This window comes from Uloborus diversus, chromosome 8 (assembly GCF_026930045.1).
Source record: "Uloborus diversus isolate 005 chromosome 8, Udiv.v.3.1, whole genome shotgun sequence".
Lineage (NCBI taxonomy): Eukaryota > Metazoa > Arthropoda > Arachnida > Araneae > Uloboridae > Uloborus > Uloborus diversus.
The window spans coordinates 121,574,347-121,646,435 of NC_072738.1; the positions used below are offsets into that span (position 1 = coordinate 121,574,347).

Sequence of the window (72,089 nt, forward strand, 5' to 3'; positions counted from 1 at the left end):
ACGTCTTGTCATCTGGTATAGTTTTGTATCAAACAGCGTTGGTTTAGCTTTGCTCACATTATGGAATTCGCATTTCGCATTATGTGGATTATTATGCTACAGAATTCGCATTAATAGTTCTGCTTGAGTGACTAGTTGATACGTGAAACGGGTAAAATTAAGGGAGTGTGATGAAGAATGTTCTTGGATAAATATATACAAAAATCATAGTTTAAATGTACATATAGAAGCAGAGTAGTAAATGCAAGTAGAAAAAAATTATTTGGTTATTTCTTATTTCTCGGTCAGGCGCTTATATTTATGACTAGTGGCACCCGCACGGCTTTGCCCGTAGTAGAAAATTAAAAGGTATTTTGGTTCCCCTGTATATTTACAAATAATGCATGATGAATTTCTCGCCAATTGGCTTGCCCACGTTACGGTTCCACATTATGACACCTTGGTAATTTAGTCATCCATCTTATGATAATTCTGCTGGGGAAAATGTTCTTAAAATTGGAATAGAAAAAGAACAAAATCGAATTTTCGAAAAATCGCTTAAAGGTGCACACACCCATGTTACAAACTAATTCTTTGCCAAATTCCATGAAAATCGGTTGAAGGGTCTAGGTTCTATGTGCGTCATAGAGATCCTGACAGAGAGAGAGAGAGATCCGGACAGAGAGACTTTCAACTTTATTATTAGTAAAGATAAAGAAGACAAAAAAAAAAAGAAAGAAAGCGAAAATGGGAAGAAAAAAAAAGTTGGGGAATTTTATAAGAAAATTTGGCTATTTGGGGGGAAAAAAAATTTCAAGAGACAAAAATATCAGAGGAAGTCGATTCATTTTATGAAAATATTAGTGGAAAAATAATTTTTGAATTTGAGGAATTTTGATAGAAAACATCGTTTTTTGGGGAAAAGTTGGAAAGGAATTGGGAAAATCTAGATTTGACCATCTGGCAACACTGATCAGGTATAGCCTTTAAAAAAATTATATTATTGAGCATCCGTAAAATATACATTTCAAATGATTTGCAATTCAATCTCTGTTGAAATCATACATCTGCTGATAAGATATGTATTAAAGTCCATTTCGAATATTACTTTTCGAATCAATACGTTTTAAATTAGAAATTACTATAACTTTCATGAAAAAGAGGAGTTGAACTAAAAAAAGAGACGCACGATAACGAAATAAATATCGATCTTTAGTTGTTTAGGCTTAGAAGAGTGGACGTTATAAAAAGCATTTGACACTGTCAGTTACTAATTTTACTGCCAATTAGTTTCATGAAATATTAAGCAACTCAATTGTTTTATTTTTCGATATTTATTTAACTATTTTATTTATTTTTGACCCTTTTTTTTCAGCAATATTTTAAAGATAAAATAAGCTTTCTTATAAGTTGTTTTCTCCTTCTTTTTTTTTTTTTAATTAATTTTAACAGAAAGTAGGCTAAAAAGCAGGCAAGATTCCAGAAAATATTAAAAAGAAAACAAGTAAATCATAATAACATATACCAAACTTGTAAGAAGTACAAAGCGAAAACTGAATCATTAAATAAATTTTGCCTATTCCGTATACATTGTTAAAACTCTTTTAAAACCAAGATCTACGGGAGAGAACAGTGTTGTAAATTTTTTAGACTTCTATTGAAATTAAAAGATTGCGTAAAATTTGAATAATGCAAAACTATGCGAAGCTTGACATAAATGATTAATAATTTCTTTCTTAAAACCAGGATTTAAAAAAACCCAAAATTACACAGAAATATGCTTAGACAAGTAAGTTAAAAACTTATTTAAAAAAACATAATAATTAAATGGAAACATTTAGACAATTAAATTAAAAATTTCGGTTTAAATATTGAAACAGTTACAATCAAAAAAGCTCTCATTTAAAAAAAATTTAAAAAATCCTGTTTTGGAGGGAGAGGGAGAGCAATTCCATTGAGCGGTTACGGGGTCCTGCGTTTTCTTTTTTTTTTTCGAAGTGGTCGAAAAATGTTGTTGCTAGTTATAAAATAAATAAAAAACAAGGCCTATTTACTTCAAAATCCTTATCTTTACATGTAACTAATTAGGCAATACTGCTAATTCAAAAATGAAAACAAAACTTAAGTCGCACACCAAACGTTTTTCGTAGAAAAAAAAATCTTTGGGAAAAATGGAGTGGGACAGAGCGTGAACCGTTTTTTTTTTTACCAAACAATTCAACTTCGAAATAAATAGTTATAAATAAAGCCCATTATGGGGCTGCGATAACTTTCAGTTTAACGAGCATGACGATGTTGCAGATTGTTGACTTCGAAACCCGAAATTCTTCTAAGAACGTTGCCCCGGTATTTCCCGAACAAATAAACACAATTATTCATTCCCCCCTCAAGACATGAAGAAGTAAAACCGCAAAATGTTTTCTTATTTATTTTCTGGAATCATTTTCCTAAGCTGGGGCATGAGGTCTAAAGAATAATTACCCTTTTAACGAGAAGTTCCGTCTAGAATTAAATGAGCGTACTTTCCCGTATACCCATATCTACTTTCTAGCAAGGGTGCCCATGTGCAAAATTTTAAGGGGGGCTAAAAAAATTTCCCATGGTTTAGTAGAATATTTTTCCCATAGAAACCGATTTCAGTACAGATTAGAGATATTAAAGTTTGACCTTTTTAATATCTTATTCATTAATGGCTGGAAAACAAATTTTTATACATTTTGCAAAGGAAAAAAGCACTAAAAGCAAGGAAGTTCTTATTTCTGAGGGGAGGGGCTTGAGCCCCCCCCCCCCCTCTTGCTCCTCTATACGGGCGCCCCTGGGTGTAGATGTCTTCAGTACAGATCCGTTTTGCAAATGAGTATCATTATTGTTATTTTATTACGTTGCCTTATTATCTCATGAATTTGAAGACAAAAATCAGTTTCTTTCCGAAAAAAATATCCTTCGGAGAACTTCACTCATTGAAGAAAAACATCGGTTCCTTTTCGGAGAAAATCCTTCGGGGAACTTCATCATTAGATCATTTCTTTATATATATTTGTGTTTGGACACCTGACCCCAAACACGCAGTGTAAGCAAGCACATAACTAACTTTTTTATTTTAAAATTCCCCCCCCCCCTTTTTCTTTGTAATACAGTAAAACATGTGAAGTTGACCACCCTTGTAAGTTGACCACCTGTCTAAGTTGACAGTTTTTTTCAGGCACGGGATTAGCCCTTATTTTTTAAATCAACCTCTGTAAGTTGACCACCTGTTTAAGTTGACCACTAAAGTAGTGCACCGCAGGTGGTCAACTTACACAAGTTTCACTGTATAAATTATTTTTTTGAAGGGAGAGGTGTCAAAACAGTGCCCTGATATTCTCATTTATTTAGAAGTGGGACAAGTACTTCATACTGTCGCCCTGTGGCGCAGCAAAAAAAATAGTTTTAGCAAGACACTCTTAAAACTCTTCCCCGGAAATTTTTTGGAATTGTAGTCTTAAGAACGCAGTTTTAGACGGTCTCTGGTGGTGCTACTTAGAGGAAAAATTCGGGGAACTTTCTGCGGAAATTTTTAGAAATTGAAATCGTAGAAACGTCATTATGAGCTATATTTGTTGACTTTAGCGTGATGAAAGGAATAGGACTTTTTGAAGTTGCCCACGATTGATTGTTTTTTAAAAATAGGGTGAAATCCATCATCCCACCGCCCAATTTTTATAAATTGAAGTTCTCAAAATGCAGTTTCAGATTAACTTAGATGATGTTACCGGTAGGGCGATTGTGGGGCTCTCCCCAAAAAACTACTTTGAAAGTTTGAAGTTCTAAAAAAAAGAGGTGTAGGGATTTAAACGCTCTCCTCCTTAAATTTTACGAAATTGTAGTTTTTTCATTTTCAGATTTCATACGGGAGCAGTCGGACCCTCGTCCAAAATTTTTTTGTTATTGAAGTTTTAAAAGCGCGACTGTGGACCACATTTGGTAACGTTAGGGGTTTGGCCATCTTTCAAATTTGAAGCTTCATAAAAGCAATCTTAAACGATTTTCGATGCTTTCAGAAAGCAAAAATTTGGTAACTGTCCCCAGGAAATTTTTTGACATTGAAGCCAGAAAGCGAGGTTTGAGAAGCTCTTTAACGGTTTAGTGTGTGGTGGGGACTAGCTAAGTTTAAGCATTTGGAATATATTCTTATTTTTAGGTCGACTGGGAAAAAGGAAAAAAAATGGGACGGAGGGAGGGTAAAAGAAATAGGAGGTGTTGGACGTAATTACCTTATCAATAGTCAGTCACTTTAGAAAATTTTTATTTTTAGGATCTTTTCAAAGGCAATTCAGAATTTTTCCCAGCATTAGGCAGTCTTTAGAAAGGAAGAGTTCGAGAATATTCCCCTGAAAGGTAAAACGCAACTTTGTGACGTATGTCAGATGCTCTGCTTGTTTAAGGGGAAGGATGAGTCTGAGAAGGATTTCATTTGCACCAAGCGTGTTGAACTCTCAGAAATCAGAATTAGGATGATTACTTTGGAGGCTGAGTTAGCATTAGGTTGTAGGATTGTAGATTGAGTAAGCACTCCAGAGGGAAAGGGGGAAATTAGTAAAAAGAGGTGGGCATTAGCTGTGCGTTAGATAGTGCGAATATTCTAGAGGTAAAGGGGGAAGTTATTGCTGAGGAAACAGACTGGGAAACAAATGATATTACACTGGTGTGCAAAAATTTAGGACGAAGTCGAAAAATTAGCATATCAGCTGAACGATGAGGCAGAGCGGACAGAAAGACCAATCAGGAGATTAAGTAAGGTGATGTACGATAGCACATGTGCAGATATGCAGGCAGACGTAATGGGGGAGTGTCTGAGTAGTATAAAGCATGTTGTTGGTGTAAGATCAGTCTTTCTGGCAAAGAGATTGCACACCGTATAGCAGTTAAAATCACACCGAGCTGCTGTAATCAATCTGGATGCTTTTACCTGAGGTCGAATCATTGGGAAGTTGGATTCAGGTCGCAGTGTGACAAGTGTGGCTGCAGAGTTCGGAATTGCTCACAGCATCGTTTCACGACTTTGGAGATACTTTCAAACTACAGGAACAGCTATCCGGGGGTTCAGTAGTGGTCGTCCACGAGGAACCACACCCGCAGATAACCGGTAAATTGTCTTACAGGCCAGAAGAAACAGGCGGCAGACAGCGGGAGAAATCGCTAGACACACGACACAGGCGACTGGACGACCGATATCGCGTTTTACCGTGGCTAGAAGACTGTGGTGGTCTGTTTGCACGACGCCCTATACGGTGTGTACCTCTAACGCCTGCCCATCGGAGAAGCCGTTCTCTGTGGTGCCGGGAACACCGGAATTGGAGAGACAATGAATGTGGACGAGTACTCTTTACAGATGAGAGCAGATTCAGTCTGAGTAGCGATTCTCCTTGCATACTCATCTGGAGAGAGCGGGGAAGCCGCAATCTTCCCTCGAACATCATTGAAAGGGACAGGTATAGAAGTCGCGGTGTTCTCGTTTGGGGAGGCATCATGCTTGGTAGTCGTACAGACCTTCACATCTTCGACGCAGGTTCAGTCAACGGGACCCGTTATTGTAACGAGATTCTTCTTCCATATGTGCGTCTTTTTAGAGGCGCTATGGGTCCGCAGTTCCTTTTCATGGACGACAATGCACCATGTCATCGCACAGTAGCTGCCGAACAGCTCTTAGAGAGTGAGGATATTGAACGTATGGATTGGCCGGCACGATCTCCGGATCTCAATCCCATCGAGCATGTATGGGATTTTCTAGGCAGACGCTTGGCAGCTCGTACCTTACCACCAGTAACGATTCGGGAGCTTCGATTGGCGCTGCAAGACGAATGGGCAACAATGCCTCAACAACTCATTGACACCCTCATTCTCAGCATGGGCAGACGCTGTGAAACCTGCCTAGCAATCGGGGGAGATCATATCCCCTACTAAAGACCGGATGTTTCTTGCTGGACACCCATCACAGGAATGTTTCGGCTTTCAGTCGCATTGCTCTCCATGCTACTTTTTCAATAAAGCTTCTTTTTATCCCTTTGATTTCTCTTTTAGTAAGTGTTGCTTACATTACACATGTCCTTATTGGGGATCTTACGGTAATAAATGTGTTGATTTGTAAAGCTTTTGTACAAAGTTATATTGAAAAAACCGTCTCATCCTTAATTTTTGCACACCAGTGTATTTTAGGAGATTCAATGGTGCGTGAGGTGGGAAACTCAATTGCCAGAGTTAGACGTAAGGTGGCTAGATATTGTTTGTCAGGGGCTCGGGTGAGAGATGGAAATATGGTTGCTGAAAAGAAGGGGTATTTGATAAACAGGATGTAGTTACTTTGCGTTGTAAATTTTAATTGAATGTGCAGAGGAATTAGCAGATGTAATTGTAAATATTTTCAATGCTTCTTTTAACTCGGGAACAGTGCCAGAGGATTGGAAGCTGGCTAACATTACACCGCTCTTCAAGAAAGTGTCTAAAGGGAGGGTGGGAAATTATAGGCCTGTGAGTCTAACTTCGGTGGTTTGCAAAATTTTTGAAACATTGATAAAAATTAGAATAGTAAACTTTTTAGAGACTAATAATCTATTGACTAGTTTTCAGTACGGTTTCAGGAAAAGTAAATCTTGTGCAACTAATTTACTACATGTCTATGACAAAGTTACCATGGCTTTAGACAATAAGAAGCCTGTAGATGTTGCTTACATTGATTTTCAAAAAGCTTTCGATAAGGTACCGCATATGTTGCTCTACTTAACAAATTAGCTGATATAGGAATAGGAGGGAAAATTTTCATTTGGGTAAAAAATTGGCTGACCGGAAACTGGAAGGAAAAAAAGGGTAATTTTAAAGGGAAATTATTCTAAATGGAGTGCGGTTTTAAGCGGCGTTCCTCAGGGAACAGTGTTAGGGCTCGTTTTTTTCATAAAATACATAAAATACATGTTCATAAAAACAATGGGGATTGTAGAAAATGAAGAACAAGCAAATCAGCTGCAAGAGGATCTAGATCAATTTACGGAGTGTGCTGATAAATGGGATATGACTGTTAATGTTGGGAAATGTCAAGTGCTACATTTAGGGCATGGAAAAAGTGTACAAGTTATTATTTGCAAGGTTCTGTCATTAGTCAGGCAGAAAAAGTTACTGATCTGGGAGTCTTAATAAGTCAGGATTAAGTTAACAGTGCAGCATAGCTAGTAACAAAGCCAAAGATGCTTGGGTTTATCAATAGATCTATTTCAAACAAATCTAAAGAAGTTCTTCTGCCCTTATATAGAAGTTTGGTAAGACCTCATTTGGAGTATGCTGTTCAGTTTTGATCTCCTTATCTTAAGAAAGATATTAATGTATTGGAAAGGGTTCAAAGACGGGCTACAAGGGTAATGAATGGACTATGGTTCCAATCCATGTTTCCAACTAATTTTCGACATTTCTCCGATTTTTGCAACTCTATTTGAAGTAATAATCACAAGTCGTAACCAGGGAGGTAGAAGGGCAAAATGCAATAGTGATAAAAACTGATAACAATTTGGTCAAAGCAGTGAGTCTATGAATAAAACTATTATAATCAGTCAGCTTGAAGTTAAGTACTAAATAAAATATTTACATTTATTTTTATCTGTTAAAAGTCGTGAAAGCAAAAAATTATTTCGTTTTAATTCGCAATTCCAGAGCTAGAATACGCTACCTTGCGGTGATTAATAACACTAAAGAAAAAGATAAAACATTCCATTCCACGTGTTTTCTTTGGGGTGAATTACATCAGGCTTCAGATAGTTTATGGTGTAATGTAATTTCAGAAGAATAGAAAAGAAAGTTTCCCACATACACGATGAAAAATTACTGTCATTTACTAAGTTTCAAAGCATTTGTTTGTTTTACCTTTTTCATCCGCCATTTGACAGCGGCTGCAGCGCCCCCTATAGTTTATTGGAGTTGCGAATAATTGTTTTTATGTAAAATACTATGAATTAGCTCAGTGTATTTTTTATTGCTTGCATTCGACGAGCTCAACAGGTAGCTACCGGTTAGCCGATCACGTGACAGCTAATGATAACATGACCTGCGGTTAGTACCGGTTACTCACCGGTCGAACGGTGAGGTTCGTCGAACGCAACCATAGTATTATTATCGGTTCCTTTTAATGTTTTCAAATGAAAGAGTAGAATTTTTAATGCTACTTAAATAATGGAAGACAACAATAAATAAACCAAATAGTTTAATTAAACCAAAATACAAAGCGAAGCGCTCACTTCCCAATATCATTGTGGATCGACGAACGATGACGTCATTTGTTAGTTGGATGCCGGCCTCGACCAAGGACATTTCTCGCCTTCTTTCTACTCCGTGGTCGTAACTGTGATTCCGTATTCAAACCTTGTTTGTTTTTGAAATTGAATTTTGCTTCTGTTCAAAGTATAGTGGTTGAAAGTTATATTTTTTTTTGATATTTTCTTTATATTTTTATGTTATCAAATTGTATGTTTTAATATTTTGTTATGGCATGTAGTAACTGCCTTTTGTTTTATTTCAGCATTTTCTGCTCGAACCTTTTCTTTCACTCTCCTAACTTCCTATAACTTCATTCGAATATGTCAGACGAACCACCACTTGCTGTTATCGATACCACGTAAGTTTTGAGTGTTCGAAATTCATTGTAATTTTAGCTCTTCAAACTTTTAAATTCAAAATTTGTTTGTTTATTGTCACTAAATGACCTGCCATTAGCGATATTTTTTCTATTTTGTTTTGCAATGCTTTTATTGTTTAAATGCATAATTGCTGTGTTTTTAAGTGATCTTTCGATCGTTGGGATAAGAGATCTGAAACATCTATATTGTCAGTGGCATACTGGGTCAAAAATGTGTACCGGGAAAAACATTTGACCGGCGCCTTGTTCTATTTTCGCACCCCCCCCCCCCCCCTCCGATTCACCAAGTTCAACTAAAAAATTAAACTTGATGAACTTCCTATCCGAGGAGTAGATAATGTTCAACGTCCCAAGACAACTGAAACTTTTGCGCCCCCCCCCCTTTTTTGTCGAAATGAGAGAAAGTTTTTTACTTCCTTCGGTGATGGAAGAAAGAGGCATGTTTTAGGGGGATGGGTGGTTTCGAAGTTAGAACTTCTAAAAATTTAACTTTGGACGAGTTTTTTTATAAATAAGAAATGAGTAAAAAGAGGAGTTTGAAGGGGAAGAGGATAGAGAGCGCTCCCTCGTCCATTTTTCGGGATTGAAAACTTAAAGTTCAATTGTTATCTACAATCATCCTAATAAAGAGGGGGGGGGGCTCTGGGGCTCTCCCCGGGAAATTTTTTGAGATTGTAGCCCCTAAAACGCAGTTTTAGACGATCTCTAAATATTATTCTAAAACTGCGATATCTAAAGATTATCTCTAGATTATCTTTGGTAATGTTACGGGCTGAAAAGGTTCGATGATGCTCCCAGACCTATTTCGAAATTGAAACTTTAAAAACGAATTGTGGATTATATCCAATTATTTTAGAAAGGGTGGTTGGATCTTCCCCGAAGTTGAAGCGATAAAAAGGCAATTAGACTATTTGCGGCGATATTAGGGGAGGATAGTTTCGGGCACCCACTCTCGGGAATTTTTCGAACGTAACGGGTTTTTCAACGTAAAAAATGGCAATTTTTCGCAAGTGAAATCTTAAAACCACGATTGTCGGCCATCTTTGGTAATGCTAAGTGGACAGGCCTTTTTTCCAAATTTGAGGCTCTAAAAACTTTATTTTGGTTGACTTTCAATGATGTAAGGGAGAGGAGTTCCCGAGAGCCCTCCCCCGAACCCTTTCTAAATTCAAACCCTTAAACAAATTTTAAGACGATCTTTAATGATTTTAGAGCGAGTGATAGGATCGTTCCCCAAGAAAGGTTTTAAGGTTAGCTCCTAAAACACAATTTTTAGACGAGCATTGGTAATACTAGTGGGCAGAGAGGTTCGGAGGCTTTCCTTCAGAAATTTTCTAAAATTGAAATTCCAGGAAAAAATTGCAGACTATCTTCGACCATGTATTAGGCAGTTCGGGAGCTCCTCTCGGAAATCTTTTCAGAATTGAAGCCCTAAAAACGACCATATTTTTGGACCGTCTTTGATGATATTAAGGAAAGGAAGTTCGGGAACCTCTGGAATTTTTAGAAATTTAAGCCCTAAAAACGACTATCTTTGGTGATATTAGGGGGAAGGGAGGTTCAGGGACTTCTAGAATTTTTAGAAATTTAAGTCCTAAAACCGAAATTTTAAACGATTTTGGAAGATGGTTGCGTTTTTTGAATATTTGAGTGGAGCGCTCTTCTGGAAGCTTTTTGAAATTGAAGACCTAAATAAGTAATTTTAGGCCGTCTTTGGTGACTGTATGCGTGTTGGTTAGGGAACTCTTCCTCGGAATTCTTTCAAAATCAAAATTTAAAAAACACGCTTCTCGGCTACCTTTGGCGACCAAAAACGAAGGGAGATAAGGTTCGGAGACCTTCTCACTTTTTCGCTTTCTCCTCTCCTTTTACGTATTTGTTTTTATTGTTGGTAAAAATGTAGTGGAAAACGCTCCCCCAGTTTTCTTTTTTAAACCCATTTGAGTGCTTTAGTTTTTCGAAAATGAAATTTTAAATTTCCAGCCTGATATTTTCATTTATTTGAAATACAAGAGTTTGCGACTCCAAAGAGAAAACTTTTCACATTTTGGAGTGATGTCTCGTAGAGTTTTTTCTCCCCTCCACTTTATTTTAATTCAAACATCATGCCTCCTAAAATTCGGGATAAAGTTTAGATTTACCTTCACGTTAAAACATTTAAACACTGAGAACTCATTATTAATTTCTCTCTTAATTTATTAAATCTCGTTCACTACTTTTTTTATGCTTGTTTTGTTATTTTATTTTAACTTGTTTTCTTTTTAAAACATATTACAGCGACCTACATAATGCTATTATGTTATTTATCTATTCATTTTTTTATTTAACTAAATCTCGTAGTAGGTTTGTAACGATACGCATTTTTTTTTTCAATCAAAAGTGTTTGAAACGTGTAATTTCAGCGGACTTCAGTTAGGTAAATTATTATGCAGGAACTTGGATGTTTCTCAATAATATGCGAATATTTCATTTTCTTTTTAAATTTGGCAGAAAAAATACTTTTTGTCACTTTTATTCCTTTAGTTCATTGATTATTACAATTTCAATTCTTAAAGATTGCAAAGATTTTCTTCTTTTTTCTTTTGCTGTTTTTAATCACTTTCAGAGATTGACGGCTCCATTCCTGAAAAACTGGTGGATGTTGGCGACGACCCTAAGCGCTTCTGCAAAAAAGTTTCGAAATTGAGGTCTTTACAAAACATTAGATCATCTTTAATAAAGTGAATACGGTGGTTCATCCCCGGAAAGCTTTCGAAATTTAAAGTTCAAACATCGTATTTGTAGGCCATTTTTACTGACTCTAGAGAAAGGCATGCGTTTCAAAACTTTTCTGTGGAAATTTTTCGCATTTGAAATCTTAAATGACATAACTGTATGCTGTCTTTGATAACTTTAGAGGACGGGATGGTGTTCGGGGACTCTCTTCTGGAAAGTTTTCGAAATTGAACAGCTAAAACGAAATTGTAGACAATTAATTATAATTTCGTTAATTATAATTTCGCTGAAGGTAGGGTGGCTCCTCTAGTAAGTTTCTGAAATTGAAGTCCAATATGCTTAATTTCAAACAATCTTTTATGATGTGGGTCATCTAGGTGCTATCCCCTGAAAATTTTCAAAATTGAAGTACTTTAAATGGAAATTTTGGCAATCTTTAATAATGCTGGGGTAAGGCGTTGAGTTATATCTCTGGTATCCAAATGAGCTATGTGCGTGTGTATGTGTATGAGGCTGCAGCCTCAATCCCCGTCCGCACTTAGTGAAACCGAAGTTTTTGCCCTTCTTTTGCTTCGTTGGAAGCGTCATCAAGACAACATAAAAATTTTTGACCTTAGCCCCTTCCCTTGCCCCATCAGGACTAAAAACCCTGGCTATGTCACCGAGTTATAGAGAGATGGACGCCGTACGAAAGTTAGATGTCCGAGATAGACGCCTTAGTTCAAAAAAATCTGGAAGCCACGGCATTATTCAAAAATTTTAGGGGAAAAGTTTATAGTTTCAACTGAGTTCAAGTCGGCGCTGAATGGCTACTTATTGTTAGATTCGCGAATTGATACTTCAAATTTAAAAAAAAAATCCTCTGAGGTCATTTTTATTTTAAAAAAGGAGGGGAAAGCTCCGCAGCCATTTTATTCCTTGGGTGAAAGAGGTGGATTTGGATGGGAATGAAAAAAGCATTTTACATTAACGATTTTGATTAAACCGATGGATGGAAGTAACTTTGATTTTAAAAAAGGATGGTACGTAGTTTTATGATGTTAAGTCGCCTCATTTGTTCAGCTCATACGATAAATATTATGGTACCAAGCGCCGCAATATCCGGTACAAAATTCATAAATAATAATAATTAAAAAAAAATGACTGAGGCGCCGGCGCACTAAGGCACCGGCGCACCGGGAATTTTCCCGGTATCCCGGCGGCCCAACACGCCACTGTATATTGTGTTTGTGTGTGGGGGTATATGTGTGTTTGTCTGTGTGCAGGCATGAATGCGTGGGTAGTTGCATGTATGTGTGTAGGTGTCTATATGTATACGTGTGTGTATGTGTTTGTGTTTTTTTTTTTTTATTAAATAATTTATTTACAGCATGCTCCATGACGCAAGTCATACCACATGCATCCACAATCTATTACATTCAGCTAAAGATGCATAGAAAACAAAACGTAAATCAGATGTCCTCACATCGACAGACAAAGATGAAAAACAGATTGCAAATTCTGTTGGATATAATTTGAGGTTAATGGCCTACAGCTAAGCTGAAAATTAGGTAACTCATTTCCAACTAAAAATTTGAGGTAGTGGTCTGCCCGAAGAAAATAAAACATGAATCATTCTTTACACTGAAAAACATTTATTTAACATATATTGAGAAAATGATTACAACACAATGATTTGTTCTCCGAAGAAAAATTAAAAAAAGAGATCTTACAATAAGTCCATGCATGGATCAAAAGTCCTGTCGATGTTCCATGGTGACACCTCACCGGTCGATGGACGGCATAGCAATTTCCACCAGAATTGCAGGCTGGTCAGTTCGTACCACGTGAGCAACAGTTCACCACATCAGAAAAAAAACATATCGAAGATGGACACGATCCTCTTTCCCCGGAAAACAAACGACCCACATCAGGGAAAATTATAACTTTTCACTTTGATAGACGTCATCACAACACGCGCTTTCCAGACTGGAGACATCAACAGTGCATTATTCAGGAAAGACCAGACCTCACCTGAGAGGCCAGTAGCGAAAAATTTATGATGACATTGACAAACACATTCACAGCACACCAACAACACAAGACGAGGAGACGAGTAAAAGAAAAGTAGTAGTGCCGAGCGATCGAGCTACGGCCGGTCTGCGTATTTATAGCCAGATTCGGCCTTTCTCGAAACAATGTGACGTTACATTATTTGCATATTGCCAGAACAACACAACCCGGTAAACACACAGCTTGCAGGCTGCACAACTCTTATTTAATTTGGCATTCAGCACCAAACACCTCAACATGGTTTCCTCATGTGATCGACATGTGCTTTGTCGGAAGTTTACCGACGTCTGCCGAATGACGGCAACCAATCATAGCGTGCCACATGTTTTTCCGAACACTTCCGATTCAAACTCGGACATTTGAGTGTCGGTGGCAGGTGGATGGGATTTCCCGCGCAAGGTTTTCTCCCGGAATGGCAAAAGGTAAGTCACAAAATATTTTTTTAAACAATATTGGTGAAATCCTTCAAGAACCAAAAATAAAGGCATTTAGCCCAACAAATTCAAAGACAAAGAAAAGGAATACTGTGAATAAATTCAAGGAATTGCACAATGTACTCAGGTGCAAGCAAATTTTTCAGTTTTGGAGGCCACGTTAGTCCACTTGTTATAATTTGTTTATAAAGTTCATATCGAAGAAAGTCATACTGAGGACAAAAGAATAAAACATGATCCACAGTCTGAAGTTCATTCAGGTCGCAAGAGCACAGAGGGGAGGTCGCGTGATTGAATCTAAATAAATATTCTCTTGTTCTGCAGTGTCCAGATAAAATTTGGGTGAGTATAAATGAGGGATTAAGATTTTGGTCCAATCTCTCATGAACAGATGGAAAAAATCTTTTAGTTATTTTCCCATGTTGAGTAATAAGCCAGTCTTTTTGCCACAAGTCGACAATTTTTTCGTGTATCTGTCTTGAAAGGAAACTCTTTGGAGCCTTTTTATAACTAATTGGAAGTTCTGATTGAGCCGCTAACTTGGCAAGCTCGTCTGCTTTTTCATTTCCACGATTTCCTGCATGACCCCTGATCCACTGAATGTCTATAGTAAAATTTTTCTCGTATGAACTTAAAAGAACATGACGAATTTTTTCAATTATTTCCGAATGGCATTTTTTATTATGGAAGTTAAAAATTAGAATTTGACTGTCAGTATAAATATTAAAATTCCTATATAAAGAGTTATCAGAAAAAGAAATCCAATTTAAAGCCTGTAGGATAGCAAAAACCTCAGCTTGATTATTAGAACAATTAGAATGTAATTTGAATTGCTTGTTTTTAATTTCGGTGTTACAATGGTAGATCACAAAAGCACAGCCTGTGCTGTTATTTATTTTGCTACCATCAGTAAAAATATTAATGCAATGCTCCCCATTAACAACTTGGTTGAGAGTACTAAATTTAGCAGGGTGAGTCCAGTGATCAGGGGTGAGTTCTGGTTCAATTGCATTCTGAGGACTCAGTTTAATGCTATAGTAAATTTCAGTGTTCTCCTGAATCCTCAAACAAATTGGTATAATGCCCGCGATTACGCAAGAAGCTTCATAAGAAATTGTACGAAAGCCCTTGATTATTCTCAAGGCAATTAATCTTTGTGCCGTCTTTAACCTTCGTTTGTTGTAATCGAAGGACAAGGCATCGACCCAAACCGGCGATGCGTAGGTCATCAAAGGTATTATTGCTCCTTCGTAAATGATTTTCAGAGCCTTTGAACCAATACCCCAGGTTACCCTAGCCATTCTTGATAGCAAATTCATAACAACACTAACTTTTTTAAACAAGTCAGTGATATGTGCTTTCCAACGAAGTTTTCTATCGATAATCACACCAAGGTAACGCATTTCACTAACACTTTTTAAGAAGTTGCCGTCCATGTAAATATTTATGTTATTTATTCTTCTTTTCTTAGAGAAAATAATAATACTTGATTTTTCAGAATTAAATGTAACCTTATTTTTGTTTGACCAGTCCACAACTTTTGACACACATATATTACCATACGCCTCCAGTTCTGTTTCAGTTTTGGCGCTAATCAACAAGAAAAGGTCATCTGCAAATGCCACAACTTCAGCACACCTCGGAAAGTCCAATCTAAACAACGAATCATAGAAAATTGTCCAGTAACCCGGACCACCGCAAGAGCCTTGCGGGCAGCCCATAGTGACAATTTTTCTTATACAACTTATAAAGGTGCGAAGGCAAGCTGAACGATCTGAAAAATAACTTTTTGTAAGAAGATACAAATTTTTGAGGCAGTTAAACTCTCTAAGTTGATTTAAAATAGCGGGCCACCAAGCAGCATCAAACGCCCCCTTGACATCCAAAGCAATGCCAAGAACCTGTAAATTGTTAGTTAAACTTTCTTTCACAAAATTAGTAACCTTAAAGATGGCATCAGTGGTGCATTTACCGGGAGTAAAACCATACTGATTAGGGCTTAATTTGTTATTTGAGTATAAATAATGCATAATTCTTTCTATAAGTAATTTTTCAAGAACCTTTCCACTGACAGAGAGCAAACTTATTGGTCTAAATTTTGAAGGCTCGAGAGATGACTCCTTTCCAGGTTTTGTAAAAAATCGAACAAAAGAGTGCTTCCAAACCCGTGGAAAGATTCCTCTTAATAAACATTCATTATAAATTGCAGCTACAAATTTAGGAAATCTCGCCAACACTTCCGAAATGATTTTGCTAGAGATTCCATCTTCACCGGGTGATTTCTTAGAGTTCATATTACTGATAACAGATTTTATCTGTTCCTCGGAAAAATTTAAGTCGTCTAGAGTGTCCATAGGACTATCAAGGAGTTTCCTCAGTCTAGTATGATGTGGTTTATCCAATTTCCTGTCATCAAATGGAACAAAATGGTTTGCTAATGTATTCAGAGTTTCATCGAAATCCGTAGTATAACCACCACTACTAGTTTGAATAGTTGTTAGAGCTGTTTGATTTTTATGTTTGCTACGAGCAGTCTTATATAAAATAGTCCAGGGTTGTGAACCGACGTCAGTACAATAGTCTTTCCACGATTGGGTCTTTGCCTTCTTGATTTTTTGGCAATAAAGCTTTTTACAATTAAAATATTCGGTCTTTCTAAAATCTCTTAACATCAAGTTTTTATAAGTTCTTTGATAAAGTCTTCTTTTTGTGTTAACCTGATTCCTTAAATCCGTTAATTCATTATTCCACCACGGAACTATTTTCGTTTTTTTATGTTGTGAGTTAGTTTTAATTATTGGCATAGAGCGACTGCAAGCATTCTTGATACACTTGATGTACTTAGAGACGAAATCATTAAAATCGAGAAACCCCTTGACAGCTTTCCTTAACTCCATGTCAAGATTCTGAGAATCAGTATGATTAAAATTTAAACAAGAGCTGTACAACAGATATTTAAACTCAGATTGAAGTGATTCATTAAAGATGGGCCAATTTGCTTTGTCATAAATAAATTTAAGCGGCCTAAAAATAGAGCAAGAGGAATGTAAATTATTAAAAGCAATAATGAAACCAATTATTCTATGATCAGAACAACTTTCTTCCTCCATGATCGTCCAAGAATAAATGCAATGCTGAAAATTCGATGATGTAACAGTCAAATCAATAAAACTCTGCCCATTCGGTGAACAGAAGGATGGGGTACACAAATTTTCGTTGACAATCCATAGACCCCTAGAAGCCAAAAAAGACTCCAAGATTCTACCCCGAGCGTTAGTCAAGGAATCAAACCAAAGCTGAGAACGAGCATTAGTATCCATTGCTAGCAGCAGATAATTCTTCCTACAGAAATCAGTGACAAGCTCAATGTTTAAAATATCAAAATTTATATCTCTATTAAAATCCATGTGAACACTAACAGCATAAAAATGATTATCATTAACCACAAACTCGACTAAAATCACATCCTCACCTGAATGCTGGCTAATAAGAACAGCATCAATATTTTCATTTACAGCAATTATTGCAGCTCTCTTTAAACCATTCCCAGATTCAAAAATTCTATAAGATTTAGGAAAACCAGCAACTTTGTTGTTTATACAATAAGGCTCCTGAACAAGAATAATATCCGTTGTGCTTTCCCGAATAAAAGCAGTTAAAAAAGAGATAGCCTTACGAGATTTCTGAAGATTAATCTGCAAACACTGGTAACCCAAAAATAAGGCGTTATGACCCATAATCAATATTATGCTTCTTTTTCTCCCGCTGAATAATATAAGAAAGGCACTTTCTATCCAAGGCAGCATGGTTTACATCGAGTCTGTCTCCACCTCTAGCATATTTATTGTAGTTAATGCAGTTAGAACATTTTAACGTATTCCTTTCAGAACAATCTTTCATAGAGTGGGATCAGGAACAGATTGGGCATGTAATTTGAGATCTACACACGGTAGAATCATGATTGAACTTATTACACTGAAAGCATCTCTTAACGTATATATAATCAGAACAATTACAGTTTGACCATTTAATTTTAACTCCGTTTTCAAGAAAAAATTCTAGAACCCCTGGAGACACCTCAGCAGTCATATAGCGTGTGTTTTTTCCTTTCATCTGTCTAATAAATTTGACGTTAAAAATTTCTCCCTGCAGTACATCTCGATTTTGGTTTTTAATAATAGTTTCAGCATTATCAATTTCTATTTCCTCAGGTATATCAAATATAATAATCTGGGGAAGAAGCTTTTTATTTTTAGAAATACTCATTTCACCGCCCAATTGTTCATCGACTATATCACAAAGTTTATCAAGATCAGATTTGTCTTTACAGCTTATCAGAATCTTACCTCCGTTAATTACTTTTAATCTTTCCACGCCGATCTGGAGCAATTCAGGATCGATACTTCTTTTAAGCTGATTCTTCAACTCTTCCGGTTTTTGATTTTTCAGAGGCTTAACCACCGCAGTAAACATCGGTGGCTTGCGGGAGAGGTCGGCGGCTAAATGCGGCACAGGCTTCGAGGCGATATCCGCAAAAGTTCTCGCCGTAGTAGACCTGAGTGAACAAGCCTCGTTGGCATTTGCAGATTTGACTTGCTCTTTTAAAGTCGATATAGTCGACTGTAAATTGTTTTTGATGCCGTGGAGATCAATGATCGCTTCTAGAATACTCTGCCGCAAATCCTTACGTAAGTTTCCACTGATCTCACACACTTTTTGAAGCTTTTCCGCAGCTGCCAGAAATCGCTCGTGTGTCTATGTAGGTCTGTGTGCAGGCATGAGTGTGTGGGTAGTTGTGTGTATGTGTTTGTGTGTATATGTTTGCGTGTGTGTGTGTAGGATATTGACGCAACCTGTAGACTGCTTTCGCTATAGAAGCAGCATCGTGAGAAGCCTGTCGACGGTGATGCTGAAGAGGGTGCTAGCAGGAAAATAAAATGATAGCACGCCAAAAATGGTCAAGTGAGAACAATAAGCAATCGTGATTGTTCAAAAAAAAAAAAAAAACAATTTGCAGATATTGCAGTTTACCTTCTCACAGCAGTATAAATCTGGCAATGAATGTTTTAAGACCATTAATCGATTTTACATGTTCTCTACTTCAATCCTAAACAGTTATAAGATCCTGATTTTGAATTGTTCACATTCAACCCGAGTTTCATATTTTGTTCATCAGTTGCTGAAGAGAAAAAGCCGGTGTGTCCTGCGCCTAAGAGAATTGGTACCTTCAAATGTTATGTAGGGAGTCTTAAAGCCTTATTAGCAATTTCAACGGTGTTTTTTGCCGAGAATTGTAATAACATGAAACACTTGGAAAGTCATCAAAGTAAAACACTTATCTTCTTAGCAAATGCTGCGAAAAACAATATCACTGAAATTTAGAAAGAGAAGGCATAATTTGTAGACAGAGCAAAAAATTGAATAACACTAAAAGTTCCATTACATTGAAAAAAATCTAAGAAATAATCATAACCAAGTCTTTAAAAGGCAGAATAACCTGCAAAACAAATATATCGCCAATGAAGACCAATAAAAGTTTTTAACTAATAAATACCTTTGTGCTGAAAATTATATGAATCAATTAACAAACGTCTTGAAGCACAAGTTGTGCTTTAAAACGTTGTTTAGTTGATTCATTTAATAACAATTTTGTTTAAATGAAAAACTGCGGAAAAAGTGGTTAAAATGACAACAGTCATTTTGGCAGTGGGGCAAATTTTCGTTCATTTGGCAATTCAAAGTTTTGATATTACCTCCATAATGGAATGCATGTTTTATGTGATGCTTTTTAGCGCTAACAGGAGAAAAGTGATGTTACATGAAGAAAAAAAGTGAAAATCCACAAAAATATGGGATATTTTGATAATTGGGAATCTTATGCGGTCGTCTCATTTTTTGCGTAAATAATTTTATTATGGTAACCCTGCTGATTTATAGTAACCCTATGCGAATAGATGTTTCAGATCTCTTTATTTTGATTTGCAAGGAAAAACACCTCTCCCGCAGGCGCTGGAGCCAAAAATTGATGCCAATGAAGAAAGACGCCAGACACAAACACACATACCCCCACACACAAACACACATATCCCCACACACAAACACACATACCCCCCACACACGCCTACATGCACACACGCACACTCATGATTGCGAAAAACATAATTTGAATTCAAGATGACAAAATTCAAATTAATTTTTTTTTTCTTTTTTGCATTTTTGTCATCTTCAGCTTAATGGTACAAGCTTATTCATTTGGTTTCTGCTGAAAGTAAAGCATAAAGAAAGCATCAAATTCCAACATTTCCCAGTTGTTAGTATGAAATTCAAAATGCATTTCTTTAAATATCTCAAACTCTCATTTTTGCACGTACTGTGCTTTACCTTCCCATATCTTTTTATTTCCTAGTTTTAAATCCGGCTATTTGCTGCTTGTTTAGCCTTGTTACCAAGATAGCATGCAAAAATATCACATAAAAAATTCTAAATTATGGTATTCATGCTTGGAGTAAATCAATCAACCGTTGACCCGCCAATGTTCCAAAAATGGAACATGATATTTAGCTAAAAATTTTCCTTAGAAATAATGTTTAAATAAATAGTTAGTTTTTATCAACACATTTACGTCTTACTTTGAAGTATTTTTGAGTTGTGAAGTGAGTTGTGTGTGAGTTGAAGTGAGGTGCTATTTGTAGTTGTTTATTTATTTTCGACTTTTTATTGCAATTTTTTAAGAAATGTGTGTTTTTCTAGTTTTTTGCAGTTTTTTTTTTTTTTTTTGCATAAAATTTACCAAAAATAGGCTTTTTCAGAAAATGGGATGATATTTAATTTATTTGTAAAAAATACTTCAATGTATGATTTTTAAATGTTTGCAGAAATGTACAATGATATCTGCAAAAGGTATGCCCCTTCAAAATAGCATGTTCCAATTTTGGAACATTGGCGCTTTCAGGGAGTCAAATTTCCGGAAAGCGAGTCGCTCGACTCCAAAGGGATACATTTTAAGTTTCATAAAATATGATTATTTCATCTTTTCATTTTGAATGTACTCTCATGTAGATGTTTGCAAAGCCAAGTAAATTTATCGATAGGAAAGGAAATAACAATAACAGATGGACATTGGAAATGACTCCAAATCCACATCTGCTCTAACAGCTGCGTTGTGATGTGTTATACTGAAAAAATAATATAAATGAACTCGGGATATCTCATATTTCAAAAGCATTTTATTGGTTTGCTTTTGTTTTTTTTTTTAAGTTATGCGAAATTTTGTTTCACCAGTACCAACTGTGGGGCTGTCCACAAATGATGTCACGCTTTGAGGGAGAGGAAAATTGTAAAACTGACAGTTTGTGACAATGGGGGAAAAGGGAGTAACATGAAGTCTGACATCATGCATTTTAATAAGAATATATTTAAGAAAAAAATGTGTGACATGTGACAAGAGGGGGAGGGGAGTAAGCTGAAATATTACATGTTTTCACAAATGGAAGGGGGGGGGGTAGGTCAAAAACGGGAAAAAAATTGGCATCTTTTATGGATAGCCCCTGTTCATAAATGTTAAATAATATCAAAGAGATTCTTGCTGTAGCATAAGCTGCGTGGTATTTAGAAACATTATCAGATTCAGAGTTATCAGACTCAATGCAGAATATGCCAATTACCCCCTGCTGAAACTAGGCAATATTACTTAGAAGATGTTTCAGAACATGATTTAGAGTAGATTACAACAATGTGAACATGTAGACACTTTTTCAACAAACTATAAAATTTATCAAGAAAATTGGAGTAAAAGCAAACGCTAGGATCATTAGTAGTATAACTAAGAAACAAATGAACACTTAAAAAAATAAGGATAGTTAGGAAATAAAAAAAAGAAAGAAATGAATAAAAACTGACTTCAGTTGGCGGAAAAAAGCTAATTTTTGCAATTGATTCAATCAGAAAATATTGAAACTGTCTGACATGCATTTCCCAATGTCGAACATTTATTTAAAAAACTTCATTCAAAGTGCCATTGTTCCAAAAATGAAATGCACTAAAAACACAGTAATAAATTTTTTTCCAGAAATTTCATGCTAGTTATGTGTTTCTTAGACATGCACAGACATAATTTCAAAAAATTACTCAAATCTGATCTTCCATCAAAAGTTCGGTATGTAAACAGTTACTACAGATATTTTGTTGTATTGGTATTCATTGAAGCAGAATGAAAACAAGGTCAAATATATATATATATATATATTAGGTTTGAGCTCTAGTTTATTGTTTTTAGTTTAGCAAGTGGTGCTTTTGCCCATTGTTACTCTATATTGCATGTACTGGAGCTTAAACATTCTCTTTTTGCTCATAGTTAAAATTTTGGTCTTTTGACCATAATTAATGAATCCTCCGCGGCTGATGAGCTCTGGATTCATACTTTATCTTTTCCTACTTAATAGCTGTTTGCATTTTTCCTTTGTATCATCATTAATTATTTATAATTTGTTTGATATTTGAAATTCTGTTTGCTTTATTTTATATTTACTTGGCTTTTTAGTTTTGCTGCGTTGCACATCTATGGGCTCTTGGTGTGGTCTTTTCAATATTTTTCAATTTTATTATTATAATTAAATATATATATATATATATATATATATATATATATATATATATATATATATATATATATATATATATATATATATATATATATACATACAATAACAGGAATCTATTACTAATCTATTATTATTTTATTTATTTTTTTTAAACCTTGTTTTTATCCTGTTCCAATCAGGGTTGGCAAGTTTCTGCCGAGGCGGTTAAAACCACTGGTAGAAACCGGTTAAAACTGGCATGGCAAAAACCACTTTCTGCCTCATTTGCGGCAGAAACTGGCAAAAACTCACAAAATGCCAAAAAAAAAATTAGTTGTTGACATTCAATAGAAAATGCATGGAAAAGATAATGAATTTGTAACCAAAGCACAATTTAATTACAATATTAACACAATTCAAAATCAAATGTTACATTGTTTGGCCCCTGCATTTGCCTCTTAGAAAAGATAGTTTCTAAAATCTTAACACTTTATCAATTTAATATGCGCAAATGAGAAACTTTAGCATATTCTTGCAACAGAAGAGCTAGCAGGCAATGCATCAAGGAACAAGCAATATTCGTGAAACTTTCATCTAATTGTACTGGAAAAATAAGTTTGGAGAAATAGGGCTAATTTGTTCTGCAAAGTTTTGACACTAGGTACAAAACCTACGTTAATATGAGCAAGTAAAATTCTGGCATTTTTTCCTTGAAGCTCATGATAATTTCAATCGCAAAGCAATTTAGATGAAGATGAAACACATAAGCAAGCAAATTACAATCAGTAATGCCTGTTTAATTCAGTATTGTACTCCTCTTTCCTAAGCAGCCATATGATTTTTCGTCCTTTGTTAGATTAATTCAAATATTATGAGCATCTGCACTTGAAAAGTTCCCTTTCCGAACTAAATCATGGGTACTAGCATAGTATTTTATTTTTCTAAATTATGAAATGAAGTTCAATTCTTTAGTTTACTTAAACAAATATCTTTCAGTAATTACTTGAGTTATTAAAGATGTTTTAAAGTTTTTGCCAGTTTCTGCCGGTTTTTACCGGTTATAACCAGTTTCTGCCACTGGCACGGCAAAAACTAGTTTCTGCCGGCAGAAAGCCAACCCTGGTTCCAATGAATAACAATACAACGAAATATCCATTTCAACAAAATAGATTTTTAGTCCTGATTAAGTTTTCATCACACTACTTGAATTGAATCTCAACGAAATTTCCATTTCAACAAGCAAAACTTGAGATCCCTCAAAGTTTGTTGTAAGGAAATTTTGTTATATTATGTACTTAAATATGTATTTATTTATTTTCTTTCAGCATGGGTACAATTGAAATCGAACTATATTGGAAGCATGCTCCAAAAACTTGTAGAAACTTTGCTGAATTATCAAAAGTTGGGTACTTCAATAATGTTATATTTCATCGAATAATACCTGATTTTATGATTCAAGGCGGGGATCCCACTGGCACAGGTATTGTTCTTTCTAACTTTCAGTTATGAAAGTTTTTAATGTTTAATATAAATATTATATTCTGTAAAAGTATAAAGTTTTTATGAAGAAAATAGTAGTATAATTTGTTGTAGTCACCTGTAGATAATAGTTATTTTAATAAATGTCAAAAAAATATTAATAGTTACTTTTTACAAATACTACCACAAACTTAATCATGGAAAAATGGGGAGCAACAAGTAAAGGCTAAGCTTAAGGAATTATGTACCTGCCAACTTTTACACTGTTGGGGAAAGTGGGGCACCTTGTAACATGGCCCACCTTGGGACACCATAAATTTCAGCTTTAATTTTGTAAACAGAAATTTGTTTTCTTGGGACATCATCGATGGCAGCAGGATCTATTCTTCCTTTCTCACAGGAAAAGACTGATCTAATTTTCTTTGTTTTGAAAGGTTCGGAGTAACCTTAATAGGTGGTTTCATTATTAAATTTTTTACGTAAGAAATTAAATAATTTCAATTAGAGTATGTGGGAATTAAAACATGTCCTTTCATAACCCGTTCGCACCCAGCGTCACACGGACGCTACGCAACGATTCCTCTCTTATCAGCCCAGCAGCTTCCCTGCTACGCGCTCTGATCGATGCTGACATCCCAACGTCACATATATGCTTTCTCGAAATGGAACGATTAAATTGAATATTTAAACGATAATAGATGGCGCTAAATGGCTATAACTTTCATCATATTCGAGTCACATGGTATTTGACCTTCATGTACATGCGTCAGTTTCTTGTTTGGACCTTTCTGTTATGTACAGAATATCAAACGCCATTAGCGAAGATATCTGACATATTCTAATACTGTCTAACACTAAGCAGAGTGAATATTACACATTACAAGGAAAGATACTTCTGCTATAAAAAGCTTTTATTTAAAAGTCTAAAATAGTTGGTAAGTTAAAGAAATTACAATGTACGTTGCAAAACAGGATGGATGAACATTTAACTTCATACCTGTAAGGTGAATATTCTATATAATACACCCATTCGGACATGAGGAAAAGAAAGCACCATGTTACAAGATAGCCACACACCAAATACCACACAAACCCTCTGTGATCTTACTTCTTATATCCCACAGAAAAAACACAGTTGATGTCTACTCATGGCGCCATCTACCGGACAGTGAGACAAACAATGAGAAAATTGATACGTATATATTTATGATGACAATAGAGGGTTGTTTAAATGGCAAGACCAATTATGTCTGAATATATTATACAACACTTTCAATAGGATAGATTTATTTTTATGTAAACAGACAGTGAATCACTGCTCTGCGCATATGATTTATGAGGTCTCAATTGCTCTTGTTTGTATATTTGCTTCTCTTTTTTTGTTATGAGTAAATGAAAGAGATATACATCTAGCTGAATAAATTATGGGGGAGGGGAGGAAGGTTAAAATATTTTTGCATATGCGTTCCAGACGATTGGGATTCCTCCAGACTATTAGGATTCCCCCGTTCAATGAGAGTACAGGAATGATTTTAAGAGGCACTGAAGTTTATGATTATTTTTGAATCCATTCTGATATTGTTCTTCTTTATTTATTCCTTTTCATTTGGAGACTGGAAAAGTGCAATAAAAATGGTTAGCAAAGTGAGTGAAAGGGAATGTTTTCAAGTGCATTATGAAGCAGTTTTGAGACTTGTCGCATGGGAATTTAACTAGTTTAAAGTCGTTTGCCTTAGTTATTTTAATTAAAATTACATAAGGAAAAGATTTTTTTGCTACATTTCTTTTTCTTTGATTCCCCACTTACAATGTCTTACTCTAACTTTGTTTTTGTGCCCACATCATTTAACTTTGCGCACATAGTTAAAGTTTTAGTATTCTACTTATTTCACTCTCTTCTAATAATGTCATAGTCTTTATATTAATAATTAGTAATCAGTAGTACATTGTTTAAGCAAATTAAAAATTTGGAGTCATTATTTTGAGATGCTGATTTTATATGAATATTTTTGTAAAGTTAGGCTTAACTGCTGTAAATGCTCGGTCTGATAGCAGCGTTTTGTTTCGGAACGTTCGGTCCTGTAGCTGCGCTTTGTTTTCCGTGCGCTGGTCCTCAAGGGGATAATAATTTAAAGGGTAAAAAATGTATTGCGATGCTAAGTCTTAACTTTTAAAATGTTGATATATAATAGCAATCTAAGTGGGGCAGATTGGGACACATAGTGGTGAGGTAGGTTGGGACACTGTCCCAAGCTGCTCCACCAATGTACAGTACAGAAAAATTCTATTTCATTGTACTTAATACATCTGATTAGCTTAAATGAACTAAAATTGAGAAAATGGCTATTGTTATACAGAAAATTGATTTTTCTTTCTAGTATTAAAATTACCGAAATGGTGAGATATAGAAAAGAAAATAGGAAGTTCCATGCTGTTGATGTGTCTGCTCCTGAAACAGCAGCAGAAAATGTTCTTAGTAATAAGATTTCAATTATTTAAGATACAATTAGTAGGATTACTGCTGTTGTGTCAAGGTGCCCCACCTGAGGGGCAGGTTGGGACAATGCAATGACTTTTTAATTTTTTTTATGAAAATTTAATTTGATGATATAATTAAATAAAATAAATTTTAATTGATGCAAAAATATCTAAATAGCACATTTAGCTGAGTTTGATAAAAATTAGTTTGAAAATAAAATTTCTAAAAATCATTATCTAAAAAGTGTCCCAAGGTGCCCCACCTTCCTGTATGCTTAAAATATACTCAATTTGGCTGTGGTTTACAAGCTAGCCAAATTATTAGTGAACTATGACCAATGCAGTTTGATTTTACCACATTTTTCTGCTTATTATCTGCATCAGCAAAAATTCTGCAGGTCCTAAAATTGGCCTGAAGAAAAATAAAATCTTTGTATAATCCGCTTAAAAATATTATTTTAGCAACTAAATTAAAACATGAAGTTTTTTTTCCGTGGGATAATCAAATTTAAATTAAACAACAATGTATAAACATTATGATTTCTTCTCGAAATTGTGATGATAGTATGCGAATTACTTAAAGACAAAAAGTCTAGGCAAAGGAGCAAGCGATCTAATCTTGTGCTAATGGAGGCTTCTCCCTTGCCTCTGGTTGTTTATTTTGCACAGCCTGTATCAAGCAAGAGGAAAACTCAAGCTATGTAAAATAAGCAACCAACTAGCAATGAAAAATTCAAACTTCATAAAATAAATAAAATAAACAACTTACAGGCAGTGAACCGATCTGGTTGTCGTTGAGAAGAAAAAGAGCACCGATAATCCACGACAGCGTATAATCTGCACCTCAATAATTTTACTTACAGGTAATCTACAGATCATTTGCAGGAAAATACGGTACTACTGTTTATCAGTTACTACTGTTTTACCTTCAAAAGAATATTGTGTTATCAAACCCGCCGGCTTTTTCAAAAAAAGTAATAATCGCATAATTAAACCAGCATTTTCACAAAAAGGAATTTTAAAAATCAGTCTACTCGCAAAAGTTATTTTGAAAAATTCTGACTTTTACAATAACCTTCATTTCTAAATAGGTCTAATTGCTCTGATTGAAATAGAATTTTGAACTGAATAACGGTACAAGCCCTTAGGAGATCAAAAGCACGGCAGGATGATGAAACTTGCACAAGTTGCAGGCTTTTTGTCCTTCTTGAAATTTGAATAGATTTTTTTCCCCTTTGTATTATCTTTATTTTTCTATATATTTGACAGTTTCTTTGGATGGGTCATTCTCAGAAAAAGCAGGAATTTTTGCTGCTGATTTTTAAAAAATAAAATTTTTCTTAATATGTCAAAGACTTAAGATTAAGTTTTGACATCTATCCTTAAGTAATAATGCTATTATAGTGGTTCAGATCAAGCGAGCAAATATTTTAAATTTTCTAAATTACATCAGTGCCACTTCCATGGACAAACTGTCCAAGGATGTGATAAAAACAGCCATTTTTACATTTAAGAACATGTGTTTTGACTTGAAAGTTGAAAAACAAATATTTTACAATTAATATTATCAATTCATTGAATTATTGTATTATCTTACTTGGTTATTTTAAATATGTATGAGCCACAGATGTGATGAGTTGATCTTTACTTTTTATAAGCCAAGGACAAAAACTTTAAATAAAGTTACATAAATCGCAAAGCAGGTTTGTTTCTGTCCCACTAAAAAAATGGCTTCTTGAGAGTTGATCCTTCAACCAATACAATTTAGTTCTGAAGCCTGAAGAAATTTATTGACCCTTTCTTTTCTGTCCACAGATGTGACTATTTCTCTGGTTACAAGCATTAAACTTGCAATTAAACAAATATGGAAATTAAGTTTAACTTTAAATTTTTGAGAAGTTTACTAAATGTTTACTTGATCGAAAATATAGCTTGAATAGCTAATTTCTTGTTTATTGCATGAAATATAAAATATGGAAACAAAAAAAGATAAATCGTTGCAGTCCATGGATGTGAAAAATCACATTCTGTGGCCAAAATTTAAACAAGAAAATATTTTTTTCTCACTTAGCAACTTCAATATATTCCATCAGTTGTATTGAAGTGTTTTATTCACTTGAATTATTTTATAAACTTTTATTCTTTATAGTAAAAAAACCAGAGACACAAATTCCTGATTTTTCTGAGAATGACCCAGATATGCTATAACATGTTTTTTGAACTTATTAGCTCAATTATGACTATAGTTTAGATGATATCAGGGTTCAAAAATATCATGATATTTTCAAAAATATAGAAAATATCTGATATTTTGATATTTTCAATTAGCACAAACAAGAGTCTTCTAAATAGTAAATGCATCCTCAAACAACTCTTTATTTTCTTATATTATAATTACAATATGTGTACTTAAAGTTAAGGCTTCTTTCATTATTTGTATCTAATATTTTATTTTAAATTTCTATCAATTTTAATAGACTTATTTAGCATTAGCTGTTTCATTCATTTTTCTTCTGTTAGCTACTTTTACAGTTATATGATTCGGAAATAAAATATATATATTAGTTGGTGCACAGTCATAAAACATTTTCTTTTTTCCGAGTAATGTTAAACATTTAACTAGGCACTTTTAATATAAATTAAAATTGTTCCATTACATTATAATTTTATAAATATAAAATACAAGTAAAATAGGAGTATTATATTACTTTATTATATTAATGATGTATTAATACATCATAAAAATATAGTTCATGACTTTTTGGTTATTTTTAATAATAAATGAATAAATTTACTAAGATTAATATACTTTTTAATTGAAAATACTGTAGTTGAAAAAACAAATATCAAAATATTATGATATTTTCAAAATACATTTCGGATATATATTGTGATATATATGATATATATCAACTGATATATATCGGCGAACCCGGGATGATATTAGTGCCTTAGTGGTAATGATGCTGATGCAGATAGTCTCTAATGTGTCCCTACTTTGATGTTGTTATATTGTCTTTAGAAAACATATTTTCTCTAGAATGATCTGAATTTTCACTGGTAAATTTCAAAGAGAGTCTGCATTTTAGAAATAGAAAAAAAAGTGCTTAAGCTTGAGCATTCTGATGTCGTAAATGTTGTAAAAGTAATATAGTTTACATGAAAAAAGTTCTTGGAAGTTCAAAATATATTTTTCTTTATCTTTCAGGAAGAGGAGGTAGCAGTATTTATGGAAAAAATTTTGAGGACGAAATTCATCCAGATTTGAAACATTCAGGTTATTATTTTTTAATAAATTTGAAATATATAATGTAAATTAATGTGTGAATTCATTTACTGCATTTAAAAAATACTTTAAAATTGCTTTGCTTATCTTTATGTGCAGGACCAGTCTAGAAATCATATGCATAATATAGTATATGGGTCATTCTCCAGAACAACTTCCTTTCAACGCTAATATTTTTCAATTTCAAAACCTTTTTTCTTTTTTTTTTCATTCTTACATGAAAGTGTTACCTACTAGAAGTAACCATAACCAATTGTCCAGCTAAGTTCCAATTATTTTACTCATAAATAAAAAAAAAATTGAAAAATGCCTTGTTCACCGAAATAAAAGAAAAAATTTAATGTTTAAAAATTGAGGCCAATTATTTTAATATCAAAGTAGTAATTTTGTTAATTGGTGCAAACAATGAGCTATTTTAATAATTAGTGGGAATCCAATATTAAGCTCTCTGAATTAAAGTACGGCTTAATTAGTAGTTATCCTTTTAGTTAAAATGTGTGTTAAAAAGTAGTATTTAGTAAATTTGAGGATGTACTGGTAATTTATAATTGTGGTAGAATGCCTAAGATTGATATATTTCCCTTCCATTTATTTTCACCTCAGAAATAATGACATTGATAAGGTCTGTCAGGGAGGTGAGGAATTTTCTATAAGCATTTTTCAGGGAAATATGCTTTTTCTTCGTTGCTACAATCTGCACATTTTCAGCATATGAAAACATGTTCACTTCTTTTTTTACATTAATTTACATCCCTGAAATTCAAGTTCATGGAGGTGAGAAGTCACAATAACCACACATAGTTTTTAAAACAAAATCTATCTTCTTGTTTCTCGACAAAAATCTCAGAACTTCTTTAAGGCTGAAAATAAACAAGGGGGTATTATGGAAAATAAAATTTGATTTCATTATTGCCACGTATTAATGAGGAAATGAAATGATGGAGAGGGGGGGGGGGGGGGGGCTCAGCAGAGCCAAGCATTGCCACCAGAGGTCTATTGTACTAAACCCCAAACAGAAGTCCTAAAACAGACCAGTAGCCGAAGCAAAGATTAGAAGGCATTTAATGGGAATATCATAGATCTCCCAAGGTTCAAGCAAGTGGCAGCGAAGGTGTTCAAACCTGTAGGCAGAAAAGACTTCGCAATCACACAATGTGTGCAGCAGTTTCCTCATGAAAGCGACAGCCTCTACAAAGTCATTGCTATCAGTGAGGTCCATTATAGTAAGATGCCGCTTCAAGGTACAATAACCAGTAAGGAGGCCGATAGCCCTCCAACACTGTTTTGGTTCAGAGTCTTTATCAACCCTTAGCCCTTTTTAACATATCAGAACCTTTCTGAGCAAGGTAGTTGGCTTTTTCATTTCCCTTCACACCAGAGTGTCCAGATCCCTAACAAAGGTTAACCTTGTTCAGTTTGCAAGATTGCAGAGCAAATTATAGCAATCCGTAACAATGTGGGATGTCAGAACAACCTTATTAAGTGCGTTTAAGGCAGCCTGACTATCGGAGCATATATGAACACATCGGAGCATATATCACATCGGTCTCTATAGCCAAGACTCAAGCAAATACTGCAACACACCAGGATGGCATAAATTTCAGCCTGAGAAACAGAAATGAACTTGCCCAAAGGACAAGAATACTCAATACCATCATCGGGGCCGAAAGCCCCAGCCCCAGTTCTTTCATTCATTTTAGAACCATCAGTGTACCAGAAAATGCAACCTTTACCATAAAATAAGGTAACATCCTTCCAGTCACTCTGACAGGGAAAGATAACCTGATATGGCTTGTCAAAAGCATACTCGCAAAGCATGTAGTCACTTGGCGGGCCAGAAAGCGATGATCAAGTACATCCTCATCAAAAATTTTCCAGGAAAGGTAACAAGAGTAAGCTTTCCATTGCTTTGAAAGTTTAAGCCTCTCCATACACAAAAGCGCTTCAACTTCAATCTGCATATAGAGCTGGCATAAAATCAGAAGCTATCGTTATTTTTATTGTTGTAACACATGAGAACATTTAACCTCAATGTGCCAGCTGAAATGATTCAAAATTAATATTGTAAGGGAAAAAATAATCTTCTATAATATAATAAAATCAATGCTTGTTAATGGGAAAGTAATTTGATTCAAAAACCGTGCTGCCTAATATGTTAGCAAAAACTGAAGCTTTTTTTTGGGGGGAGGGGGATGTCTTTTCACCCATGATATAATATCTTTTGCATTGAAAAATGAGTTCCTGATAGAATTTTATGTGTGAACATTTTAAAAGTAACAACATACATGATGCAAAACATTGTTTTATGTCAGCGGTTCCCAACCTTTTTCTCTTTGCGAACCTCTTGGAACAGGCAAAAAAGTTCGCGAACCCCCTGATGTTCAAATTAGTAACATGTAAGAAACAATAAAAAAACAGCATGTTTGCTTTCCATTTTTTGCAGCATTTGATTGCAATAAACAAAAATATAATTGTAAAATATCATTAAGTGCAAACATTAATAAAAAGTTAAAACTACATCCACAAGAAAAATTATAAACAAGAAGTTTTGTAAACCAACTATTTTTTTTAAGCATACTTTAAATTGGGGAAAAAATCCTTAATGCGATATTTGTGGCTGTTTGACGGAACAAAGAAAATGAAAGTTTGGTTCAATGTCTGACAGTTTGAGTCTTAAATTAGGCTCTGCATTCAATCTGCTTCGGTATTTATCTTTAAGATAAGTATAGGAGGAAAATCCTTTCTCGCACAGATATGTTGTACAAAATGGTAATAAAATTCGAATTGCTTTTTTGGACAAAACGGTATAGTCATTTCTTACACTGAGCCAGAAGTCAATTAACGAGAGCTCTTTAAAGGTAGTTTTCAATGAATTATCACAGGATAACTCGATGAGCATTTCCTTTTCAGGTAATGTCAGGGTGTTCTCTAAGCATGGATTTCCTTCAAAAGGATTGCGTATCCAGTTGTTTGAGAGAGGGACGTTACGCCTATTAGGAAAATACTCGTCAAAAGTTAGTTCAAGATGTTGCAGACGTTCACATACATTTCTTTTAACGCTTTCATCAAGTTTCATTGAGTTTTCTGATAAAAAACTACTAAGAGAAGTGAAACAAGAAACCTCACCCATTTTCAGGCATTGGATCCAGAAATTCAATTTTTTTACCATAGCTTCAATTTTATCATATACAACGAAAATATTAACAACTGCACCTTGCAAGGATAGATTTAATTCATTTAATTTTGAAAAGATGTCAGCTAAATATGCAAGCCTTTGCATCCAAAGAGGATCGAATATGCAAGTGGACAAGTGAAATGGATGATCAACAAAAAATGCTTGGACTTCTGACTTCAATTCAAATAAGCGTGTCAAAATTTTGCCACAGGAAAGCCATCTAACTTCTGTGTGAAGAAGTAAAGTAACATGAAGGCTTCTCAATTCCTCACAAAGCGCGTGAAATAGACGGCAGTTTGTGGCACGTGATTTTATGAAATTTACAATTTTTACCGCATGATTCAAAGTAGCGGATAATTCTTCGGGAATACGCTTACATGCTAATGCTTGTCTATGAATGCAGCAATGAGTCCATTCAATTTTCTCGTTGATCTTCTTTACTCGCACCACAAAGCCAACAAATTTTCCTGTCATTGATTTTGCACCATCCGTGCACACACCCACACACAAAGACTAATCTATTCCATTTTCTTCAAAGTAACTGTTGACCAGTTCGAAAATTGCTTCTCCAGTTGTGTTGGTTTTCAAAGGTTTTGCAAATAGTACATCTTCTTTAATTGTATCGTTAAAAATATACCTAACATAGACAAGTAATATTGCAGCGTTTGCTACATCAGTCGACTCATTAAGCTGGATCGCAAAATTATTCTCTTTTATTCTATTCACAAGTTCTTTCTCCACATTACTTGCCAAATCCGTAATTCTGCGTGATACTGTGTTGTTTGGTAGCGGAACCAGGTCAATTTTTTTTGCTGACTTTTCTCCCAGCATACACTTAGCAATATCTTTAGCACACGGTCCAATTAAATTTTCTGCAATTGTATGTGGCTGTCCAGATCTTGCAATTCTATAACTGACTCGATATGAAGCTTCAAGGGCCATTTTACTATCTTCGTTGGATTCTAACAGGAACGTAGAGACGCTACACGTTTTATTATATTCCAATTTTCTTTTAAAATATTCAATAGGTTTGTCCTTGTGTGTCGGATGCTTTGTTTCGAGGTGTCTTCTCAGAAGTGACGGTTTCAAACTGCTGTTCGCTAGAACTTCGTTGCAGAGAAGACAAAGCGGTCTAGGTTCAGACTCTTCTCCAGTAAAATAAAAGCCCATTTGTAAATAGTTACTGTCATATTTTCGCTTTTTTCCTTTTTTCTCCCCTAGTTCACTTTTCTGTTTAGTCGGGGGAGGCGGCAGTTCATTACAGCTATCTATTTCAATATCCTGTGTTGATTCGAAAGTTACTGCTGATGTTGAGGGTTGATCGATTGACTGCTTGTCCATTTGTCGCTCAACCAAACTACCAGTTTTCAACCATCGATCCATAACAGCAGAAAGTTATTAAATCATAAAAATTACCAACACGATTATAACTTCACAAACAGAGTAGCAAGTTCACGTAGCAAAACCAATTGCTAACAAAATCACTTGTTTTCAAGCATCTCTAAAGTATCTCTAAATACGTCTGTTAACAACTATTTCCCCAGAACTATGAGCATGCTAATGTTATATATTTTTGAAAACGAACAGATGGGTAAAATCCAGCAATAAATTTTAAGTTTGGAGCCTTTTGCTGTCATGTCTGCTATTCGATGACTGAATTCGACGGAAATTCCCGAGTTATGTTTCAACCATATTAGAAATAATACCCCTATGATGCATTGTTTGAGAATTCTTTATTTTTTTCGACATATGTATATTATGTATATTGTTTGACTGACTCCACGCGATGGCGCCTTTTTAAGGTCATCGTGATCCCCGCCACAGCTTAATACAACGTTTCTGCGTGGCGCCTCGCAATAAAGGAGGAAGGATATCTCTTTTTGTTGTCTATCGAAAAAAAAAATGAGAAAATTTCTTTTTAACCAAAATTATAAAACCGCTGAAAGTTTTTTTTTTTTTTTTTTTTGAGCTTAATACAAGAGTCTGGCGCGTTTTCAAATTTAAAAAAAAAATTTAGTAACTATGTGTGCAATTTGAATATTTTATAATTTTTTACCAAACTAGGAAAAATCTGCCATTGCACCGAAATTTTCGCGAACCCCCTTCCTGCACCTCGCGAACCCCTGGGGGTTCGCGAGGTGCAGGAAGGGGGGTCAGCAGGAAGGGGGTTGGGAACCTCTGTTTTATGTATTGTAGACACTCATACCGCAGCTCATGCTTTCAGGGAGAAAAAATATTGAGCTCCGGGACATAAGCAGCAGTGAATATTTTACTTATGAAACATTCCTTTCCGTTGTACAATTAGAAATAACATTTAATTGTGCAATGTTGTTCAGATTACTATATACATGTGTTTCTGGGTTACAAGGAACCCCTTTTTTAACCCAAAATAAATGAGCTTATAGATGAAAAGTCATTCGACAAAAGCTAAATTGTTTCCTTGAAACACATGTGAACTGCAATCTGTAATTTTCTGCAATTAAGCGTTATTTCTTATTTTACTTGTCAAGCATAAAGGTAGTTATTCAACTTTATCCTTTTCCATCTTTTGGTCTACAAGCTAGTGATTATAAATTCTTCCCCTCTTCTTCCCATGCCACAGAAAAAAATAAATAAATAAATAAAAATGCAAATTTAGGAAGGAAAATAACTTTAAGCTGTTTTTCAATTTCAAAATACTGTCAGCCCGCTTAATCGGGTAACAGATAAACAAATGCCCCACTTATATGAATAAAACCTCCTAGAACCCAATATTTCCCCACTGACTTAATGTTAAAGGTCCCCACTTAATCGAATAATTTCCCAGGATAATCGAATAATATTTATCAGCTTCCGCAAATATTTTTGCTAAAAATTTTTTTTAATAATTTACAAATTAATTAAATATGAACAATTATTGACATTGAGGAACCAGATTCACATTTCATCAAAACATTTCCACTATTCTATCGAATTTATTTTGTCTTTGCCATTACCAATAGAGACGTACCGAGTACTCGGTAACTACTCGGTACTCGGCCTACTCGGCCAATATGCCGAGTACTCGGTACTCGGCCGAATTTTGATCAGATACTCGGCCAATACCGAGTAGTTGCAAAAAATTGAATGTATTAAAATTTACAAAAAAACTCAAGCATATATAATTTTCTGCAAACATTTACAATTCAAATTTAAATTTTGAGAATAATGAAGTTTGAAATACTTCAATGGAGTAAATCTTGGCTCGAATGTCTCGAAAGTTAATAAAACTTTTTTGTTAAAAATTGTGCAAATATAGAATTTTTGCTACAAACTAAAATTAGTTATAAGATATATAAAAATACCTTAGCTTTAAAAATAAAAGGAAATAAAACAACGTTAGAAGCACAGTGCAGGATCACTGCAGACACGTGTTTTGGCATTACAAGGAATTTCTTTTTCAATGCACAAAATGTGAGCTCGTTGATTTAAAGGCATCCGGCAAAAGTCGAATTTTTTGTCGTATGCCTTTACATTCTTTAGTTCACATGTTATGCACTGAAAAGACGATCCCTGTAACACAGAAAAACGTGTCTGCAGTGTTCCTGCATATTTGTTTTTTTGCTTTTAAAAATTATTTATGTTTAGCGAACTAGACCCATAATGAATAAATTTGTATAATTTGTTTTAATTCCAACTTGATAAGCCATACCTTTTATTTATTCATTTTTACTTTAAAAAATATTATTTTTGCAAAATTTTGTAGTTAAATTTCAGCAGGAATTTAGTTTAAAAACTATTACATGGACAAGGAGGTCTATACTACTATTTCAATAAGTTCAAAATTCATCGGTGTGTGTCGGTGGTCCTTCTTTCAACATAATTGGTACTGGGAAACTCGGCCGAGTAGTGAAAGGCCGAGTTACTCGGTAACTCGGTACTCGGCCGAGTAGTAAAAGGCCGAGTACTCGGTACTCGGCTACTCGGCCAAAGTGCTACTCGGTACGTCTCTAATTACCAAAAAAAAAAAAACAATAGGTAGTGCAGTTGATAGTCAAACTAAATAACTCAAATAAATACATACATTTCAGATGATAATAAATGTATAAATTTTTTCCATAAAACATGGCTGTGAAAAAGAAATTAGAAAAGTGTTCCCAAAACACCTTGAGGACTTTTTCAAAAAAAGGATGTACTGAGAAAAGATACCGAAGCAAGGATTTTATAACTCAAGTTGCAAGTTACATTTTTATAATTTTCATGCGTACTTACAATATATACAATGAAATTATTATACTATTTTGTCGTTCAATTAGCTTATTTCAATTTGTTTTATCCATAACATTAATTACTTCCATTACATAGTTATTGATTCATTATTATAACCAGGGTTCACAGACTTCCTTTTTTTTCCTATGTTCCTACTTTTTAAAATTTTTTGAAAAATTTCCTGTTTTTTCCTATTAATTCCTATTTTTTTCAATGCATAATCTTGCTTCTGGCTTTTTACCCTGATTACTGTATTTTTGTGCACCTTATCTACAGGTTATCTGCTATGAAAGTGCAAAATTAATGATGCACCGATTGTCTGCTTTTTTTCCCCTCAAAGTTAAATCTATCGAACCTCTATTTACAGCAAAAAAAAAAAAAAGCCTGCATGCCTATAATTTTTTTACACAGATTTTCTTTTACTTTATTGATTGAAGGTATGTAAATTAAACAACCTTACAGATAAAGAAAAAGCTGTCTCTGTATGCCCCCCCCCCTCCCAATAGTACAGTAAAACTAAGCGAAAAAAAGGCAAAACACTAACATTCCCCCTAAAAGAGTTTAAATATGGTGCAAATAACTTCTTACCTTTCCAACAAGAAGGGGTAAAAAGTTCCAGCATTTTTGTGTGTTTGGTTCGGGGGGAAAGGGGGGGGGACAAAAAGAATCCTTTCTTTTTTAAATTCTATTACTTAATAAAAATTACGCAGTTTTAAATATTAAAGTTCCTTTGTCAAACCTGTAAGATATTTTTTTCTATATTCCTTTACTGCAAACAAATACCATACACAAGAAACCAAGTTTTATTTTTTGTAAACTAACAAATTTTGATTTTTTGCATATTGAAGAACTCTGGTGAAATTATATAGCTCAAGCTCATCCATGCAATCATTGTTTGAAATAGTTTGCTTTCCTTCAACTTTTTAAAATATCAGTTCTGGTTAATATGCATCTAACTAAATTGCTTTAATGAAGTTCTTTATGGGTTTTTTTTATAAAACATTCCTTTTGATTTACATATTGATGTTTTTCCAAATCTGTTACTACAATCTTCTCAACAAAACAATGTTTGGATAAATGTTTATAAATTCACATGCTAAAAGAAACTAATATAACATGTATAAATGAAAAAAATTCCCCCAGAGTACATAATTCCCTGTTACTTTAAAATCTCTGTGAACTATTTTTGTTCTCATATTCTGTCATTTCTGCATCTTATAATCTAGAAATTATACATCAGGCAAATGGTGAACGCTTGTATTCATTTTTATCTCGAATGAAATACAGCATAACCTCAAATTAACTATTGTCAAGGGACTGGAAAAAGTTATCATTAAATCGAGGAGCATAGACATTCAATGCAGTCAGATCCGGACCAGTGAAATGTATAAATAAAACTAGGAAATTGTTAAATCAAAGTTATACTGTATAGCTTCAATGTTGAATTTCGTATGTGAAAACCTAACTTGAATTAAATGTTGACATTCCGATGCAGACCTACCTTTATAGTACGCAGAAGCTTCTACATTTTAAAACAACATTCTATGTAATTAAAAAAGATGTAATGTCAACAATTACACTATAAAATATTTTTATTGACAAATATTTTTAAAATATACAGTATAAAAAAATATCACAATTCTTCTAAAAGTGATGAGGACAAAACCTCTCCATTCTTTTTTTTTCTTATCATTTCAAGCTTCGATGTACCGTAACTAATTTTCAACTGCAACTTCCATAGCAGACTCTGTTGCAAGCAGCCTAATACTTGATTATTCCTATTTTGAGCAAAAACTAAGAAAAATATAAGTAACTTTAAAAAATACATATTAAAAATAAATACAATGCTTGGAACTTACCAATTTTCTCTGAACACATCCATTTTTTCTGATTATTGATCTTAAGAACAGTCAAGTAAACTTTTCAATTCAGAAAATAAGATTAAATAGTATAATGATGGATGATAGTGTACAAAGCATGTGTTTTGCTAATTATAATGATTAAATTATGAAATATACTTACCTTGCGTGCTTGAGCAGGATACAGCTCAGAAAATCTCGGAAAATATAGACTTCACAGAGATGAAACATAAAAGAGATACAACATCAATTAAATTAGTGCCTTTTACATGTTCTTCCCTATGTGTTTTGTTGGGGCCTTCCTTTCTTTCTTTCCTAAACTAAAACAGACAAATATTTTCATATGAATCAATTGCATAGCATTAGTGATAACTTCAAAAATATCACTGTACCGAGTACTTAGTGCATACTCAGCATGGTGTTCATGCGGCAATGATTTGAAGCATGTCTGACTTTCAGTACACTGCCAAGTTGAGTACTCACCTAAAGGGCTATTTGGTACGGCTCTTGTGAAATCAATTAGGAACATCAATTACGCAAAACGAAAATTTTGAAAACTTTAAAACACCACTGTTATGATAATTCATATTCCAACTTTATAAAATTTACAGCATTCAGATGTTTTCAAACATCTCTAATTTCAATACAATAGCATCCCGAAAACCTGGCACCAGCCATAGAAACAAGAATTTAAATCTAGATCAAAAATTTCTAACATATTTGATAACATAACTACAGGAAGAAACCAATAAAAGTACACATCTGATTAGTGTAAATGATAAGATACGTAGGATATCAGACATAATATGAATGGCAAGACGAAGGGTTTTTCGGTTTTTATCACAGCACAACAACAGAAATTTCAATTTTTACAAATCAAAAGAATTGATACAATTTAAAGAAAAGATTCAGATTCAGACTCTTTGATATTTGAATACACATTGAGAGAAAACTCGAATTTGGGAAATTGAGTTTGCTTTATCTTTTTAATGCAAACCTAATTTTGAGCAATGTATGCAATTGAACAATTTAATTAAAAGGATATACTTTCTTTCTTTCTTTTCTTTTTTTTTTTTTTTTTTTTGGAGAAATTTGAGCATAATACAAATCATTAAATTGGACATTCGGAAATGTTGACACTTCTAAAAACTAAACTCAATTTAAAGTTTTAGCATCCCATTTTTCATCACAGTTATATGACTTTATATATAATTTACTAGCAAAGTAACACAACAAAGCAACACAAGAAAGCAAAGTACCTAGCCTAGTTGTACACAGATTTTTATCATTTAACAAAAAGCAACGAATGAAAGATTGAAGAAATGCAGACCAACCGTACATGCACAGAATCAAAGTTTAGGGTTAAACTTGTAGTTTTGACTCCTCATAAATCGGAAAACAATCATTGAGTTACAAATTATGTTTAGAAAAATTAAGGAAACGCACAAACTAAATAAGAAAGACTTGAAAACAAACCTTTTATATCTTAACACAAAGTAGCAATGGTGAAATGATGACCCATATTCTAATCAAACGACCGATCAGTAACATATGAACACATCACTTACCTTTCATTACAAACTTCCATTGAAAAACAAATTAACACCTGTGGAAATCAAGAAATTAATATCACCTTAACTATCAATTTAATCTTGGGGAAAGAAAAAAAGTCAGCAGACTTGAATCTCCGCATCGTCACAAGCGATCTTGAAAAAAAACAACAAAGTTTAGAGGTAGAAGAAGTTAGAGTTTTCTCAGTTCACACAACTCGATTTTTTTAAAGAGTACGAATTGGAAAAAAGAAGAAATCACTTTTCTTCTATAAAATTTCAAAATAAAATAATTTCGCCGCAGAATTCAGAATACAAACAAATCCGGTCTGATCTAAAAGTCAAATATCTTGAAGTCATCCTGGAAGTAGACATTCGTGGATATTTATAATGCAACGTACGGGATATTGAGCAGTTATCTATAAGATATCCTAATATCTATATCTAAAACATGTAACTACCTAGATCTCTGGAATACATGCAAAAATCCATATCCATGATTTGGAGATACCTGGATATCCTTAGGATGTCCAAATATCTATGTCCATGATTTGGAGATACCATGATATCCTTAGGATGTCCAAATATCTATATCAATGATTTAGACATTTTTGGACATTGTTCAGATGTCTAAGAAATCTAAAAGACGTCTGGACATGTTATAGACCTGTTTAGATGTCTTTGAGATATTTGTGGTTGTCTGGGATTGTATAGTCATATCAAAACCTTACATTTCGAAGGTTTTTTTTTTTTTTTTTTTTTTTTTTTTTTTTTTTTTGCCACCGGTAATAAATAGATTCGAAGTATGATTCCTTTATTGAAATTTTTTCACATCAAAGGTGCTGAATTGTCGCCCCCAAAGCTAAGCTTCCGCCCTAGCTACCCACTGAAATAAAAAAAACAGAAGGCTCATCCTAAAATGATCTAAGTGAGCTCAGAAACCAATTTAGTTGTGACTGGGTTATTTAACTGTTAAGAGCGCTGGAATGATATCAAAAACTAAATTCCTGTGAAGCCCCCCCCCCAAAACAAAGTCCAAATTGACTGCAATTTCCTTGGTCCTTAATTCATTTACTTCAACTTTTGGATTGGACAAATTTGGATCTACTAGTTGTACTAGTGTATAAATAAAACATTCTCTTAAAGCAAAACAATTTCCCGTTATTCTTATCCTGAATAAAATTTTTAACCGTTTTCATTGATTGTCATATCTTTAATAAACATGGAACAGCTTTGTAGCTCTTTTTTCACAGTTACTTTTGTAATTATGATATTTTATAATTGAAATTTTCTTCCTTTTTTAGAATATTATTTTCCTTTTTTTTCCTATTTTTTAAAGCATAATTTTCTTATTTTTTCCTATTTATGAAATTTTTGCTCCTATTTTTCCTATTATTTTTTTCCAAAAACTGTCTGCGGAGCCTGATTATGACGTTTTAAGACAAATGATGTCAATTTGGAAAGGTAAAGAATATTTCCCCACTTAATCAAATACCCCACTTAATTGAATAATATTTCTTGGAACTGACAGTATCCGATTAAGCGGGGCCGACAGTATAATGATTCTGGTTATATTTTTTAATGTGTTCATTATTGTTTTCATGCCTAAGTTGTTAACATTAGGACATTTTATGAACGAAATCATAAAGTGAATCACATTTTTTTTTTTTTTTTGTAAATATTACATAGTTCCATGTTTTCAATGTAACTGTTTCTTTTTCATTTGCACAGGTGCAGGTATTCTCTCTATGGCCAATTCAGGACCTAATACAAATGGTAGTCAATTTTTTATTACCTTGGCTCCCTGTCAATGGCTTGATGGAAAACATGCCATATTTGGCAGAGTTAGCAGCGGAATGCATGTTGTTCAGAGACTTTCAAAAGTTCCAACAGATAGTTCCGATAAACCCCTAGAAGATGTTAAAATTGTTAAGTCATCTGTAAAATATACATGATTTGTTGTATAAATAATGTACTAATTTTTTATTAAAACTTTAATTTTAACCTTTTTATAAAATACTTGAAGTAATGTGAAATGTGTTTTATTGGTGCATTGTAATATCTTATTAATTTTTATGTTTGCATACGGGTGATTCTCCAAGAACCTGACATTTTCCAACCACTTTTTCTTTTTTTAAAAAATAAAAATGCTTTAAAAAAAATCTGAAAAAATTCAATTACTCTTTGTTTGGATTTTCTTTAGAGAAAAATAGAGAGAACTCACTTTCTACCCTACACCCTCAAAAGAGGGGGTTAAATTTTCATATACCAGGAGAATGACAATATGAATTATTTTATCAAAGGTTTTCAATAATGTAACTATAGTAATAAAGAAATAACTGTGGTTTAAATCAAAAAGTATGATGACTGCACGAAAAAACAATCTATGTAAAACCTCCTTTAAAGGACACTCTCAAATAGCGAATATTCTTCAAGTCCCAGTCTTTTTAGTCAGTATTATTCACTATGAACAGCTTACTCTGAATAACGGACTGTTATTTTATCAAAAAATTATTTTTCTATTGCTACTCTACATTTCTAAACCAACAAATTAATAACAATTTTCACATTAAGTTCTATTGTTTGTTATTTCTAATTCTCTAATTCAGAAGAGTATTTGCTGAAAGTTGTTCTCTAATTTATCAAAGTTCAAAATTTAAAACTACTTCACTTACCTATTCAAGCAAGGTTAAAATTGTATAAATGTATAAGCAACAAATCTCTTTTTAAAAGAAAGATTCATCTGAAAAACAAATACCAAAAAAAAATAATAATAATAATAATTAATTAATAGAATTTTTACGCTGATACATATTTTATTTATCGTTTATCACTTTTAGATTTTCTTTTCAATCATAATCTTATTTCGTAATTAATGTATTGGAAATAAATCTTCTACTCTGCTTGATGTATTACCGGTGTTTTATAAATAATGCCATTAAAGGGACATATTTTGATGCGAAGAGAAAGATATTTTCTTACAACTTGTCAATTACATAGGTCCATAATTATAATAGGGAAGTTTTCAATTTTATTTTTATATGATAGAGTAACATGTATGAACATTATAGGTGAAAAAAATTTTGCGATATGATAAGTAGTTTTTTTTAAATTAATTTTTAAAGTTCAAGCGCTTGTGACATCAAATGGCATAGGAAGTGACGTCATGCGCTCTTCCGATAGGGGAGAAGCCGAAGGTCACGCATTCGACTTCGAAGACGAAACGTAAAAGGCTTATCTCCTCGCATTTAACTCCTCATGTTTCTGGAACATTAAACCTCTCATCCTCTCGGAAATATTCGAATATCATCATTGATGTTACATGAGGAAGATTATTTAGATTGTGCTTTAACGAATCCGGTCTCCATAGTGTGTTCAAAAGGATTATTGAATTTCTAAAAAATAAAAATATCAGCGCGCTCAAAATGTCCCTAGCGAAAACAAGGGATCTTCGGCGGAAGGCTGCCCATTCGCGCCCTGTGACGTAGGCTCGTGACGTTTCAGAAGAGCGCACTTTTGAGCGCGGATTTTTAAAAATTCATTAAAAATCAACCACGGTGTTTTAGAATTCGGCGATTTTGAATTTTTTAGTTTTGAGGGTCAATGAACAATATCCAATAGCTAAAATATGAACATTTAATAGGTTGCAACTTCCCTATTGAGGTAAATAATGTTAATTTTGTGTTCAAACCTCTTAATTCAATTACATACTTTGAGTAGAATTAAAAATTTTCTATTTTTAAAAACAAAAATATGTTGTCCACGAGAATAACTGCAAAACTGTTACATATACCCCATTTTTGAACTTCAAAATTTTAATAAGAACATCAGACAAATCATATTAACAAAGTACTCAAGGACTCCATCAAAATAGAGATAATATAAAGTGTTGTAGGACAGCAGTCTAAAAATTCCTTTTTTTTATCTATAACAATTGAACTCATTCCTAAGCCACGAGAATGACATGAAAACCTGGAGAAAATTTTTTAAATGATGATATTTGTGTATTAAATGATTAAATAATGTTATTTTACACCTTTAAGTATGAATAATTTAGTACAAAAAATTGAATTTGTGGAATGTTGATACAAAATTTTAAAATAATTTAAGTACATTTGAGGCAGTGAGCAAAGTGATTTAAGTGGCAAAATTTTAAAAATGGAGGTAACTAGTACAAATGGTAGGTGAACCTCTCCTCTGTCTAAGGGCAAGAGATGGTACTGTTATGCCTGGTAAGTGCTGTTATACAGCACAATTTATAAAAACTTTTCAATGAAAACCTACCTAGGACCTAATCTTTTAATGCGTTTTACTCAAAGCTTGAAAATGTCCACTTGCATCCCTCTGCTTCTCACTGCCTCAATTTTACTAATGACAAATTAGCTATCTTGCTTCTCACTGCTTCATTTGAGAAATGGATTGGGACGTGCCAGGAGAGTGACTTTCTGATAAAAATTTGTTGAAAATAAAATAATAGTTTAAAAAAACACGCTTTCGTAGCAAAATGAACTAAAAAGTGAAAAATAATCTTTGGATGATAGTAGTTGACCAATCACTTAATTTTAATGTAATACAAAAAAGCGTGGGGGGGCTTCTTATCAGTGGTCTTGAATTTCTTCCATTTTTTGTCCATGCAAAAATGTAAATAGACAGCACCCCACGCTATTTTGTATTGCATTAAAATTAAGTGATTGGTCAACTATTATCATCCAAAGATTATTTTTCACTTTTTAGTTCATTTTGTTACAAAAGCGTGTTTTTTAAGTTTCTTAAACTATTATTTTTTTCTTTTTTTTTAGTCTTATGTTGGAGAATTATCATGCGACGAAATTATTTATAAAACGAGTGCGAGGTAATATCTTAAAGTTAAAACAAGGGCGTCCCGATGGGAAGCTACTGAGTCATCGATGTAGTTTGCGGAAATCATATTACTTTGAAAATTTGAGATGCATTTGAATAAAAATTTTGTTCAACAATGGTCTGATCAGCAATGAATTTCCAATTGAAGGCCCACCTAAATTTTGGCATGAAATTAGTTAAAAACAATTATATTTCATGTTCTAATTACCTTGGAACATTGGAATAAATTTTGTCTGATGCAGAAAAATTAAAGGTTTTTGTAGATATTTTTAAATAATTTTTGTGAGCATTTTTTAATGTATTTTTTTTTAATTTTTCCTTTTTTACATTGTTGGATTTATGCCAAAATATTGATTAAAATTGGAGGAAACTAACAATTAAAGGAGTTAATTAATTTGATTATAGAATATTGCATTGTCATCGGGTCTGAGGTCGCGTGCCAAATTTCAAAAGAATCCAATCGCAGGAAGTGGGCGAAATTTGAGCTACAAGATTCCGTTACAAGATACATACATACATACAGACAGTTGAAGCTAATAAAAGCGTGTTAAAAATAAATGAGTTATTGTTTTAATAAGAATGGAATAACATTGGAAAAGTTATTTCTAACTATTGAAAAAAAAAGAACAAAATTTTCTAGGTCAAACAATTCTTGTGTTATGCTCCTTATTGCTAGGATTTTGTATAATCCCCTATACATAAGCTTGAAAATATAATGAATTATACAATTCATTATACTTTATTATATTTAATTTCAATGATATCAACTTTTAGTAACTGGTTGATTTTATCTCTTGGTATAACCCTTGGTTTAATTTTGAAGCTTTTGCATACAATGCTAAAGCAATTTTTTTTTTTTTTTTTTAATGTCTTAAAGTAGAAAAAAAAATGAAAGTCTAGGTTTTCAGTTAATCTGTTAAAACTTTTTTTATATATATAGGGTAACGGCACCTGTAACAGACGAGGGTCCAGTAACAGACAGCGGTAAGTTTGGATTTAAATAATAAGAATTTTAAGCGGGGTAAAACTGATGTTGCAGTGACAGTGACCCATGAATACGGTGCAACCATCTAGTGCTATCAGAGTGAATTTTCTGAACCAGTTGGTATTTACAAGGCAGTGGTGGAAGGTTTACGAACAGCCATCGCGTGGTCTGCCGGTGTTTCATGTTCATTTGAATTTAATAAGGTGTTAGATCTAAAAATAAACTACTCTTGCGCATTTTGAAAAGAAAAGGGGCATTCTGTCTATTACTCATCCTTTCCTCCTCTTATCTGTTGCTGGGGTGTATCATCAGAATTTTTGGTGTCTGTTACTGAGGGTCGTACCTTTTTTTCGAAATTGAGCAAATGATACTAGAATTAACTTATTCAGAAGATCCCGAAGCAGCCCAAACGTTAAATGAGATGTTGTATGCATGAGAGAAAAATAGTTTTAAAAATCTTAGTACATTAAAAGGCTAAGAAAATTGAGTTAACCTGAGAGCGAGGTTTTAAATATGTCTGTTACTGGTGCCGTTACCCTATATAATACGGCCACCAGTCTTTTCTGACATGAGGCGTCTTGCAGTCCAGTACATAATTGAAGTGGCTCCAGAGGGCGTGAGGGCTCGAAAGTCATTACTGAAACGATTGTAAAAAAGAGGGGCAACTAAAGAGATGCTTCCCAGTCATAAGAGAGGTGTTACAAAACACTCAAATAGGTGACAAGATCAGATTGATTTTATGTAAATGGGCTTGCAGATAATCGTGTCCATTAATCATTCTAAAACAAGCAAGTTGCTCAGCTGTAGGGAGGATGGAAAGACGAGAATGCTGCTGGCCATCAAGAACGCACGCCCAGGATTTTCCATCAACCATGTTCCTAAAAGGGTCATTCCACCGTGACAAATGTAACATTCAGAGACTCTTTCGTTGCACAACATGAGTTTTATACGTCTAATAATCATTTACTTGTGGTTTTGCAAAATTTCGTAAAAGAATAAAACTTTTGTGTAATATTTATGCAATAAAACGTAGTGTAAATCACATAAATTGTTTTGGAAGCAAAATAAGTATAGTATGACGAACCTAACATGTTTGCAACATGAAATACAGCTCTCAATTTCTCTAAAATTTTTAAAATTAAAAAAAAAACACCAACTGAGTTGCAAATGTAGAATCAAGAGCGAAAATTGAAAATCATTTTAAGAGCCTTATACTATTGAAAATCAATTACAAGTATTTTATTTGTTAACAAATAGAAATTGGCAGCAGATACAAATTTTAAATCATTGCATTTAATTTCCTTCTCAGCCAACAATGAATTTGGCTACCAATCACGTGAATAAAGGCTTTGTCGTATTTAAAATCTATTTTTTTAAAAGTTATGATTCGAATTCTATATAGCATGGAAGTTCGAAACACATTCTATCAGACACAGAAAAAAAATATGTATTTTGGTACTAAATTTTTAAATATGTTTTCACTGCAAAAATTGAAAAACCTTTTAGAGGTTTTAAATTAAAATCTTCATTAATTTATGTCATCTGAAGACGCAACCTAGCTAAGAACACTCTCAATCAACTCTCCTTTCAAACAGTTTTTTTTTTTTTTTCAAAATCTGTCCATCCATTTAGGAGCTAGAGTGCCACAGATAGATACACAGACACGTCAAACTTACAACCCCCTTTATATGTATGGCGGGGTAGCATAACAGGACAGAAGAGAAGAGTGAAGAATGTTGAAAAAAAGTGACGTGTGTGTGTGTTTATGGACCTTTACCAATCAACTGCAGAATTGATTCGACTAGTTATGCATAAAAAACTTTTTTTTTTTTATGGAAAAAGTGCAGAAACATGGTTGTATGTGTTCATGTAGGAGAATGTGGGGCGATGTGAAAAAGTTAAAATTATTTAATGAACAATTTGGAAAAAAATTTCAGAAAATTAAGGTACATAAAGAAAGAACTATATATTTAAAAATAAAACTTGCATTGAAGCATTAGTTTTCATTTTTTCTATTCTATTTCTATTCAAGAGTCACAACTGACTACAACTGTATTTATGTCGAGGACTGCATACTAGTGCCTTGCCTCCATTGTTTTTATATACCGATAGATGGCAGCACCATCACCGGATCGAACAGTTAATGAGAATTTAGAACTAGACTAGTTGAATTCGATATTTATCAATCCTTGATAAAACTAAATATAATAACTGTGGCCTGACAAGAATAACAATTAATGCTAGGTAATTTGGTTATATGACAGTATGAATTATTGTCAAAAGAAGATGATACTTCTTTGCTTTGCTTGGCTAGCGCTAATTGTTTTGCATTTGTAGCCGAGTTATTTTTCTCAAATTGCCGAATCGGTTATTTTAAAATTTTTCTGTTTCGTATGTTTCTAATTTCTGAGTTATGATTTAATTATCTATTCTATTCAAGAGTCACAACTGACTTCAACTGCATTTATGTCGAGGACTGCATACTAAGTGCCTTGCCTCCATTGTTTTTATATACCGATAGATGGCAGCACCATCCCCGGATCGAACAGTTAATGAGAATTTAGAACTAGTCCAAGAGCTAATAGCTACCTGGTACTAGCACCCCCAGAGGTATCGTTTCACTTGGAGGACATTGAGACCACGAGCATATTTAACGTCGCCCAGTCCCCTTTAATGACGACGGTGGGTCTTCGACCAGCGGGTCGGTCGAACCCGAGCCCCTCCGGCCCCGAGTCCAATGCCCTACCGATCAGGCTACCACGGCCCCTTTTCATTTTTGACAGTATTTTTATACTTCTAAAAAAAGGAGGAAATAATTCACTTTTTTTCGTGGAGTAAAGTGAAAAATAAAACATTTTTCTAATGAAGTATTTTATATTCGATTATGAAGGATATTTTTCATCAAATAAATGAATTAATAAAAGAATGAATGAACGTTTTCCGCTAAAAGTCAGTAATGCAGGGATGTGCCAGCTGCGCCAATCGCCGATTCTGCGCCAAACTGCTCCTGAAGACCGCCAAATGGACTTTTCTGCGCCAAAACTGTAATTTTGCTTAATGTTGAGTTCCTTTAGCATATTTATTTGGCAGAATATCAAGTTTATGCATTTGAGCTTGTTTTTACGATTTTTTGGCTTAGTCCCGATTTTTTGCGCATTTCAAAATCCGATTGCATCCGCTTTTGAAAAACTCGAGCGTTAAAATTTTTTATGTGATTTTGTTCCTCCTTGACTAGAAAATTTTGCACTGATCGTTATTTTCAACATTTGTTATCTTTTGTTTACAGTATATGAGGTCTTGTAAATTCCTCTTCCACTCGAAAATGTCAATCCAGTTGCATTCAAATTTATTTAAGCGAATGCCATCTGTAAAAATTAATATTGTTCACCAGTTTTTAATCTTGGATTTCTTAGGATTTTAGGACAGAAAATTGATCTCTAGTTTTGGTTGTAGACATTTAAGATAGCAAAAATCTTGGAATTCTAATGCTCTGTTAATAAGTATGCAGACATTTCAAGTTTCTCAGATTCAGGCATTTTTTCCATATTCTTAGTCTGTTTTAAAATTTTTATGTATTTATTTATTTATTTCACGTTTTTCATTTTTTTTCCATGTGTATTTAAAAATTCCTTTTCTGTGACATCATTTCTAAAAATCATTTTTTTTTAAATAATAATATCTTTATTAATTTGCTAATTTAATATCAAATAGTTAAAAATAAAAGGTTTTAATGCTGCCTTTGCTTGGTCTCAGATTTATTAATCAAGTAGGGGGATATTTCGATAATTGGGAATCTCTCGATCTTTCTTTATTGGCGTCAATTTTTGGCGTAAATAATTTAATTTTGGTAACCCTGCTGATTTATAGTAACCCTATGTGAATAGTAGATTTGCAAAGAAAAATACCTTTCGTGCAGGTGCTGGAGCCAAAAATTGACGCCAATAAAGAAAGATCGCCAGATTCTCAATTATCGAAATCTTCCCTTATTTGGCATATATATTTATATACTGAACTACTTGAGGAAAGAACTACTTTTATACTTATTGCTATTTTACTTTTATGGATAAGGAAGAAGCTCGATTTTTAATCACGTCAAAGCGGTGTGTTTTGAGTTTTTTCAGTTTAAACAGAAAATTAAAGAAAGTAGCTATTGTTTCTCACAATTATTACTGACCCAGGCAACTCCGGGTATTTTTGCTAGTGTTACATAAAAGCAAGCAACTTTTAAAAATAGGTCACTAAAGCAGTGATGTTTTAAACAAAGTAAATGTGTGAACTAAGTTTAAATCAAAAAAAGTGTAAGAAAAAAGTAGAGTAGGACAGGACTTGTCTTTTGTGAAAAATATTGTTACAAATCCTGTAAATAGTAATTATTGTAGTAACGTAACCTGTAAATAATTTCCCGTAATGAATATACAACCCCTTAACATATGGCTAAAGTATACAACCCCCTATTCTTTTTATTTTCATTGATAAATTTTGATAACGGTCTACGCATTTCTCGAAGCAGAAAGAATGTTGTAGAAAATTCTTGGATGTTTATAAAAGCCGTTAGCGATGGATAAACGGAGAGTTTCGATTGATATTTCGAACTGAGAAGATTTTTGCTCTGTTTATAGCGAGGCATTTCGCTGTGTTGTTTTCGTATTTGGAAGTAAATACGTGTGTAAACGTTGAGTTTACGGTGTTGTGTGATAATTGCTTAATTGCTGATGAATAATTTGGCAGTTGTTGAAGATCTTTCCTGTACATAGTGTAAATAAATTTCGTGTGTTTTTATCAAGAACTGTGTCTTCATTTCAAAAAAGCGGAAGTCGCACCGAATCCGTTACAATTTGGCGCCCTAGCGTGGGGCTTCTTCTGGACTTTCTTGGAGTAAGTGTGACTTTGGACATTTCTTCATAAAGACTGTTTGAATTTATAGACTTTGTTTTTATGGTAATTACTCGCGCAATGGATGACCAATTGAAACAACTCCTGGAAGCAATTAATGCTGCGAAAAGCGATTTGGCTGAAAGTTTGGCGGCTAATCAAGAACAATTAAAAAATGATATGGCGGCTAATCAAGAACAATTAAAAAGTGATTTGACTGCAAGTTTTACTGCAAATCAAGAACAATTAAAAAATGATATGGCGGCTAATCAAGAACAATTAAAAAGTGATTTGACTGCAAGTTTTACTGCAAATCAAGAACAATTAAAAAATGACATTGCGGCTAATCAAGAACAATTGAAAAGTGATTTAATGGTACTGAAAAATGATTTAGCTTCTAACCAAGAGGAAATTAAAAACGACCTTACTTCGGTAAAGACTGTGATGGAAAACAAATTTAATGAGATAGAGCATCGAGTTGATGCTTTTGATGAAAAATTTGAAACAGTAGAAAACCGTATCGCAACAGTTGAAAATCATGTGGATGAGAAAATTAAAAACATGGAAAGGAGATTGGCGATCGCGGAAAGCAGCTCTGTACAGTTTGGCGCTCCCACATCGGTTGCTCGACCGTCCACTAAACTTGCCACATTTGATGGGAAAACTTCGTGGCAGGTTTACAAAACTCAATTCATGATAGTGGCGGAAGCGAACGGATGGGACTCTGCTACCAAGGCCTGCCATCTTGCAGCATCCCTGAGAGGTGACGCAGCGGACATTCTTCAGACCCTTCCGGACAGCCAGCGGCTTCATTTCGCCGCCCTCACATCTGCGTTGGAGCTTCGCTTCGGTGAGAAGTGCCAGAAAGATTTCAGCCGACTCCAGTTGAAGTCCCGTTTCCAGAAAACCGGGGAAACCCTGCAAGAGCTAGCGGCGGACGTCGAGAGGCTGTCTCATCTTGCTTTTTGCGACTGCCCTGCGGATGTTCGAGACCACCTGGCACTCAACTACTTCATCGACGGGGTTCGAGATCCGGAAATCCAGAAAGCTCTACGGATGGCGGATGTCAAAGACCTGAGTTCTGCTGTTGTGTATGCGATGAAGTGGGAGGCCGCCCAGCAAGCAACCCGTGTGGATCCCCATCCCATCCGAACTCTGGAAGCTGATGAGTCTGATTCCAGGTCGTCCCACCTCGCTGAACTCGAGAGACAACTCGGTGACTTGGCAAGACATCTGAGCAGCATAACAGCCGAAAAGAAACAAGAGCAGAAGTGCTGGAAATGCGGTAGTGAAGGACACTTGCGAAGGAGTTGTCCGGCTCGCCAAGCTACACGAGGGAAGGAAATCACCACCACCAGAGCTCTGCAGATTTCCTCTTCTAGTAGTGGCAGTGATGGACTTTTCATTTACGCCCATGTAAATGGAAACCCCTGCAGACTGATTGTCGACACTGGAGCCAATGTGACAATCATTAGAACAGATGTGGCTCGTGAATTTGGATTGAAACTGCTGTGGACATCGCCACGCGTAAGTCTCCAGACTGTGACAGGTGACAAAATCGAGATTGACGGTAAAGTGGACTTGGAAATAGTGTTCGGGAATGCCACCTACCATCATACGGCATTCGTCGCTAATATCACGGACCCCTTCATTCTCGGATTGGACTTTTTGAAGAAATATGACTTCACTCTCGACTTCAAGACTAATGAGCTGCACTCGATGAGAGAAGACATAGCCGTTTTCCCCGCAGAAAGTGATGTAAAATCCGCTCATCAAATAATAGCCCAAACAGATTTATCGATTCCCTCAAGGTCAGAATCATTAATAATTGGCTCCCTTGAAGAAAGCAATAGTTTTCGATTTGGACTCATTGAATACCCTAACCTAAGCAATAGCCTAAAAGGAGTGCTGGTAGCATCTACGCTTGTGGACCTTTCTAAGGATGTAATTCCTGTGAGAGTCGCCAACGTGAGTGAAAGGTCAAGGAATATCCGAAAAGGTGAAGTGTTGGCAACTTGTACTCCAGTAAAGTGCGTCATTAGAAGAATCAATTCCCCCGAGACTGTGTCTTCCGAGTCCTTGACATCGAAGTTAATTGAAAGTGCGCCGTTATCGAAAGATCAAAAAACTGCTGCGGAACAATTGGTGGATGACTTCAAGCATCTGTTTTCATCTACATCGGAGGATGTTGGCCGTACGAATTTAACGCAGCATAGGATTTACACTGGAGAACACCCCCCTATTAAACAGCATCCAAGACGACTACCGTTTGCCAAGAAGGAAGAGGTTGAGACCCTCCTGAAAGAGATGAAGGAGAATGATGTAATCGAACCTTCATCCAGTCCTTGGGCCTCTCCCATCGTCTTGGTCCGAAAGAAAGATGGCTCCACTAGATTTTGTGTAGATTACCGACGGCTGAATGAAATCACCAAGAAAGACAGTTACCCTCTTCCACGGATAGACGACACCTTGGACACTCTTTCCGGACACAAGTGGTTTTCGACCCTGGACTTGAAGAGCGGCTACTGGCAGGTCGAGATACACCCTGATGACCGAGAAAAGACAGCGTTTACAACTGGACAAGGCTTATGGCAGTTTAAAGTGATGCCCTTCGGCCTCTGCAATGCACCAGCTACTTTCGAGCGTCTTATGGAGACAGTGTTAAGAGGACTTTCCTACGAATCCTGTCTGGTCTACTTAGACGATATCATCATCGTGGGACGCAGTTTCGAAGAACATCTGGCAAATCTTAGGAAGGTGCTGCAAAAGCTTAAGGAAGCCAATCTGAAGTTAAGCCCGTCCAAATGTAATTTGTTCCGCCGGGAAGTGAACTACCTTGGTCACATCATCTCTTCTGAAGGTGTACAAACCGATCCAGAAAAGGTGTCTGCTGTCAAGAGTTGGAGTCGTCCCGAAAACATCCATCAGCTGCGAAGTTTCCTGGGGCTCTGCACCTACTACAGGAAGTTTGTAAGGGGTTTTTCCAACATTGCACGACCTTTGCATAAGCTGACGGAGAGCAAGCAAAAGTTCGAATGGTCCAAAGAATGCGAAGATGCATTTCTACGACTGAAGGAGGCTTTAACATCAACGCCTATCCTCGCCTATCCTCAGCCTGAAAAATCCTTCATCCTAGACACTGATGCGAGCAACGAGGGCATCGGAGCTGTTTTATCCCAAGAAATTGACGGAAATGAACATGTCATCGCTTACTGGAGCAAATGCTTATCAAAGTCGGAGCGAAATTACTGCGTCACCAGAAAGGAGTTACTGGCCATAGTGAAAGCTGTAGAACACTTCCATCATTACCTCTACGGCCGAAAATTTCTGCTTCGGACAGATCATGCCTCATTAACTTGGCTTTTGAACTTCAAAAATCCGGAAGGTCAGATAGCCAGATGGATACAGTGGCTCCAGGAATATGACATGGAGATCAAGCATCGAAAAGGGTTGTCTCACGGTAATGCTGACGCTTTATCAAGGAGACTCTGTCCTGAGAACTGCCACTATTGTTCCCGAATCGAGAAACAGTATGGAACGATTAGCCCTACCGCCTATCAGGTGACAGTGACTCCAACATCATCAGAACCTGATCCATGGAGTGACGACCATGTTCGAAAAGATCAACTTGAAGACCCCGACATAAAACCAATTTTGGAGTTCATGGAAAGTGACAGTCGGCGACCTAGCTGGCAGGACGTTTCCGTCTTCAGTCCTGCAACAAAAAGATACTGGGCTTTATGGAACTCACTCCATTTACGGAACGGCGTGCTACACCGGAAATGGGAATCTGACGACGGCAAAACATCTAGGTGGCAGTTACTACTTCCCCGATCAAGGATTTCAGATGTTCTGAAAGAAATACATAGTAGTGCGACTGGAGGACATTTTGGTGTCTTGAAAACCCTCAATAAAGTTCGGGAGCGCTTCTTCTGGAGCAAGGCGAAGGATGACGTGGAGAAGTGGTGCCATTCTTGTGACGCCTGTGCTGCTCGTAAAGGACCGAAGAAGAGAAGCAGAGGGAAGCTACATCTGTACAACGTTGGAGCTCCTTTCGAACGAATTGGGATTGACATCCTGGGTCCTCTACCAAGAACTGCTGATGGGAACAAATACATTCTTGTTTCCATCGACTACTTCACCAAATGGCCGGAAGCATATCCCATTCCAGATCAAGAGGCTACCACCGTAGCAGAGACTCTAGTCCAACACTGGATCTCGAGATATGGAACACCTTTGCAGATTCATTCCGATCAAGGGAGGAATTTCATCTCTGCTGTGTTTAAGGGCCTATGTCAAATTCTCGGAATTGAGAAAACTAGGACAACACCACTACACCCACAATCGGACGGCATGGTGGAGAGATTTAACCGCACAATCCTGAACAATCTCTCACTTATGGTATCCAGAAATCAACAGGATTGGGACAAGAAGCTACCTTTGTTCCTGCTGGCCTACCGCAGTGCTGTCCACGAGACTACCGGATATGCCCCATCTCAGATGCTCTTCGGACGAGAGCTTCGGCTACCTTGTGATCTCGTCTTCGGTCGTCCTCCGGATGCGCCTGCATCGCCTGAGGAGTACATCCAGGATCTACAGGCCCGGTTGGAAGACGTTCATAACTTCGCACGAGAGCGAATCAACATCGCGGCGGAGAAGATGAAGACCAGATACGACACAAGGTCTACTGGACATGAATTCAACGAAGGCGACAAGGTTTGGTTATGGAATCCCATCCGACGGAAAGGTCTGTCACCCAAATTGCAGTCGCATTGGGATGGACCCTACAAAGTCCTTAACCGACTAAATGACGTCGTAGTGAGGATCCAAAAATCACCTAATGCAAAACCTAGGGTTGTACATTATGATCGGTTAGCCCCATACTATGGCCATAGTTCATGAGTATTACGAAAACAACCATGGTTGATAACATAAAAGTTGTAGATAATTTTTTTTGCTTTTAATGTTTAGTAATATTTCTTGTTATTATTGTGTTTCCTTTGCACTATTGGTTATTATTTAATGTGTGTAATTGTGAACTTGTGATAGAAGTTTGGCACCCTTTCTGGGGATTGTACTGCCCGGGACGTGCAGTCCTTAGGAAGGGGGCAATGTTACAAATCCTGTAAATAGTAATTATTGTAGTAACGTAACCTGTAAATAATTTCCCGTAATGAATATACAACCCCTTAACATATGGCTAAAGTATACAACCCCCTATTCTTTTTATTTTCATTGATAAATTTTGATAACGGTCTACGCATTTCTCGAAGCAGAAAGAATGTTGTGGAAAATTCTTGGATGTTTATAAAAGCCGTTAGCGATGGATAAACGGAGAGTTTCGATTGATATTTCGAACTGAGAAGATTTTTGCTCTGTTTATAGCGAGGCATTTCGCTGTGTTGTTTTCGTATTTGGAAGTAAATACGTGTGTAAACGTTGAGTTTACGGTGTTGTGTGATAATTGCTTAATTGCTGATGAATAATTTGGCAGTTGTTGAAGATCTTTCCTGTACATAGTGTAAATAAATTTCCTGTGTTTTTATCAAGAACTGTGTCTTCATTTCAAGAAAGCGGAAGTCGCACCGAATCCGTTACAATATTAAACAAAAAAAAAATGTTTTTAAGAGAACTTCAATTAGTAGTTGTAGTTATTATGGTGCTTTTACATCCTTCATCTCTTTTTTTTTTTTTTTTTTGTTATTATTTTATCATGTCACACGTGTTTTTGTGTGTGAAATATACATAGTTGCTCGAAATTGATGCAAAATTCAAATTTTTGCTGCTGTAAGCTGCTCTAAATTTGCAATTTTACTGTTCCAAATTCACCGTTTTACTGCTCCAAACTCACCATTTTCCTGCTCCTAAGATTGCTCCAAAAGCGAGTTTTGGTCGGCACATCCCTGGTAACGTTCCTGAAATCATCCTTTCCTTGCACCTGTCCAAATGATACTGAAATCTCCTCGTTTTTGAAGCCAGTCATGTTTCTAAAACCTTCAGAGATAAACTTAGAGGTTTTAACTATTAAGCAATAGCTTCACTCCTTCCTGATCTTTCCAAGGAAGCTCCTAAGCAGCGGTTCCCAACCTTTTTAGTTATGCGGCCAGTTTTGTAGAAAACACCATGGAGACCCACTAACGACTATATTACTTGTACAGTCCAAGTTTACTTCTAGGAGGGAGGGGGCGTGTCATATGCTCATAACTGTCCTTAAGTGTACTTAATATACCGTATTAGGATTGTAACTGTGTTAAAAACGAGTTCTGGAGATGTTAATCCCCTTCCCTTCTCCTGCTGTACCACTGATACAGATATACTGTTTAAGAACAATTTTCAAAACAATTTTTAAGGAAGAAAATGACTATATTGCTCAAAAACAAGTCATCAAAGTTAAAGCTCCATGGGATTTTTGACGCTGTTTATCCTCTACAAAGGAGTTGATATCTGGATTGAAACTGGATAGTTTTAGTCTCAAATAACTCGCAACATGCATTTCTATATTACTTTTTCTAAGGAACTGTTCCTCAAGTGTCTCAATTCACTGGTCATCATGCCAGTTCAGCAAAGGGAGCTTGATGCTAATACTAGTTTCTTTGGCAATTTTCTTTGGTGGAGTTTCTGATTCATTAGATTTCCTCTTCTACTATAGGGGAAAGTTCCTGAGAAATATGAAAAATCTTAATCTGAAAGTTCCTTATTGGTTATGAGTTTTTGAGTGACGGTGGCGGTACATCTAATAAGTGAATTTTTGCAATAAACGGAAATTAAGACCCCAAGATTTATCTTATCATTGTCAACGGCCCAGTAACATGCTGTTCGCGGCCCACTTGTGGGCCGTGGCCCATGGGTTGGGAACCGCTGTTGTAAAGCGTTAATGCAACAATGCCAAAGGCTAAGACAGAACTGAAAGCAAGTACCAAGCATCTCACTTGCCTATAATTTTTGTGAAACTGCAGAACTCAGAGAATTATTCGCTCGCATTGGGAGCTTAATCAATCTGGACGGGCAACAATCAAGTCAAAGCCGATGCATTTAACAAATGCGTTTAGTTAATTTTTAAACTAGTTGTTAAAATTACTTTTCACAACAGTGAGGAGTCTGCATTCGTGAAATTTGTAGTAATTCAAAAAACTTGTTAGGAAAAAAAAACTTAATTTTCATAGGAAGTTGGGAAAATCCCGAAACGTTGCATAGAAGTCATTAGTGACGCTTCGAAATTTTTTTACAGTGATCCTAGAATTAATTAAATGGTGTTTTCATAATTTCTGGTAAAGTAATATCGTTCATTATAAAGTAGAATCAGTACAAAAAAAAAAAAAAAAACGAAGTGCATGTACGTGCACAGTACAGTACGATACAGTGCGATTTTCGCTGTGAAAACATATTTAAAATTTTTTTAATTTAGTACCAAAATCAAGAGTATTTTTTTTTTTTTTTTTTTTTTTTTTTGCGTCTGAGAGAATGTTTGGAACTTCCATGTAGAATTCGAACTAGAACGCTTTTTTAAAGCAGATTTTAAATACGGCAAAGCCTTTATCAAGCGATTAGTAACCGAATTCATTGTTGGCCGACAAGGAAATTAAAAGCAATGATTTAAAATTTTAACCTGTTGCCATTTTTTATTTGTTAAGAAGTAAAATACTTGTTATTGATTTTTAATAGCATAAGGCTTTCAAAAGGATTTTAAATTTCCCCTCTTGATTCTACATTTGTGACTCAATCGGTGGTTTTTGAGCAATTACAAATGCTTATTGCTTTCACTTCACCATCCTTGATGTTGTGGTTCCTTTTTCAGCTTGGACCAGGCACACCAGCACCACCGCCTACCGGTCCCTGCAGGCGCGGCTCCGAGCACTACCTCCTGGAATCCGTTTCTCCTGGTCGATGGCATCCATGTCCTACACACACGCGCGCTCATAAACACACAAGCCTTTACACACATACACACAGGCCTAAGTGCATAAATACAGGTCTACGCACACGCACACACACAAGCCTACACATGCACACACGCGCGCCTATACATACACACTCGCCTGCACACACACACAACTATACACACTTAACCGCCCAGTAGGAGAGGTAGGCTTGGGGGGACAGGAGCTGTTTCTAGAAAAAATAGTCCTCAATGAGTAGGGCCCTGTCGCAACTCGTGATTGCGAAAACATAATTTGGATTCAAGGTGTCAAAGTTCAAATTAATTTCTTTTTTTTTTTAATTTTAATCTAAGACGATCACTTGTTACTTTAATTTTTACTGTTAGGTTTTTCAGCAATCTCGCGTGGCAGCACTCAGCCGCGCATCTACGGACGCGATCTTCGACTAAGAAAGTCTCCTTAAGTACATTCCCATGCCAAATGGTTAGTTGTAATAAAATTTCTGATAGAGAATCGTATTCAGAGATTTTATTGACTTTCGCAAATGTGTGTGAATATGTTTCCAAAATGTTCTCAAATATGTCCTCAATGTGATCCCATTATGTTCTAAATAACGTCTCCCAGTTTAAATTTAACCAATATCTCGAGCAGGATATATTCCGTGCAGATTTGAGCACATTTCAGATTTTTTTATTTATTTATTTATTTATTTATTTATTTTTATTATTATTTTTTTATTTTATTTTTTTTTTTTTTTTTTTGGTAACGAAGCATATTTGAATATTTGAAACACATTTTAGTACACGTTAACCTTTTAAGCAATGTTCCCAAACGGGAACATCAACTTTAAATAATCGCATGAAATGAAGTTTCCCTTGTGTTAACTTCTTTTTTTTTAATTTATTGACAGAAGTAATATAGACAAGGTTTTTCGAGAACAACACTAGTTTTCCTCTGCAATTACTGTTTTCTACGAAAATTCGCAAAAATGTACTTTTTTGTTGATTCTCACGAAGATTTACACAAAAAATTTCCAAATTTTCTTAACTGTTTCGACATTTTAGAGTGACAGTAAAGATCATTTCGATAATCAAGCACGATAGATAATAATTTCCAGTAGAAATGTATTTTTAATAATCCTTCCAACTTCTTTGTTCCAGTTCGGGAACATTAGCATAATCCACTGTACCAGGTTGGGCAATTTGCACGGCATAGTCCGTTATACCAAGTCGGGCAAATTTGCGCGGCATAATCCGTTATACCAGGTCGGGCAATTTGACCGTATTATAAGTTCAGTTAACGCCGATGTTCCCAAGTGGGTTAATAATCTGTCTCCTTCAAGCAGTTTGCAAAGGAGACTCATTTAAATAATATGAAAGCTATTGAAACTCGCACGGGACAGTAGCAAAACATTTCATTATATATACAATACACAATAAATATAGCTGGTAGGCACTAAGAAAAAAAAATGAATTGATTAATATTAATTTAAACAGATTTTACGTTTGACTATCAGTTTTCTCGAAATTAACCTTTTTTATTTGCCCAGAATCAATTATTTGCAACTTTATTAGTAATTTTTTGATTAATACATGCCATGATTAAATAATTAGTCAGTAAGTTCATAGATGACCATATCTAACTTCTAATCTAAAACAAGGTTCCTGTTTTTAAGCTCCATCTGTTAGTAATAAATTTCACTTTCTTGTAACGTAATACACTTCAGGGACTTTCGGAGACAAATGGCTTAGAGCTTACTTCGAATGAAACCGAAAATTCATGTCACCGTAGGGTCTCGCGCCCATCAAAAATCTGCGCGGCAATCAGACACTCATTACAGTACTGAACATCCGAGCAACATCCGAAAATTTGTAAATTTGAACTGGGTTGTTTTTGTTTTATCTATTTATTTATTCGCAACTCCAGTGCTCAATAACGCTACCATGCGGTGATTTACAAAATTAAAGAAAAAGGTAAAACAATGCGTTCCACGCGTGTCTGTTGGTAAACATAGGCATTTTGTTATAAGTCTTTATTAACGCATTCGATGTGTCTTAGATTGCTTTCAGTTACATAAATTGTTTCGTCCCTTAATAGAGTATTCTCGAGCTTCTCAAAATAATGTTAGTTTTCATTATTTCCTTCTAAAAAGCGACTTGATTGTCATATGGTGAAAGCGTAAACACAAGAAAACTCTGGATTAACAAACTTGGGTAACGTTATACCAGGTAAAAATTTTTTTTATTGTTTTGTGTGAATTTGTAAGAGTATGTTTTTTTTTTTTTTTTAAATCTTAAATTAATTTACCTAACCATATTTTACAGCAGCATTTAGTTGGAATGGATAGTATGCAAAATATTTTCTTGAATATATTATCGTAGAACGAAATGAAAAATGTTTAACGGAGAAAGAATTTACTTGAATGCTTACATTCTCAGCTGAAAGGTTTCGCCAAATTTGTTAAGAACTATAGTTTTAGCATTGTGCGAGCAAAGAACCCTTGGCAAGATGTTGCATGTCAGTTAAACCATTTTATTTATTTTTTATCATGAATGAAATAAAATGGTAGACAGATTACAGAATTCGATAAGTAAAAAGAAATAATGGTAGATCAATTGAAAAGAAAACTACCACCATATATCCGTGAGAATTTTGTTGATGATTTGCATAGAGGCCGTGGTAGCCCGATCGGTAGAGTGTCGGATTTGGGGCCGGAGGGTCCTGAGTTCGAACCTCGATGGTCGAAGATCCACCGTCGTCATTAAAGGGGACTGTGCGACGCTAAATATGCTCGTGGTCTCAATGTCCTCCAAGTGAAACGATACCTCTGGGGGTGCTAGCACCAGGTAGCTATTAGCTCCTGGTCTAGTTCTAAATTCTCATTAACTGTTCGATCCGGTGATGGTGCAGCCATCTATCGGTATAAAAAAATAATGGAGGCAAGGCACTTAGCATGCAGTCCTCGACATAAATACAGTTGTAGTCAGTTGTGACTCGGAATCGGAATCGGATTTGCATAGCATGACATAATTAAATCATAACTCAGAAATTAAAAACATACGAAGCAGAAAAATTGTAAAATAACCGATTCGGCAATTTGAGAAAAATAACTCAGCTACAAATGCAAAACAATTAGCGCTAGCCAAGCAAGGCAAAGAAGTATCATCTTCTTTTGATAATAATTCATAATGTCATATAACCAAATTACCTAGCATTAATTGTTATTCTTGTACGGCCACAATTATTATTTAGTTTTATCAAGAATTGATAAATATCGAATTCAACATCGTGGAAATGGCTGCTTAGAACTACGAACTGCGTAAGTGAACCAGAATATCCACAAGACTTTGAACATTAATTTGAAAAGAATAAAGCGAAAAAATCGTGCATACGAACAAAATTTACTAGACTTATGAGAATTCTCTACGCTACGGCGTGCGTTTGTTTTACCTTTTTCATCCGCCATTAGACAGTGGTTGAAGTGCCCCCTATAGTTAGTTGGAGTTGCGAATAGTTTATGCTTTCTTCATCGTACATATACACTAGATATTAATTGATGTTAAGTTCTGTTGTGCAAAAATACAAAAAATTTTACTGTACTTTAGCGGTTGAAGAAAGTATTATGCATCAATGCAGCTAAATTTTTGAGGAAGGACAATTTTTATACTAGGGATGTGTCGTTCATGAACGAACGGGTCAAAAAGAACGAATCCTTAAAATGAACGGATCCGTTCGTTCACTTAAAAAATGAACGACCTTTCTTTTGAACGGTGAGCAGTTTGGAACATTGTATTAATGCACTTGTGATAAAATCGCATTTTTTTTTTTTTTTTTGAACTGCAATTTATATTCAAATTTTTAACTTTCAATCAATTTCAAATTTCCTTTTTCTCAGTGCAGTAAAATATAATTATTTCGAAGCTTTTTACTTTCTGTTTTATTCACAATTTTTCTTTAACCGTTGCAATTCATTTACAATTTTCCAAGGTATCCGATACTAATGTTTTGTGTAACTTGTTTGGGCTACTAACAAAATATTTAGACTTTTCACTTCCTATCTCACGCACCTACTAAAATCCTTCTCGAGCTTTCTGTCGCCTAAATTATTTCGAAAAATACCTTTTATAATTTTTTCTGGCAATCCTTTTGTCTTCTATAACAGAGGTTTCCAAACTTCAGACTTCCGCGGACCCCCTCCGGAAAAATTACAAATTTCACCCCCCCCCCCCCCCGGCGCGGAAAAAAAAATCACACAGTTAAATCGTTTTTACTTCCTTTTACAAAAAAAGAAGTATTGTATTCGCGAAAAAATTTTCACTCAAAAATCGGCTTTAATTCCATTTTTCCCACCCTCGAATGAATGTTGAGTTTTTTTTTTCGGCCCGATCACATGTGGATATATGCCTAGGCACGTACAGACACCCGAAATATCCATTTTGACGACCCCCGAGTTAATTACAACGAATTTTCTCGTGACGTCCGTATGTATGTGCGTATGTGTGTATGTATCTCGCATAGCTCAAGAACGGTATGTCCTAGAAAGTTGAAATTTGGTACATAGACTCCAAGTGGGTTCTAGTTGTGTACCTTCCTTTTTGGTTGCATTCGGATGTTCCTAAGGGGGTCTTTTGCCCCTTTTTTTTGGGGGGGGGGGAATCATTGTTAATTTCGATGTAAACTCAATTTATGTCATAATTTGTCGGACACTTGGTGATATATCGCCAGTCTTTTGGTCGCCAAGTTTTGTCGCCAACTTGGTGAAAAATTTGGCGATTTTTTTTTCTTTTTTTTAAAATTTGGTTTCGATTTGGCCACTGTTGGTGATATTTAGAGAGTAAACAATTGAATCACATTAAAATTGCCAATAATGGGGAAATGACATTAAATTGGAGTAAAAGGAAGTCATGTGATGCACACATCAGTTCGTTTCCCAAACATATTTTTACGCTTCTTTTTCCTTTAATTTAATTTATTCATTGTTCTGTATATTTTTCAGAGCTCTTGTCTGGTTTTCTTTTCTTACATTATTATTTTGAGTTATGGAAGTAAAATTCTGTTTGAAAATCAATTAGGAATAAAAATGTTATCACAAAATTTCTGCAACAAGTTTATTAATAAACATGAATTTTTGAAGTTAGTGAACAAAACACTGTTAGCCTAGTTTAAGTGTGTTAATTTTTTATATGAGCTGTATTTTTATTTTATTATTTATATTATATCCGCATTAGTATTTTTATTATTAACTATCGTTCGGGCAAACCTACCCTGGAAGCGTCGTAATGCTGTGATTAGGATCTGCGTAACCTTCGCTATGCTGCCTGCAAAGGTTTACCTCAATTAAAGGAAGCCACCGCCCTGTGATCGCTATCGGTCGTCAGGCCCCGGAAACTGCTAGCAGTTTCATTCATCGCAATCAATGCAATATTAATGCATTGATTGCATGTATTATTAATGCACTGATTTCAAAATGAGGTGGCCCATTGATATACTCCGTTGTAGGGGCACAACTATGGGCCACGGGGGAAAAAAATTCCTTTTCCTCTTCTTTCCACAACTTAGATTTTTTTTAAACGTTTCATTTGAAAGATGAAATGTATAGCTACCATTGCTAAAGTCTTCAAATTTCTAAATAAAAGATGTACAGGGAATTTTCATTGAAAACATCGAAAAATGGCCAGGGCCGATCCTAGCAGGTGTGCAGAGTGTGCGGCGCACAGGGGCGGCCAAAGCAAGGGGCGGCCGCAGGCCGCATCATATAGTTCTTATAATCAAGCAAAATTCCTCAAGATATTCTCACAAGATAACTTATAATAAGTAGAATAAATATGCTGATTTTTAAATGTTCAATTGTCAAAATATATGTCGATTTCCCGACAGCATAGCATAGTTTAAGAAAAATAGAATGTTAGGGTACATTGTGCTAGTTCATTGTCCATTAATATCTACTCTTAACACACATGCTTCGTTTGGTTGCAAAGTTTGTGACAGAACCGGTAATCAGGCACGGATACAGGGGAGTGGAAAGGCCCCCTTCTGAAGCATGAAATGGTGGCGTCTAAAAGAAGCACCGAGGGCGGCCACTAATGTTTACCCCCCCCCCCCCCCCAAGCTTTTATAGACCTAAACAATGAAGACATATTTTATTTATTTAAAAAAAAGCTATACTGATTAGATACTCTCGCAAAAGCCTTTCAAACAACAAACTATGTAATAAACTCTGTTTAACAATCGTGGATGCGTGGAGAGAAAGTGGAAAATTGCGACTCCCTTGAGTAACATATATGAATGACGAACTAAAAGTTGTACTTTTCCCCCTTTACGACAGTTTTTCAGATTAAAATCTTGAATAAACTTCCCGGTTTCAGATCAGGTAGAAGGACAGGACCCTTGCCCCGGGAAGCAAATTTAAATGTAGCTCCAAAACGAAGATCCAAAAGGATGCCATGACCTCCTTGACGAAACTAAAGAAGGCTTAAAATTGCGTTTCTAGGACTTTACTTTCGGAAAACTTCGCTGGTTGAACCATCGATCTTAAGGACCCAATTAAGTCCCTGATTCACCTCTTCCACAATAACTTAATCAAACGTAGCCTAAAAAGACTGGCTCCAAAATCCAAAACGTGTTTCCAGACGACAGTCCTTCCTACCATCAAACGTCATATAAAATTGCTTTGGCATTTTTCGAAATCTTTGTAGTGGAGGACCCCGAAATCCATTCGCGAACATTACTACAAAAGACAGTCTCAATTAGCGTCTTTAGAGAAGCCCCTAATTCCACCCCCTCTCACTTAACGTATTGAAAAACAAACTAAAATTGCGTTTTTCAAACATCAGTTTCAAGAACTTTTGGGGAAAGACCCCGGATCCCCCTTTTCTCTAACGCAATCACTATACCAAAAAATTTCATTTTTAGACGGTTCCGTGGAGCCACAGCTTCCTGCCAAAACTAGCCTGAAATTGACTTCAGTTTCAAAAACACAGTTCGTGAGGGCACACTGAACCCCCGCCCGCTCTTAGTCCCATCGTTATCAAACAATGCTTAAAATACGATTTTGGGACTTATATTTCTAAAGAATTCCGGAGGAGAACTGCCAGGCTTATGTAACTTTTTACGGCGCTAGGGCATATCCATTAATCGTCGAGGTGAGGTGGACAAAAGTCTATAGTTATATTTTTCAGATATTAATGTTGAAAAACATCCGAAAGATCCGTAGAAGCTTCCCAATTTTGTTAACGTCACCAAAGATAATATAAAATTGCAATTTTAGAAATATCCGCTTAAGAGCTCCAAAATCCTTTCTTCCCAAAAATAGCCTATAATGGATTTCAGTTTCGAAAAATATTTTGGTTCGGAATATTTTTACGTTTCCCCTATTGTTTTCAACTCTAGCCAAAAACGGGTTTTTGAAAAAATAGTGCCGAGAAATTACCGGAGGATAGCCGCCAGATCCCGTACCGTCATCAAAGACGGCCTAAATTTGCGTTTTAAACTTATATTTCGGAATCTTTCGATGGAAGACGATTGAATCTCCCTCCCTCTTGCAACGTCAACAAAGGTAACCCAAAATCGCGGGTTTAAAATTTCGGTTGCGGAGATTTTTCGGGAAGAACGCCGATCCTTCCTAAGCTACGGTCTTAAAAAAATAGTTTCAAATTGATTTCAATTTTGAAAGAATTTTAGGAAAGAACTGCAACATTACTTTCACCTAAAGTCTCGAAAAAGTTCCTAAAATTGCTATATTTGACGTCAATTTCGAAAATTTCTCCACGCACCTTGAATATACTTGACTCTTTTGTCCTTTCAACCAAACACAACTAAAGATTAACTAAAAATATTTTTCATACGCCGATTTCGATAATTTTCTTGGAGCAATCCTCCTCCCCTGAACCCCTGACACCTCCCCCCCACGCTTCCCCCTTCCTCCGTCCCTTTTCTGATGTCACCGAAGAAAGACTATAAAATGCGAAAAGTAACAACGTATAAAAAGCACAAATTCGCAGATGGTAATCTGCCGAATTTGTGCTTTTTATACGTTGTTACTTTTCGTTTCTTTACAACAGCACAAAGGTATTTATTTATCTTACTATAAAATGCGTTTTTACGACTAGTAAATTTTGGTATCTATTACTTTCTTCAAAGATATAAATTGTACCCAAGGAGTTTCTTAGTATAAAAATTTCTTCCTTTTTATAAGATCATTCTTCTGTCCCCCCCCCCCCCTTTTTTAAATTCGAACTTGGCATAGAAATTTAAAGAAAGATTTATATAGACGTTAAAGATTAGTCAAAATATGTGAATTGCTCTTGAGGGGCGGCACATTAGGTCTTTGCACACGGGCGGCCGACACCCTAGGATCGGCCCTGAAAATGGCCCATAGTTGGAACATTTTACGGAACGTTTTCTGGTGATGTTGACGAGAGAGAGAGCAGAGAAGGGCATTCTCTCGAAAGATTTTTAATGTTGCAGCTTTAAAACGCAGTTTTACTCATTTTTACTTTCTTCTATATCTAATATATAGAAGAAAGTATTGGATTCGTGCAAATTTTCGAATTTCGAATTTTGACGGATTCGAACATTTTGAGGTGTGCTGAGTCCATTTCGACCATTTTTGGAAAATGTCTGTCTGTCTGTGTGTGTGTGTGTGTGTATGTGTGAGTGTATGTGTGTGTGTGTGTGTCACGTCTGTGTGTGACCAGTTTTTTGTGGCCGCTCTACAACAAAAACTACCTCATGAAATCGAACGAAATTTAGTACACGTATGTGCCCCTATGTGAACTTGTGCCCATTAGTTTTTGGCGCGAATTCCTCCAAGGGGGGTGGAGCAATGGGACGTTTTTCGAGTTACGCGGGCTTGCTATTCCTCAGGAAGTAACTGGCGGAATCAAACAAAATTTGGTTCATATGTTGGTATTAACAGGAACAGATGCTGATTCAATTTTGGTGTCAATAACTCAAACGGGGGTTGAGCTATAGAACGTTTTTTGTCGTCAATTGTGACTGCTGTATCTCAAGAAATAATGAACGGAATGAAAGAAAAATTTATCGGCAAGTAGCCCTTAGTGGGTATAAGAACTGATTTTATTTTTGTGTCAACAGCTAAAAAGGGGGTAGCGCAATCACCCGTTCTTTTTTTCCATTTTGAGTGCCCTATCTCAAGAAGTAATGCTACGTTCTGGTTGAAATTTGGAATATATGTGAATCCATATGTAAACAGGCTTTGGTTCAATTTTGACGCCGATCGCTCCAAGAGGTGTTGATTTTTTTTTTTGTGAATAAAAAATATTTTTATTAATGCAACAATAAGAAAGATAAATCGTAATAGATTGTCGTCTGCGTATTTCTCGTGATTTTAATTGTATGGAAATGATAGGAAATATTATCTCAATGATTTAAAATTTTTAACCGTTGCCATCTTATGTTTGTTAACAAATAAAATATTTGTAATTAATTCAAGCAAGGCTTTTAAAATAACTTTCAATTTTCGCTCTTTGCTTTGCTTTTGCAATAATTCAGACATTGGGATAGTCGTCAAGTTTTTGCATGTGTAATTCTGTTTTTGTTGGGAATATTGCTTCCTCGTCAAGCATGGGGAGGGATCAGAAAAAAAAAAAAAAAAAAAAAAAGAAAAATATAGAACAAAGTTTCGTGATGGTCACAACATACTAGTTTGTTAATGTTAATGGGAAGAGAGCTCCTCTTCAGACGAACTTTCGAAATTGAAATTCCATTAATGCAATCGTAAGTAATCTTTAATAATGTTATGAGGAGCAGGGCCGTCCCAAGGGAGGGGGGGTGAGCGGGCCAATCGCCCGGGCGCCACGAAATGAGGGGGCGCCGCAAGGCGCCCCCTCATTTTGAGGGCCGCAAGGCGCCCCTCGAAAACGACATTTTCAAGAGGGGGTCCCCTCATTTCGTGTATCATAGATAAACTGTCATAGACGCACAAAATAGAGAATCATTGCAATGATTTTCTATTTTTTCATAGGGCACGAAAATATTCCTCTCTCTAAGTCTCCAAAACATTCGTTTCTTTTGTATTATTGAAGCAGATACAATTTCTGAGGATATAAGTGTTTAGAATCAAACAAAAGGCACTTCTCCTTTGTCTAGTTCTCACCAAATTTGCTTGAATTCTACCCCAGCGTGCAGTGACGTAACCATAAAAAAGTTTTAAGGGAGCACATTCAAAACAGAAAGGAATCTTTTTGATCGGATAGGAAAAAAAGGTCAAAAGCTGTCCGGTCAAAATTATGAAATTTTTAGTTTTAAAAACGCAATTTTAGCCTTAAAAACGAAATTATAGGCCGTATTTGTTGACGTTACGGTAAGGGAGTAAGCTCAGAGACTATTTCCGATCGATTATTTTTTTTAAATGCATTGAAATCAATTCTTTCTCCTCTTGTAAGTTTTCAAAATTGAAGTTTCAAAAATGCAACTTTAGACAAACTTTAAAGATTTTATGAATAGAGGATCTGGAGCATTTCCCAGGAAAACTGTTCGAAAATATGGTTCAAAAAATTTAAGCAATGTTTTACGTTCAGGGGCTATTCAATTTTTTTTTTTTGGAAGTGTCGTTTAAAAAACCCATTGCTTGTGATATAAAAGAAAGGCGGCATGGGGACCCTTGCACGAATATTTTCTAAAACTCAAGTCTTGAAAGGCAATTTGTGAGGCCATATTTTGTAATATTAAGACCAGTGATTTTTCGAAATTTGAGCTCCAAAAACGCTATTCTGAGCGATTTTCGATGTTGTTGAGTATTTGTTGGCTTCTACCTGAAACTCACAAATATTTGATGCAAAAGAATAATATCGTTGTTCATAACATATATGAAAGCTGGTATTAAGTTGGTACAAGTAAAACCAAAAAACTCTTGAAAATAATCATTGGATGAGTCCAGATTTAAAATTTAATTTTAATGTAATTTACTTCGATAAATACATTTTCTATTTATAATCAGCAAATTATTTATTCGTGTTCTTAGTTTGATCAATATGAATAACTAACTCAGTTTTAATTGTTTGTTTTTTATCTAGTGAGATAACATTTTACGAGATAAATATTTGGATTTTCAACATTTCCATTTTTCGAAAAAATTTTGGGGCATTAATTATTCGAAACAGATTTATTGCTTGCGTTTTAATTTGTATTATCCATATTCCTTTGATTGTTCTGTTAATTAATATGCTAAAAAATAAATATGTATTATGCATTAATGTCATTACTAACTTGATTTTTCTGGGTGAATAGGGGGGGGGGGGCGCCAGGAAACTTTCGCCCCGGGCGCCATCAGCTCTTAGGACGGCACTGATGAGAAGAGGGGGTTTGGGGAACCTCCTCCGAAACATTTTCAGGTTTTCAAAACCATTTGTCTGCTTGGATTTTCCACGTAAAATTTTCAATTTCCAGCTTAACTTTTTTTCATTTGCTTAAAATACAAGTTGTCCGCGGTCCTACTAAAACAACTTTTTATATTTTGAACAGATGTGGCACTTTGTTACGATTTTTCTTTTCTTTTTTTTTTTTAATATGCGCCACAACGGTTCTTGATAAAAGTTTTGTTTTACTTACGATTTTTGTATTCAAACGCTTTAGAACATCAAATGCATTGCAATATCTTGAACCTTTATTTATGTTTAACATTTTTTTTTCTTTTTCAAATATATTTCCGCGGCCGATGCATTTTTCTCTTAGTTACTTAGCTACGATTTTCAAAACAAAATTTTTCATTAAAAAATTACATAATATGTGACTTTATGTCGTCACGTGTGACAGTACGCGGCGTCGTATGACGTAGGCGGCGTCTCCGAAGCTATATCATATTTATTTACCTAACCTTTTTCAAATTAACTGCAGGAAAAAAAAAACATGGGTTTAAACAATCCGGGCCGCCGAGAGCCAAGGCATCTCCCATGTTAGTTCTGTCACTGGGCCTTCCTCCCCTTACGCGTACTACTTCAATTCCGAGCCAGACCCCCAGATTCCGACAAGGCAGGTATAAGAGTCCCACTTTGCGGCCCAGTGAATTGTACTGAATACTTTTTGTTTTCGTTAAAAAATGTTTAAAGTTTACATTTCAGCGGCAATTATTTAGATACTCTAAATGAAAGAGAATCATGGATGTTCCAAAATTGTATTGTAATTGCATCTTCTATTTAAATTTACAGAAAAGTACTTTTTATCACTTATGTTCCAATTGCTCATTTTTTATTTCTATTCTAATTTTTGGAAGCAGCGAGGTTTTCCCTTTTCCTTCGTTTGTCGCATTGCTCAAATAAAATTTCGGTGCCATATCTGAAAAAGTGGAAGGGTGATTTAGCTAGACACATAATAAGAAGAGATCCCCCCCCCCACCCCACCCCTTGACGACGGCCCTACTAGGAGCGAATGGCGCAATCTGGCAACAGTAATTTTCATCCATTTAAACCAATAAAAAGTAATTGATTACTGAAGAATCAATATGTCCCCAAGAATAAGTTTTTTATATATATTTACATGGGGAAAAAGTCAACTAATGTATGCAAAGTTATCCTGAGAAAAATTTTTGGTTAAAGATTTCAGCAAAAATAGAAATCAATTTCATAAAAAATCCTGACGTGATGGAGAAAAATGGTTCTCATTTTCGAAATCAGCACACCAAAAGCCATAAAAATCAACGAAAACTTATTTTGTATTTTCTCAGGCATATGTAATAAAGATGACGTTTTTGGTTTACTTGATACGTACGAACATCGAAATGTGTATAATTTGAGCAGAGTCAAAAGTACTACTTTTAGTCACTGAAATTGATAGAATAAGCAAAAAAATAAAAATAACATGGACCCAGAAAATTCTTTTATTTTCCCAACGGTTATTTTTAATTAATTTTTTAAAATGTCTGATTTTTCAAACAAGGCGTGGTCTGATGCTTTTTGGCGCATCTCTGTACCGCGTTTCCACGTTATGATAATCAAGAAGTGAATCAAAATTGCGCTCTACGCTTGCTATCAAACACATCTTTGCCAATGCACGTGAGTAAAAGTCGAA

At 35.1% G+C, this 72,089-nt stretch overlaps 1 protein-coding gene across 3 annotated transcripts; it reads left to right on the forward strand.

The window, feature by feature from the left end:
* The first annotated feature begins 8,343 nt into the window (after nt 1-8,343).
* On the forward strand, nt 8,344-42,894 carry LOC129227382 (uncharacterized). 3 transcript variants are annotated; one of them, XM_054861931.1, is made up of 5 exons: nt 8,344-8,400; nt 8,519-8,614; nt 23,741-23,895; nt 29,581-29,649; nt 42,201-42,894. In XM_054861931.1, the coding sequence occupies exons 2-5, from the start codon at nt 8,577-8,579 to the stop codon at nt 42,422-42,424; spliced, it is 486 nt and encodes a 161-aa protein (XP_054717906.1). In that variant the 5' UTR covers nt 8,344-8,400; nt 8,519-8,576; the 3' UTR covers nt 42,425-42,894. The 3 variants fall into 3 exon arrangements, with proteins under 3 accessions (XP_054717906.1, XP_054717908.1, XP_054717907.1); XM_054861933.1 differs by having other exon boundaries at nt 8,372-8,415; XM_054861932.1 differs by lacking the exon at nt 8,344-8,400 and having other exon boundaries at nt 8,436-8,614.
* Nucleotides 42,895-72,089: the final 29,195 nt, after the last annotated feature.

Bases quoted from the DNA above. Each gene is read 5' to 3' on its own strand.
- LOC129227382 (XM_054861931.1), top strand. From the start codon at position 8,577: ATGTCAGACGAACCACCACTTGCTGTTATCGATACCAC. The intron at 23,896-29,580 runs GTATTGTTCTTT...TTTATCTTTCAG, and splicing joins CGGGGATCCCACTGGCACAG to GAAGAGGAGGTAGCAGTATT. The intron at 29,650-42,200 runs GTTATTATTTTT...TCATTTGCACAG, and splicing joins TCCAGATTTGAAACATTCAG to GTGCAGGTATTCTCTCTATG.